This window comes from Vigna unguiculata, chromosome 4, assembly GCF_037176805.1.
Source record: "Vigna unguiculata cultivar grain cowpea cultivar isolate G323 ecotype 2 chromosome 4, ASM3717680v1, whole genome shotgun sequence".
Classification (NCBI taxonomy): domain Eukaryota; kingdom Viridiplantae; phylum Streptophyta; class Magnoliopsida; order Fabales; family Fabaceae; genus Vigna; species Vigna unguiculata.
In genome coordinates this window covers 39624715-39696803 of record NC_140795.1, presented here as the reverse complement: position 1 = coordinate 39696803, position 72089 = coordinate 39624715, and the positions used below count along the sequence as shown (strand labels likewise).

The following is a 72089-nucleotide window of genomic DNA, read 5'->3' as shown; positions in this document are numbered from 1 at the left end:
ATCGGAACTTTGTTTTTTCAACATACATCAATTCACATCATCATTAAAATATATATATATATATATATATATATATATATATATATATATATATATATATATATAAACTTTTATGGTTTATTTGTCAAGGACATGGGAGGGAGGAAAAAGAAAAAGAAAAAAGTAAACATGAATTAAGATTAGCAAATTAATTATGAAGTTATTATTTTATAAAATTTAAATCACGTTAGAAAAGTAATTAAATTTTTTAATTTTAATAATTTGAATAATTAATTGCAAATTATATATAAAAAATCACATACCAATTGAAAAAATTAAAGTATAGTACAAGCATTTCCAAATGAAAAATGAGAAGTAAAATTGAAAGAAAAATTAATAGATATAATTATAACACACTTAACCTTTATTATATTATATTGCTTTTTATTTATTGCTTAAATAATTTATGCTTTTACATAGTTTATTTAGTATTTTCTTGAAGTTAGAAAAATTATTAAAATGGCTATAAGTTTAAATAAATAATAAAAATTTAAATCAATTTTAAATGTAAATGTGCTTGAAATATGAATCCAACTATTAAAGTATATAGTGATGTTTATCATGAGTTAAAAAAAAATGAATTAAATTACATTATGCAATATATAGAATGAATAAAGAGAAACGTAAGTAAAGATTCATTATACTTGTAGTTATTTGTATTTATGAAAATTTGGATGAAGAAATATTGCAAGTATATGAATTGACCATTCTAATTAGATGGAATGCATGGAGAAATAGTAGTAAAGGATTACACAATCCATGACGTTTTATGTTTTATGTCTCATAACAGGATAGATTATGTATTCCTTTTATATTATTCAATTAACTATTAAACATTTTCTAATAACAAATTAATTAGAAATTAACCACAAGAATAAAGTGATCAATTTGGAATAATTTATCATTTTTTAAAAGCTTAATTATTATGTGTATTAATGAATTATTAAGATATAAGGTAATTCGTGTGCCAAAGAAAGAAACTAAAATTATAAAGTAATACAATTTATCATTATGAAATTCGTATACTTATTATTATTACTACCTTCGTTTTTAGAGTTTTTTCTTTATCCTTTTTAAAAGTTTAAAGACAATAATATTATAATTTAGTTGCTTTATTTTCTAACAAATATATCTTGGTGTTAATTTATTTTTATCAAACATCAATTAAATTGAATTTAGAATTGAACCGATGAATCCTTCGTATGAGAGATATTGGCACCGTGTCTCAAACGTGTGTACGGCATTCCCACAACCTTAACTTACGCTAATAACCAAAAATAAAAGTTAATGAAATTTTCACTTCCCCTTGTGGAGATAACTTTTAACCAAATCATTTTCTTTCATTTTCTATTTAGCTTTTTCGTTTTTTTTTTTTTAATTTTCCAACCACCATTAAACGCGGTCCAAATTCCGATTATCCCCAATATATAACCCTTTCATCTCAGTTCAGAACCCTCATCCAATTTCCTTTCTTCTTCCTTCGATCCGTTGTCTCATTCCTCTCCCAAGTTTCTCACTTTTTCCCACATTCTCAATCCACTCCCTCTTTCCCAACTGGGTCCCAATCCTATTCGAATTTCTGGGTTCCCCCAATTTGAAGTTCTGCACTTTCCCCTTTTAGCAGTGGAATTTCTCGTTCCTGGGGAGTTCAATTCCATTGTCTCTCACTAAAGCTTTCAACTTGGAGAGAAAGTGCCATACTTTTCGATTCAATTTGTTATTTGACAACTGGGTCTGTGATCTTCCTGTGTGGGTGAGAAAGCTTATGAAAAACTGTCTGATCGGGATTTTGGCTACAACTTAAAGGTTTTTGGAGTTGCTATAACTGGAATTGTGGTTGAATCTGTCGCCGTTGTTCATAATTTCTCGCAGTACCAAGGATCGTGACGAAACTATAAAAAACTGTGAGTGTGAGAATGCGTACTACGGCGGAATTTCAAGGTTCTGTACTGAATCTTCGTGGGGTTCAGGTTCACTCCATGGAGGGTTCAAGCATGGAGCAAGAGCTTGATTTGTTTCAGAAGCATGTGACTGAGCGGTTCCTGGAGCTATCTTCAGTTGAAAGCGGGGAATTGCTCTCTCTTTCATGGGTTAGGAAGCTACTGGATTCATTGCTGTCTTGCCAAGAGGAGTTCAGGGTGATTCTTCACAACCACAGGGCCCAGGTGTCGAACCACCCTCCCCTGGATCGCATGGTGGGTGAGTTTTTTGAAAGGAGTGTGAAGGCCCTTGATGTGTGCAACGCAATCCGTGATGGGGTTGAGCAGATTAGGCAGTGGCAGAAGCTGTTGGAGATTGTTATCTGTGCATTGGATCAGAAGAGGAGCATTGGTGAGGGCCAATTTCGCCGCGCAAAGAAGGCTCTTGTTGACTTGGCCATTGGAATGCTTGATGATAAGGAATCCAACTCTAGTGGTTCCATTGCTCATAGGAACAGGTCCTTTGGTAGAAACAACAATGGTTCAAGAGATCACCACCATAGCAATAATCAGCACAATTCCTTTGGGCATTTCAGGTCACTTTCTTGGAGTGTGTCAAGGAATTGGTCTGCTGCTAGGCAGCTCCAAGCCATTGGGAACAACTTGTCCCCTCCTAAGGCCAATGATATTGTTGCCACCAATGGCCTTGCATTGCCTATTTACACAATGAGTTGTATTCTGGTGTTTGTTATGTGGGCACTTGTGGCTGCAATTCCCTGCCAGGATCGTGGTCTAGGGCTCCATTTCTCTGTGCCGAGGCAGTTCCTGTGGGCGGCTCCGGTGGTGGCGCTGCACGAGCGGATCGTGGAGGAGTCAAAGAAGAGGGAGAGAAAGAACACATGTGGGTTGCTGAAGGAGATTCACCAGATTGAGAAGTGTGCAAGAGTGATCAATGAGTTGGCTGATTCTTTGCAGTTTCCTTTGAGTGAGAAGAAGGGAGAAGAGGTTAGGCAGAGTGTGCAAGATGTTTCAAGGGTTTGTGAAGCCTTGAAAGATGGATTGGACCCTATGGAACGACAAGTGAGGGAAGTGTTTCACAGAATTGTGCGCAGCAGAACTGAAGGGCTTGACACCCATTGCAGAGGGTAAAAAGTAAAATAAAAAACACTGTTTGTTTGTTGATGCTTGACTCAACCCTGCAATTTGAGATCGTAGTCTGATTTTTCTTAGAAGAGTGAAGTTTGTGAATGACTAAAAGATGACTAGGAGGGTAACAAATGAGTGGTAAGAGGATATGGTGATTTGAATAGAGAATCATTTAGTTAGTAAGGTATGTAAAGGGGAGGATTCTTGTATCTATGAACCACAAAAAATGTATAGAATTTAGGATATTTGAAGTAGACCTTTGTGGTCTATGGTTTTTACTCTTTTCTATTTTTGTGCTGTGATGGGGCTTATTGTATAATCAGTTTTCTCAGTGTTTTTGCTGCATCCTCATTATAGCTGATTCTGATCCTATGTTTAATTCAATACATTTTCCTTATATAGCTCATGCACTTGAAAACATGTGGTTTCTGTGTTCTTTTTTTGTTTTAGCAGTTTGTATAAAATGTAAATACATTCTATCATTGCAATTATATAACATATTTACATAAAAGTTATGACTCTCCTCAACAAAGCTTGATTGTTCTCAAGAAATTTGAATTGAAGTATTGTGGATGATAAAATGAAGTGTGTTGAGTTTGTTCCTTCAAATTGAATTTGCTTAACTTTAGCTCCTCAGTTGTGATGGTCCCTTTGGCTACCCTCTTTTCACCGACACTTTCCCTTCCTTTATATTTATTGTGATGGCATCTCTATCAATCCACTAATAGAAAGAGGAATGTCCTTATTTCCTAACTGTATCAATGTGTGAAATTGATTACTGTAACCATTCCAAATCCGTTTTTACATCTTTAATAACCCAGAAACCAAAGGCTAACAAAATGGAGGTGAACATTACAATTTGATGAGAAACAGAGAGAGCTTATAGTGGTAATTGATTTTCTCATTTTCTCAAAGGTTAATCACAATCAAATTGCTGAAGAAGCTTGAGAAACTAAAAACTAAGGTATTCCAGTGTCATGCAAGGAATATGAAGAAAAAAACCATTGCACTTAGTCTCATCTTTACACATAAGAAAGATAATTTCTGATTTTGGAATTCATAATGACCAAGTTATTAAGACCATTTTGTCATTACCTCAAAATTCATCCTCTATCTGGCTTGAGAAAACATGTTCTGATAAAGATTCTATTCACCAGTTTATTCCCATATATACTATTTACTTTACAAAAAAATGGAAAATCCATGAAGAAACATTCTAACAGATAATTCAAGTTGTGTTGTTTGGACTTTTTTATATTTAGATGTGACCACAACTAAGTAGTGGTGTGCAAGAGATGAATCTGTCACATGACTGAGTTTGAGGAATCTGTTAAGAGACTGCGTTTTCAGTCAAAGTTCATGAAGTGCTTTGACATTGACTTAGTCAATTATCATCTAGAATTTATTTTCTGTGCTAGATTATGACATTATTTCTTGGATCTGGTCAAAGGTGTGACTTCTCTATCACAAGTCAATTTATTCTTTTGTTGCAGCATCGGGATTTGTACTTTCAAATAAAGTAAAATCACAGTTCTTATGCCAAACGTTGTGGTCTCTATCCTCTGCTTTGGTTTTTTCAGTAAAATATGCAAGTGATTGAATAAAGAGGTCAATAAGTGCGTTACGACAGTTAAATTTGGTAAACAATAAGTTAGTCTCTTACAAATGCAATTAAGAAAGATGTTAGAAAAATTCTTCACTTTTTAGTGTTCAGTTATGCATTACATTACATAAAAGTTTTTTTGATAAAATAAGGACTTCAAAGATTAAATTTGGGTTTTCATTATATTATTCAATACTCTTATCATTAGGCCAATTCTAGTGGTCAAACATACACTTGTTTCATTAAAAAAAAAATATTTTTAAGAAAATGAGTGCAAAGAATAATGAAAGGAAAAACATCCTAGTGTATTATTTGTTTAAAAGAAAAAGTCAAATTATGGCAATTTAAAAAATACACTTTTCCTGAAAACCTATTGTTTAGATAATTTTTACGTGCATTTTCAAATGCGTTTTTATTTTCTAACAATAAGAGTTATGTTGAAAATATACTCATATTAAATGAATACCATTTTAAAGATTTAAAAGGATTATCTAACTTATATGGGTGATTATATTTTTTACATTGTGAAGAGATTTCTTTTAACTCCAATTTTCATGCACGAGTAAGACTATGTTCTAATTGTAAAAAATTCAAAGGAAAACTGTTTAAGAGTGAGAATAATATCAGAAGTAATGTTATTCCACAACTTTGACTTATTCACGGAGAGAAGAGATTATAGAGAAAATGAAATTATTTGGTACCTTTTAGTTTTTATATTTGTGTAATTTTAGTCTTTATTGTTCAATTGTACGACTTTAGTTTCTAAATTTTTATGTAATTTGTTGACGTCAGCCCTGTTTTCCTTAATTTAGAGCCTAATGCACACAAGTGATTGATAATGTGAAAACAATATTTGAAAAATTAAAATATTCTATAAATAATTATATTAAAGTTCACAATTGATTTTTTTTTTCATTTAACTTGATGAATCATATTAAATAATATTTTTTATTTGTGTTGGTTTAGAATTTGGATTCTCAGAATTTTCTTGTACTTTTCTTGTACTGTTTTTTATCTTCAAAATACATTGATAAGCATAGATTTAAAAATTTTAAAATATATGATTTTTTTTAAAGTATCCATATATTGTATTTTTAATACTTAACCGAGGATAATATCAAAATATCCAATACAAAATCTGGACTCGTTGATTTGTCAATAACATATTTTTTTTTAGTTGGATGCAAATGGGATTAATTTTAATGTCTCATAAAATGATTAAAATGTCTCAATTGGAAGAAGTACATGCTGATAACTTCACATCAATTATGCAACATCCCAGGAGTGTTACGGCTGCTATATAAGCATTTGCTTCAATACATATGCTCATAGCTTAATAATTAAAGATAATTTCTTGCTTTATTTTCAAATTTTTTCTTCTTTTCACTCAAACAATTTTTTTATATAAATAATTTTTTTACTTGTATGTTCAGTTGTAATCTTAAAAAAAGGAAGCGGATAAAAATTACCAATTAATTTATGTTAATTGTAGTAATGATGATTATGACTCACTTGGAGTGCCTCTTCGTAGTTACAACTCTTATTGGTGGGTAGAGATGAAGACTTTGAGTGTGAAACACTTATCGCAAAGGCTTGTATAAAAGGAGATATGATCTTTGTGCAGATTTATGAACAAATTTATCTTGTTAGTTTGGAGGAGTGCAAAAATCATTTTTGTATGGGTTAATGGAAGACAATGCCACTTGGTAAAGGATTACACATTTAGATCTTTGTAAAAAATTTGACGTGACTCGAAAATATTTGGGTCAATGGAAGGCAATTTCACTTGACAAAGGGTTCTATGAATTTACTTTTCATTCTTTAGAAGACACACGAAGGGTATTGGCTGTTGGAAATTAGAATTTATCTCCTAACATTCTCTGTATTTTTTTTTTTGGACAAAAGATTTTGTCCTGGATTCCATGAAACTCATAAAAATTCAATGTTGAGTTTATATTTATGGTCTTCCTTTAGAGTATTGACAACTAAAAGCGATTCTCTCAATAGTACGTGAAACTGGTACACCTTTATCTTTAGATGATTATATCAAGAATAAGTCGCAAAGTTTCTTTGCACGTATCTTGATTGATGTTGATTTATTATCTTATTTTTCACAATTTATGTTTATTGTTGATGTGAAGTATGAAGATTTGTCTATGTTTTGTTCAAATTGAAAAATGATTGGTCATGATCTATCTACTTGTAAACGGTTACAACAGGATGTCAATGTTATTCTGGTGGAGAGAAAATATTTGGCTAGAAAATATAACAACATTATCGTCCAAAAGTGGTTGGTGCACAAGATGAGACTAATGACTTTTTAGCTCATGTGGTAGAACCTGTGAAGCTTGTGATTGAGCTTATGACGGAGCTTGTGATGGAACCTGTGGTGTAGTCTATGGCATCGCTTGGTGGAGGTGCAACTTGATGCTCAATCACAGTTTGAGTTATCTACTTGTAAACGGTTACAACAAGATGTCAATGTTATTTCTAGTGGGAAGAAAATATTTGGCTAAAAAATATAACAACATTATCGTCCAAAAGTGGTTGGTGGATAAGATGGGACTAAGGACTCTTTAGCTCAAGTGGTAGAACCTGTGGTGGAGCTTGTAATGGAGCCTATGGTGGAGCTTATGATGAAGCTTGTGATGGAACTTGTGGTGGAGTTTGTGGCAGCGCTTGTGGTGGAGGTGTAACTTGATGCTCAGTTACAATTTGAGCTAGTCATGGGTAATCATTATAATATTTGTGTTGAGAATGAATCTTCTCTTTTAAGAATTTAGATGGTGGTTGCATGTGGAATATGATTCCTTGCCTGTAATGCCTTCTTTGGAGGATGTCACTCCCATTGTGAATAGTTTGCAGAGTTTACAACAATTAAGTTTAACTCATAATAGTTGAATTTTTAGAGGAATTAAAAATAGCTTCTAAATGAGTCAATATGTGTGATGAGAAGGAGTATTCTAATATACTAGAGGATGATAAACATGTTCAAACTACAAAGAAAACAGATATGGATAAAACAAATAAAGTTAATACCAAATCCTATAAAGCAAAAATATCTAAAAATTTAAATTATCTTATCTACATTAAAAGGGAGAATACCATTATACTAAGTTTTTAATTATATGAGAAAACATTCAATTATAAAAGAATGACATGGTAAATTATATACATATAAAAATACTAGTTTAAGAATTGGTCTTCAAACTTTTTTTTTTCTTTTTCTTCTCCACTTTTTATAAAATTTGATACGTATATATTAATTTAAGGTCGAGCCTTTTCTAATTATTTTAAGAACATTCATTTTATTTAAAGGCATTTTAGTGTCAATTTTAACATTATTTTTTACTTAAAATTCACATTTATCACACTCTATTATTTATTCTCCCTCTCTGTAATTATAATGCATTTAATAGTTTTTTTTGTCTATTATTTAAATAGACAAACCTCACTTGTTTCGGAATACATTGAACACGAATTATGTGTTTTGAATAGGTTTCGAAAGTGTATCCCAAACTATATTTGTGATTTTAAATTATGCAATGTAGGACGTTCTTAAGTTATTGAAACATAGTATAAATTAAATAATCCCTAAATATGCTTTGGATTCTTAATTGCGTAATTTAAAATATAGTTTTGAATTACAAAATGTGAAATATGGTTTTAAATTATGTAATTATAGTTTCAAATTTCATAATTTAAACCATGATTTTAGATTACATAATATAAAATTATATTATAGACTCTATTCTAAATTTTGTAATTTAAAACCATAACCTAGATTTTATAATTTAGAATTATACTTCAAATTACATAATTTAGAACTATATTTAAGATTTTGTAATTTAGAATTATATTTTTGAATTATGTAAATTACGGTTATATTTCAAATTATTTAATCATAAAATTACAAATTCAAATTGATTAGATGTGTTATAAAAAAGGCGATGTTTTTATTATAATGTGAGAATGTGAGAATAGGAGAAGAGAGTAGGGGATGTAGAAGAAAATAGCTCAAAAGATGATGGAGGGGTGGAATCTGTTTTGTACCACTGCTTCCTGCACCCCCATCAATTTCATCAATTTCTTCCTCCACCCCATCAATTTCCAAGAATTCTTTCACAAGTAACTTTCCAATTATTAACTCTAGAACATTACTTTTGGAATTGAACTATAATACTTTGACAATTTATTTTTCAACACACACCAAATCTTTTCTTCGCTTCTCAAGTCACATCAAACATTTATTTCATTTATTGAGATATTCTCGAGTCACATTAAACCTTTATTTTATCTATTGAGATATTGTCACGTGTAAATTAACATATCTAGAATGAAAACTCAGAACTGAAATTTTTGAAACAAAATTTTTGAAATATAATGTCCCGATAAGGTGAAATACTTTTTGGAACATTTTATAGAATAAATTTTTGGAACAAAATTTCCAAAACACTTTTATATAGACAGACGACAAAGGAATGGGGCGGAAACACGTTTCAGTATCTCATATCTATAAAAAAAAATTCATCCTCGTACTCAAGTTCAACGAGAATATACCCAAATTCATTCTCACACTCAAATTCATCCTCATAGATATCTCATCTTTTGAACTCCAATATATGTTGGATGGTGATAAAAAATATTCATAACAACTATATTAAATTATTATATTATAGGAAATAAAATTAATTTATACAATTATAGTGATAAAATTATATGTATGATAATGAGTTAAAAAATAAAAATAATTATATAAAAAATATCCAAAAATAGTATTCTACATGATAAAAATAAACAACAAATAAAAATATTAAAAAAATGATGAAATGTGTGTCTTACAAAAAATTTTAGAGACTGAAATCGCACAAAGAAAAATAAATGTATAATTAAAGGTGTATAAGATAAAAAAAAACCTACCTAGTCTATTGTTAAGAGATAACAAAAATAGTTTTAAAGAAACAAAAGACTTCTTAAAATAAACCAAAAATCAATAATAATAAAACAAAGTAAATAATTTTTTTATAGTACCTAATAAATTAAATGTTTATGCTATTGAACAATTAAATTGATAGTGTTAAACATTCTCATGCGAAAAGAAAATATATAATAAATAAAAATATAAAAATATTTAAAAGTAGTAAAAATATTCAAATGTGAGACATAAAAAAATTTAATTGACATACATCATTTAAACATACTTACATAAATGTTGTGATAAAAAATATGTTAAAAATGTGAATGAATTTCATGAAAAGCCAAACAAATAGAAAAAAAAAAGAGTGTAGTATATAGTCCAAAAAGAGTTTTTCGAAATCCATGAAATATTTCTTGAAAAAAAAAAACATTTCGTAATGAATTATTTTAATTATTTTCATTCTATTATGTGTGCAACAATAAATTTGATATTGTGAAAGAAGCAATTCCCTACTAATGTTCATCCTCGATGCTTTCATTAAGTTTTTGTACCCTTTCTACCTTTTTAATGACATTTAAAAAAAAAAAAAACTTAAATACCTTTTTGGTCATCATTTTCGTAGTGTTTGTTGCGGATGATCCTCATTTTCACAGAATATTTAAAATGGTATCATTTTTACCGAATGTTTAGAATGGTCCTCATTTTCGCAATTCGTGTTTTATTTGGTCCTTTTCTGTAACGCCGTTTAAATCATTAACAGAACATTGTACAAGTGGCACAGTTTGTATTAGGGTGTGTTACGTGTACTGTACAAGTGGCTAATTAACGTTAATTTATCAATTTAGGGGAAATTTTGCAATTAGGGAAATTTCTTTATCTTAGTCTTTCTTGAGTTCAGATTTGCAGAGGAAACAGCTAATAATTGTCATTTCATCATTGGATTGCAGTTGCACTCTTCATTTCAATTTTCTAGTTAATCATCATCAACGAGGTAAGTGGGTTCAAGGTTTTCTGGGTTGTGTTTGCTTGTGGGTTAGGGTTTTCATGATTCTATTTTTGGGTTTGTTTGTCTTTCGATTGTTGTGATGTTCTGCATGGTTTCTAAATTACTTCCATGATTTTGTGTAGTTTGTGTCTGTAGGTGGGGTTCAGTGGGATATTATTTTAGTTGGTTTGTTTGTCGGTTGTCGATGTTGGGACAGTAACATACCTATATAATGGGATTGCAGGAAGAAGAAGATTGCAGCAATACCAATTGGGAATGGAGGAACAAGATTGTCAAAACTCACCAATTGCCCAAATATTCCCTACAAAAACCCTAGCTCACTTATTTATCTCCAAATATCTAATTAAGCCACCTGTACAGTACACGTAATACACCCTAATACAAATCGTGCCACATGTACAATGCTCCACTAATGATTTAAACGACGTTATAGAAAAGGACCAAATAAAACACGAATTGCGAAAATGAGGACCATTATAAACATTCGGTAAAAATGAGGACCATTTTAAACATTCTGTGAAAATGAGGACAACAAACACTAAGAAAATGAAGACTTAAAAAGGTATTTAAGCCAAAAAAAAAAATTCACAAATATTCCAATCACTTAAAAGAATCACTACAATAGTAAAAATAAAACTAAAATAGTTTTCTTTTTTACGAATCAAATGCAAACATATTTTAAAGAAACAAAAGTAAAAAGAAAAAAAATGATTTAAAATTAAATGTACAATTCATAGATATTTCATGAACTAAAATTATATTTATTATGTTTATATATAATTGTACCGTTTCGTTTCTGTTTGAATTTTTTTTAGAACTGAAACTTCAATACTCACGTGCTTGATGAATCTATGAACTTTGAATGCTTAAATTTGAGTGGATAACTTTTTTCCTCTACTTGAGTGTGAGAGAAAAAAAAAATCCAAATAATCAATGAATAGAAAATATTATGAATTTGAAAATCTAATTTTTTAGTATTCAATTTGAAATTAAAAAAAAATGTATTTTGAGTTTTTCAATCTTAAAATATATTATAGACTTTAAAATTTTAAATATATTTAAAATTTAAAATTTAAAATTTTAATTTTAATTATAGTTTATAATGTATTTTAAATTTTATAATATAAAAATATATTTGGAGATGTATCTTTAAATTTGAAAATATATTTTGAATTTATGTAATTTTTATATTTGAAATATATTTTCTCATTTGTATTTGTGCATTTCATAATGATTCTAAATTCTACTCTCTAGAAATCTAAAGAATGAAGATTTTAAGACTTTTCCAACGTTTCACATAGATGCACGTATAAACGAAAAGGATGCAAAAGCAAATAACAGGGAACTGAGGAACAATATAAGGAGATATTAAAATTGATGTTTGAATTAGATTCTTCTAAAACTCTTGGTCGTTTTTTTTTTCTTTTCACAATGTTATTTCTAATTTTTCTTTGATTAGTGGTATAATACCTGAATTCTGAATTGCTCCTTTTGGAGTGAAATTTGTCAAGTGTTTATGAACTTATTGATATACTCATGGTTTATATATCTTGATAGAAAAACTAACGAACAAGCTAATGATTATAGAAAGATCACCATGACATTTTCACAAACATAATGTTAGTTAGTTTGAGTTCATTGACATTGAGAAGAAAAGTTTTCGGCACTTTAAAGTATTTAAAATATTAGTTTTAATTTTGACAAAATTTTAATAGACTTAGTTTTTATATTTATTCAAAACACCTTTTGAAGTAAATGCATTATTATTATTTTTTTAGAACAAGATTTCCGAAACGTTTTGAGCTGATATATTTTACCCTAATGTAGTTGAAACTTTCCAGTGATTGTAGGATGTTATAGGTAGAGATTTCTGAGAACAAGCACTTTGATTTTTGAGCTAAGAAATGATCAATTATAGATATTTATTAAATAATTTTGCTTTGTCTTTATAATGGAATTTACTCTCCTCATTGTTTGGTTGTTAAATGATGGTTTTTTCTTTTTTGAAGGCCTCATTAATTAGAGATTACATAAATGTTATATGAGTCAAATCTATTTAAGGAATCAAATCCATTAGTTCAATTTTAAGACTTAAATTTTAATTTCAAAGTTACAAATAAGCTTTTGAATTTGACTTCGTGATACCTTGGCTCAGCTAATGCTGAAATGCTGAACTAGACACAATTTCGTTTCGTGCGTGCTCATGCTTCCATTTCCAACTTCAAGCATATCAGAATCTGATGTCATAAGAACAATGTCACATATCAGGCCTAATGTTGGAATTTGCTCTAATTGCAATATTTTGTAGTTCCATGGCATAACATACATAATAATGAATGGCCACTCGTTTGTTATGATTATTCTAAATCATGTTTAATAGACAATTCTGGAGTTCAATCAGACTCTTATTCCTGGTTTTTTAAAATGATAAATATTACGAATTATCATCCCACCAACAAAGATTACTTAATCAATTGAAAGGACGAAGAAAATATATATCGGAGAGATACGATACCAATGAGACTTGAGTTCAACTATATAAAACATTGACACCACTCTCAATCCAAAACTTTAAGACAATGGATTTATGAGTCTTTATCCTTATACAGTGTTCTACTTTCTCATTTTTAATCAATATGAGACTTAGACTCACACCTGAATTCCTACCATAAATTTGATTAATCATGCCACGGCATGTTTCTTTCTCGTAACATAAAACATAAGAACATCCAAACCATGCATACCAATTTGCTTACCGAACAACAAAGGTGTTGCTACGTACACAGCAAAACAAGCCACTGCATGTTCTTCTCCGCTGAATTTCCACGAGTTCAAAAATTGAGCAGCTTCAACTCACTTTGAATATCACTTGGCACTGAGAGCAAAACAGGCACACTAAGGAAGATTCTCTTCGCATAGAAAAGTGGAAACTAGATTTTATGAACACATACCCTTTTGTGGATCTTCTATGTCGAATAATGAGAAAAATTCCTGAAGCAAGAAGGGCTGATCCTGCTATGATGGTGGAAACAATCATTTTCTTTGACCTTTTCTGGTCCTTCTTCCCTCCAATGGCTTCCTCCTCACATTCTTTTTGCTCCTCCAACTCTTCAGAGTCTTCCTGATCGGATTCATCTACTTGTTCATCTTCCTTTTCTTCTTCAATTTCACGTGTTTCTTCCATAGCTTTGTGTGTGCATTGTTGATTTTCAGGGAACTCTGGCTGCGGTGTCTCTCTTTGTAGAACTTCTTCGTCTGTTTCACCTTTGGTTGATGCTTCGCCATCTATTTCAGAGTCCATCTCTGAATCTTGAGATTCATAATCATAACTAGCACCTATCTTATCCTTTCCTTCAACTTCAAATGGTTGAGTGGAAGATGAACTCAGAAATTTTGATGGTTCAGCCGCTTCATCTGCAACTACTTCTGATGCTGCAGTACTATCTATAGAATGAATGAATTCTTTTAAACCATGCTTTTTTGATTCACGTGGCTCTATATTCCTCATTTCAATAGATGGAGATGGAAGTTGATTTACATGTAGCTCATCAATCTCACTTTTTGCTTTTGAATGTGTAGTTGTGGCTTGTGCAAGTTCTCCTTCTGTTGTTTTTCCCAAGGGCATTTCCTTCTCTTCTTGCAAACAATGTTGATTTTGTACCATCGTTTGGATCTTAGGACCTTCTCTTCCTTTCTGAGATGACTTTCTTCCTTTTTCTTCAACTTCTATCTTCTCAGATTGGTCTCCATTTATTTTCTTCACTGTCTCCTCCATTTGTGTATTGTCTTCTTTTGCGCCTTGTGTTTTTCCCATCTCAAGAAATTTTGATCCTTTGCTTCCATCAAACACCCCAAAATCAACATTCTCTTTGCCACTTATTTGCTCAGTAGACTTGAGTTTTGGCTTTCTAACTTCTTTCTCACTTCTTTCATCAGTTTCATCCTCATCAAAAGCCTCATTTGGTTCAACATGCATCTCTATAGATCCCTCTGCTTTCAGTTTCACAATGACATATTCATTCTTGTCCTTATTTTGGCCAATTGCTTCGATCACCTTCTTGGGAAGCTTTGCCTGAAAAGTCCCCAACACTTCAAATACCACTTTGACCATATTGTTTGGTAAATTTGGTCTTTCTATGGTATTTCTTTCATTGTTGGACTCCTCAGTTTCCTTCTGTAAGATCTCAGTTGCTGTTTTTTTCTGAATAACTCTACTAGTTTCTTCTTTCTTCTTAGACTTTTGTTCTTGAACCTTTTCCCTTAAACTTTCTGTTTCATCCATTTCTTCTTTGATAATTTCTTTTGTGTCTTCCATTTTTGAAACCTTAAGTCCTCTGCTTCCATCTTGTCCCCCCACTAGCTTGGGACCCTCTTCAGTTGGTACTTCAGTTTTTCCTTTAGCAGTTTTTCCTAGTACATTTTCTTGATCCTTATCCATAATTCCATGCTCAATCTTCTCAACTATCTGAATTTTCTCTTTTGGTATGTCCTTCTCATCTTCACCCTCTTTCAGAAAATAGTCCATCTCTTCTTCCCCTTCTCTTTTGACCATTGCTTCTCTCACAATTTCACTTTCTTCTCTTCTCTTGGTTGTTAACTCCTTCTTTGCTTCCGTATGCATCCTTTTCGGTTCTTCTCCTTTATCTACAAAATTTTCAACCTCTTTACCTTTTCTTTTAACCATTGCTTCTCTGGTATAATCACTTTCTTTCATTGTCACTTTTGTTGAGTCTTTCTTTGCTTCCCTAATTTTGGATTCTTTACCTTTAGCTTTATCCTCAAAATTTTCAATCTCCTTGTGTTTGCTTTTGACCATGATTTCATTGGCATCTTCAATTTCATGCATTGTCTTTGTTGCTAGCTCTTTCTTTTGTGCAGTATGTATCCTTTTGGGTTCTTCAACTTCACCTCCACTGTTACCCACTAAATACTCAATCTCTTTGCCCTTCCTTTTGATCACAGTTTCTTTGGCATCGTCATTTTCATGCATTTCCTCTTTTGTCAAATCTCTCTTTGTTCCCATAACCATCCTTATTGATTCTTTGTCTGCACTCTTATCTGCAAAACATTCAATGTCTTTGCCTTCGCTTTTTACCTTCACTTTTTTTACATTTTCACTTTCATGCAATGTCTCTTCTCTAAAATCCTTTTTTGTTTCCATATACATCCTGTTGGGTTCTTCACCTTCACCCTCATCAGAAAGGCATTTGTTTTCATTGCCTTCATCGGTACCATCACTTTCCTGCATTGTCACTGTTGTTAAGTCCTTCTTGGCTTCTATATACACCTTTTTAGTCTCTTTATCTTCACCCTTTTCAAATCTTCCAATCTCTTTGCCTTTTCTTTTAGCCATTGCTTCTTTTGCACCTTTTCTTTCTTGCATTGACTCTTTTCCCATGTTCTTCTTTGCTTCCATATTCCTCATTTTAAGTTCTTCACTCTCACCCGCATCAGCAAAATATTCATAATCTTTTCCTTCTGTTTCGACCACTTCTTTTCTCACATCTTCACTTTCTAGTATAGTCATTGATGTTAAGTCCTTCTCTGCTTCCACATGCATGTTTATGGGTTCTTCTTCATGCTTATCCATAGAATATTCAGTTTCTTTGACTTTCTTTTGGACCATAACTTCTTTGACTTTTATTCTTTTGTTTCTTTCTTTTGGTAACTCTTTCACGAGCATCTTTATGCGCTCTTCACCATCAAAGTTGTCAACAAAATTTCCAATCTCTTTGTCTTTGGTTTTGACCATTGCCTCTTTAACTCCTGTTTTTGGTATTGTCTCTTTTGTTATGTCCTTTGGTTTGATATGCATCCTTATGGGTTCTTCGCTTTCTTGTGTAGTCTTTGTTGTTAAGTCCTTTTCTTCCACATACATGCTTTTGGGTTCTTTATCTTCACCCTTATCTGCAAAATATTCAGTCTCTTTGCCTTTCCTTTTGACCATAGCTTCTTTGATTTTTTCACTTTGTTGCTTTTTTTCTTTGGTCAACTTTTTGTTTGGCTTCACAAGCATCTTTGTGAGTTCCCCAGCTTCATCCTTATCAGCCAAATTTTCAATCTCTTTGCCTTTTCTTCTGACCATTGCTTCCTTGACTCCTTCTATTTCTTGCATTGTCTCTTTTTCTACGTTCTTTGGTTCCATTAGCATCCTTTTGGTCTCTTCACCTTCACCCTTATCCACAAAACATTCATGATCTTTGCCTTCTCTATCATTTTCCTTCTTTGCTTCCACATGCATGCTTTTGGGTTCTTCACCTTCACCCTTGTCTACAAAATATTTAGTCTCTTTGCCTTTCATTTTCCCCATGGCTTCTTTGACATTTTCACTTCCTTGCTTTGTTTCTTTTGTTGACTCTTTCTTTAGTTTCATATTCATCTTGTTTTCTTCGCCTCCATCCTTAACAACAAAATTTTCAATCTCTTTGCCTTTGACCATTGCTTCTTTGGAACCTTCTATTTCTTGCAATTTCTCCCTTGCCATGTCCTTCTTTGGTTCTACATGCATCCTTTCGGGTTCTTCACTTACATCTTTATCGACAAAATATTTATAACCCTTGCCTTCTCCTTTGACCATTGCTTCTCTGACATGTTCACTTTCTTGCACGATCTTTGTTGTTAAATCCTTCTTTGGTTCCACATTCATGCTTTTGGGTTCACCCTTATCCACAATATGTTCAGTTTCTTTGTCTTTCGTTTTGAGCATAGCTTCTTTTACTTTTTCGTTTTCTTGCTCTGTTTCTTTTGTTAACTCTTTCTTTGCATGCGTAAGCATCTTTGTTGGTTCTTCACTTTCACCCTTATCAGTAAAATTTCCAATCTCTTCTCTTTTTCTTTTAACGGTTGCTTCTTTGCCACCATCTGTTTCTTGCATTATCTCCTTTCCTATGTTCTTCTTTGCTTCCATATGCATCCTTTGGGGGTTTTCACCACGCTTATCCCCAAAATGTTCATTATTTTTGCCTTCTCTTTTTACCATTGCTTCTTGGATATCTTCATTTTCCTGTATTGTCTCTTTTTTGAAGTCCTTCGCTTCCATATACAACCTGTTGTGTTCTTTCCTTTCACCCGTATCTTCAAATTTTTCAATCCCTTTGTTTTTTGTTTTGGACATTTTTTCTTTGATATCTTCAGTTTCTTGAATTTTCTTTGTTGTTAAGTTCTTCCTTTCTTCTAGAGAGTACTCAATCTCTTTGTCTTCTCTTTTGTCCATTGTTGCTTCATTTTTTTTCATTGACTCTTCTGTTAAGTCTTCTTTTGCCTCCATATGCCTCCTTTTATGCTCTTCACCTGCACTTTTATCCACAAAATATTCAACCTCTTTCCTTTCTCTTTTGTCCATTGCTCTTTTGACATCTTCTTTTTTCGGCAGTGTCTCTTTTGCCAAGTCTTTTTTGGCTTCCTTGTGCATCCTTCTGTGTTCTTCACCTTCATCCTTATCCACCAAATATTCATTCTCTTTCCATTTTGTTTTGATCTTTGCTTCTTTGACATCTTCAGTTTCTCTCATTTTTGAAACACTCAACCTTTTGCCTTCCTCAATTGTGCCTTTTGGTAACTTCTGAGGAAATGTTTCCCTTCTTGTTTCCATTGAATCAAATTCTTCCTTACCAGCCTTTACTCCACATTCTTGATCTCCATTCCCAGTTTCAATCTTAGGTATAATATGATCTTCATTCCCAGTTTGAATCTTAGGCTTTTTAATGTTCTCTTGCATGCTCTTGCCATATATGTGCTTTTTACCATCCTCACTTGCCTGAATAGGTATTTTTTCAGATTTCCCTTCATCCATATTCTCTTTTATGCTTTTAGTTTTCTTCTCCCATTGAATCCTAGACTCTTTATCTTCTTCTTGGCTTATACCACCAATGTTAGAAGGAACCTGATCATCTACATTTTGGTCAAGTTCTGGTGCCTTCATTGTTTCCATTCTATTTTCCTTCACACTTTCTTTTAGTCTATCCTCAGTTTCAGGCCTAAGCTCTCTAAATTGTTTTTTGTTTGACTCTCCAAGTGTCTGTCTCTCAGTAGACACATCGGCTTCAACAAGCATCTCTTGTGGCTCTTCTCTCTCCATCTTCTCCATAATACTTTTATTTTCCCCAATTTGTTCTATAACAGAATCTTTAGATACTCCTTGGATTGTATCTCCAATATTCTGTGTGACATGTGCACCAACATTCTGCTCAGTTTCTGATATCTTCATTCCTTTGTGTCCTGCTCTCACATTCTTTTCTTTCACACTTTCTCCATCTCTATCCTTAATTCCTGACTTGGATTCTTCTTCTTTCTGAATCACATCTCCAATTATGTTTGCATTGGCATCATCAAGCATATTTTCACTCACTCCTTTCTCCTCCTTCTCTAAAAAACCTCCATTGTCCTCCATTTCTTGAACCTTCAACTCTTGATCTTGTCTTCTATCTCCTCCAATGTTTTTAGGCATACCTTCACCTACACTTTCCCCCTTTGCTGATGTTTTTACCCTTCCATCCTCATTCTTCAACTTTAATTCTTTGATTTCCTTCTGACTTGCTTCTCCAATTTTCTGTGAGGTGCCTACTCCAACTTTTTTCTCTTGTTCTGATGTGTTCTTCACTTCACACCCTTCCTTTCCAACCTCTCTGAAACTATCTCCATTTCCACCATCATTTCCAACTTTAGATTCTTCTACTTCTCTATGCACAGTATCCTTAGTTTTTTCCCTGTTGGAAACATCAAGCATATTGTTAGACACTTCTGCTTTCTTCTCCATGAATCTTTCACTGTCCTCCATTGCCTGAACTTCAGAATCTTTAGCGCCGCCCTTTTGGCTTGTCTCTCCAACAGCACTAGGAATGTTCAGATCACCTTCATTTTTCTCTTGTTCAGATCTTCTTCCATCAGATTCTTCTTCCTTGATCTCTTCAATCTTAACCCCACAATTTCCTTTAACCAATTTTGGCATGATAATGTTCATTATCCATTCCTCCTCATCATACTTGGCTTTGATCCCATCCAATTTCACCCCATCAGGAATTCTGAAAACCTTATTAAACCCTGCAACATCAACCTCTTTCTTATGCATTAACCATCCCATCATCAAAATATTCTGAACAGGCTTCTCTCCACTAACTGATATCTTACTACCATCTTCACTAATCTTGATGTTAATGTTATTCTTCTTATAACCTGTGTTTGCATTAGATACTTACATTGATATATTCCATAAACAATAAAACATTAAAAATGCTAGATCACTGGTATCCTTCAAATCCTACACAAGCCTTGTTCTTACATAACCAATAATCTCAAGTTTGAATTCTAAGTATATAATACTTTGCTATCATGACAGTTTTGCCTGATTCAAGCAAGATTGTGTATCGTGAAGAATAATTGTGATCTCTGCTAAAAAAATAAATGAGAGTTATCTAAGATGTTACAGGACTAACCTTTGAGATGAGCAGTGAGGATGAAAGCAGTGTTTGTTTCTCTAGATTGAAAAACAGGTCCTGCTTTTGCTAATCGATATTTAGAGATGGAAGCAATGTCATCTCTAGTTTTGGTGATTTTGAGTCCCAATTCCAGGTCCATCTATTATGTTGCTGCTATAATATTTTCAGAACAAGGATTAAAAAAATTGTCAGAATTTAAAATAAAAAGTGTTAGATTTTTTAATGAGTATAAGAACAGAAAAATGATGATTGAGGCTTGGATCATTGGCTGGTCATAATTGTGAAGTTTCAACACACATGAGAGAAGTATTTATTCTTTTCTTTCATATGTAGCTCTTGTGGGTCCTAAATATGAGGATGATGCCTATACGGTTTTTGTTGTTCTTTCCTCTGTGGGAAGCTAGTACTTGCTTTCCTTTCAAAGATACTAGCTTTTAAAGCTCTCTTGATTAAAAACCAAAACTTTGTTCGATGAAGTCATAATTATTGTCTTGAAATGAAATTCCAATACTATTTGTGTCACTTCCTATTGCTTTTGTTGTTTCCGAAAACCAAGGTTGTAATGTTATGATGAACCAGTTTGATATTATGCCCAAAGGATTGAATAATAGCTTTTGTTTCATAAAAAAAAAAAAGAATCTATGGAGAATTGAAAATAAAATATATTCCATAACCCCATTATTTTCTTGTTCTACAAACTACAAAATTTAAGAGTATAGATATCGTAATTATAGTTTAATTTATAATTTTTAGTAATATATAATGAGAATAAGAATTTTTTATTTGGTGTATATAAATTATGATTTTATTTTACTTTTATTTGTAATAAATGTATTTTGTAATGTGGAAGAGAATGAACTCAGGTTTAACAAAATGAGAGTGTGATTATGGTGAGTGAAACCCAATATAGCATAGTCAAACTTCAAATTTTAAAATACAAACCGTTTTATTTTAAAAACAAATAAGATTAATATATTTGTTATTAGCTCATTAGAATAAAATAATAAAATAGAAAATACAGACTCATATATACAACAACTTTATTTCAATTTGTTTTGGACAAGGTAAATGGATGAAACAAAATACATTTATTTCATGTTCTTAATTCCATTAAACAACAACACACTTTTTTCAATCAACATCTTGTTTTTGCTGATGATATTGTCTACTCATTATTTTGCTTAATTAATCTTTATTTCCTTTGCATCATTTTAACTCTGGTATAAACCAGAAGCAAGCTTGCAAGTCATGGCTAAATGGAGAAAGCAGCTAAATTCCGGCTGCAACTACTTTTTTTTTTTTTTTTCTTTTCTGCCTTCTCAAAATGTATTCTCATACCATTTTTTTAGTAACATCTTTAGCGGTAGATACAATATAATTTTCCTTTCTTATTTTGGTGAAATACATTCGTTGTAAGCTCCCTTTTCTGTTTTAAAAAGATTTGGGTCTGGTTTTTTTCGAGGGTCAAAGGTCAGTCTATTAGGGACCTCCAGAACCCCCAACTCAGCTCCACTCACTCTCATTCTATTCTTTTCCAGAAACTGTTCATCTCCTCCCTCTCACTGCTAAAATCCAGAGCTCTACTAGGGCATAAGCTACTCTGGCCCTTCGAGGTAGCTGAGCTCCTTTTTCCTCCAAGTAAGTTAAGCTCAACCTTACCTTTTCTCCTTTTCTACATAGTTGCTTTGGTTCAGTCTGGGGTTGCCTTAGAGACTCATTCTGACCCTTATGTTCATACTGTACAGCTGCTTAGTTCGTCCTTGGAGCTGTGGTGCTCTTCTTTGGTGTATGTGTTGGTTGATTAGCATTGTACAGGTAAGGAAAACTAGGGTTTGCATGTTTTTTCTTTATATTCTGCTTGCTTTGGTTTTGTTTCGTGATTATGTAGCTTGTTTGCTATTGTGGTTGCCTGGAAGGTGTTAAAACATTGTTTGGCTTCGAATGTTTGTTTGTTGCATGTGTGAACAGTGGTGAGAACTGATATTCTTGCCCCAAGCGAGCATGTCTCTCCTAGGCGAGAATAGCAGAAGTTCGCCCTGATTTCTGCTCGAACTGTCGCTCAAGCGACGAGCCTTCGTTTTGAACGATGAGTAATCTCGCAAAAACCTCACTATTCCACTGTTCGAGCTCTCGCCTAGGCGAAAAGAGCTCGCTTGAGCGAGAGAACCTGTCTCACCTGAGCGAGGACTTCCAGCCTGAGCGAGACTGGTGCAAGGTTGTGCTCTAGTTCTGTTTTCTTCTCTGATATGAGTGTTTGCCTGTGTGATAAAGTGTTTTACCGTAAAAGCATGAAGTGTGATGCCATGAATGTTGAATGAGATTTTGCTATGTTGAGTAGGAAATAATTATTGAATTGGTTGGTTGGTGGTGCTTTGACATGAGATGACATGTGTAATGTTGTTGATAAAAGAGTTTCATGGGAAGCTCTTGGTGATGGTGTAATTAGTATATACTTTGATATAGGAGATGTCTAGATAAAGGAATGTATCATGAACTCTAATGATCGTTCACGCTCACATAGAGCAAAATGATCTATGTATGTGGTGAGAGTGACAGAAGGTCCTAATCTTGGGACGTATTGGGCTTAAGACATTAGAGGATTAACCTTGTGTGTGGTTGAGTGATAACCCCTTATGTCGAGACTTTGCAGAGTTTAGAAACCAGCACATGTGCATACTTCCTTTAGAATTCTATATCAAGAGTATAATCTAGATAATTGAGTCAGAGAGTTCTTGCATTTGTTTGTTGTCACATGGTTTGGGTGCTTGCTGTTTTGTATGTTCATAATCTGATATATTAATTACTTGCTTAATAACATGATAAAAAATATTCTTTTTACTCTAGTTGACCCTCTTGTTTTGGTGTCTGTTTCCCTGTTTGACTTTTCTTTTTGCAATGATCACCAAAATTTATTTGGTGTGAGCTAGATGTTGAAACCTCTAGTGGTCATTAGGATGATGGAAGTGCTGCGGTTTAGATGGTCATGAGTTGGGGTTGATCCATTATTGAGCTCCTTTCGAAGAATAATTACTGTTTTGTAATTTTGTGCTGTATCGGGAAACACGATTAACTTTTGTAGATAAAAATGATTCAAAATTTGAGAAAGATGAAATTTACTTTTGTATAAAATTAAAAGGTGTAAGACTAAAAAAATATTAAACATTAATATTTAAACTTTAGTATCGAGGTTGTAACTAAGTATCTAATATTAAGAGTGTAATTTTCTTTAAGACACTATTTATCCTTTTAAAAATAATATCATATACCATAGATATATAAAAGTATATTAAGTTCTGGTAATAATTATTTCAACAGAAATCATGGAGGTTTGAATCTAAAATTCATCAAACATGAAAAAAGTTAAACTTGAATGACATTTAGGAATTTCACACATGTAAGTCCCAATCGGTAGGTGGGAAGTCATGTCTTGGCCTAATAGTATCCATTTTAAAGGTTAATGCTCACACTATTACATAAAACAGTCCTTTCAAACCTTTTATTAATATCCATGTTAACCTACTAGCTATTGGTTATGCCCAATCTCTTTGAACCACAACTTTATCCACCACAACTCAATAATTCACAAACTTTACATGTGCTAATCATAAATGTAACCTAAGTGCCCTTCAATTATGCCTCAACAAATAAAAACCAATCCTACCCTGTCTATAAAAATCTAAAATAAATTTGGACGCATGGAAGTATATTATTAAATAAAATGAACAATAATGATCACATTCGGGTCATGGATTAAATTATGTAAATATAAGCCTTAATTCGATAGTGATATTTTAATATTTATAGATTTACGTGTATATTAGTAATGGTCAGGCACCTATTTTAACGACCGATTTATTAATAAATTTAGAAAATTAAGTTTCTGATAAATTTACCGACAAATTATTAAAAAATTTATTATTGACCGATTAAAATAATATCCTTCCTTGATAGATTTACCGATAAATTTAATGATGAAATGGTCAACATCCAAACTAAATCTATCGGCAAAAAATTTGTAATAATTAAAATTTTATCAACGAAAACATTTATTGATAATTAACATGAAAAAAAAATTTGTCAATAATTAAAATTCTAATTTACTTATAAATTTTATCGATTACTTTTATCGATAGATCTATTATTATTGACAAATTCATTATTTCCGTCAAAATTTTATTTAATAATTAAAATTATTATTTATCAACAAATTTTATCAAAAGATTTTACTAACAAATGATACTTATAGATTTTATCAACAAATTTATTATAGATAATTTTTTTGTTAATAAGTAAAATCTTAAAATTCTTCGATAAATCTTGTTTTACTGACATATCAAATTTAATTTTATCAACAAAAAATCATAATAATTAAGCATGTTCTTGTAATATAAATTTTAAAATATTAAATTCAAAAGTTATATTATATTGGTTAAGTTAAATTCAATCCAACAGGACCGAGTATTTTGTGGTTGATGCTTCTTACCATTCAAGTCTTAGTTTGCTTGCAAGGGAAGTTGGAAGATGAAGAAAGAAAGAAAAAATAAAAAATTAAGTTATTTAGTTGCGAAAGAGAAGGATAGGTGAGAATGAGTGCAAAAGGTGGTATCCATTATTTCGGTTTCGTACAATTTCTTTCTTCTCGCCGTAACTGGTATCCATGTAAAGAAAGTAGAAAACCATTTAACAGAATAAATAATAAACCAGTCATAAAACTGAAATTTACGAGATGTTTCAAACTAAAATCATAATTAACCTTGTTTTATAAAATTATTCTTAATTTCATGTATATTTTTTGTGGGTATAGTTAATTTTACATGATTAATTATTAATGTATAATGCTATTTATAAATAGACATAACTATAAATTTCGGTCTATAATATTTTTTAGGTTAATTATGTTTATTTTTAAATTTTGACATGAAATTATAAATTGTTTTCATTCGAAATTTTGTTAAATTTTGGTAAAGAAACTTTAAAAATTAATGTATTTAGTCTTTTTAATTTAATTACATTATTTTTTTTATTTGTGAAATCGGTTTTGTGTTAGTATTTGAGTAGAGTTGTTTATACCGTTTAACTCATTTTCGCTTCAGTGTCGGCTCGGTTAGGAAACACATTTGTCGTGTCAAAAATATTTAACTAATTGGGTTAAACAGAATATATTCATACATTTCTTAAGTTTGAAGACCAAAATGTATCAAATTTTTAGATAGGGATAAATTCTAATTCTGCATCAAAATTCAATAACTAGAAGTATATTTAACCCATATTTTTTCACGGTTTTAATTTCTTAATTTTTAATTAATATTAATTTTATTTAATTTCTTATTTTCAATTTATTTTACTAATTCAATGTGTTTAGTTTAATAATTGTAAAAAAAAAATAAAAGGTAAATTTGATTTTTCATCATAGGAGTAAATTTAAAAGGTAAATTTTAAAAATACTTTATTTATTTTAAGGAGTAAAATAATTATTTTTAGATTTATATTACTTTTTAACCTTTTAATATTAAAAACATCATGTTTGAAATGAAGGTCATATGGTAATGCATTACTTAGGTGTAATCGCCTACTGGATTAAAATTTAATTCTAAAAATTATTTTCTTTTTTAAAAGTTTGTTCATATTTTATTAATAAATATTAGGATGCTTTTTTCGTCCTATTGTGGTTAGATATTTGGTTATGAGACGGAGATGTTATGCAACCAAAAGTAGTAAACGTAAAATTGTGTTTGGTTTTTTAGATGAAAGAAGCAAACAAATGCTTCTAAAACATGGAGCTATGAAATTATTTTGGCTGAGTTACACGTTGTTTGACTTGAAGGTTACACCTACACTATTATTTTATGTGACAGCTAAACACGTCGCAACAAATAGTTGATCACCTTCATATGTGCCTTTGGTTTAAAATCTTTTAAAAACATTGAAAAAGGATAACTTTTTATAGTTAAAGACAATATAAAACTTTCATATACTAAAATAATTCCTAAATAATAACTAAAAAAATAATTAGTTATTATAATAACAAATATAAATATTAATTTATAAACTAAAAATTATTAGTAATTAAAATTATTTTTGTTATAAATAAAAAAATTTAATTGATTTTTTTTAAATTGGTAACAAAAATAATTTATATCATGAATTGGTATCTACATTGATCATTAACATTAATTATCAAGATTTTAACTATCACAGAAATTGATTTTTAAACATATTTATCATTAAAATTTATAATTATTTCAAAATTTTCTTGTAGTATATATTCGTATACTTCAAAGGAATGTTGGAATATATATATATATATATATATATATATATATATATATAAATTTTCTAAAATAAAAGTTTGAATAATTAAATATAACGACCATGAAAATTGTTATTGAATTATATTTATCGCACTCTTATGTGTATTATTGAAAATTTAAGATGAATTTTCATATTAAATAAAAACAAAACAAGAAAATTGAAGAATATATAAAAACATCTATAAATGTATTGTTATAAGCTTTTAGATTAAAGTGGTATTAAACTTTCGTATAGATTGAGTTTATATCTTATTATTAGTATTGTTAGGATTGTGTCTTCCAAAAAATATTTCCTCAAATATGAATATTTTAAATGAAACTTCTATTCTAAAAATGTCTAGTAATATATAGGTCAACTATTCACATAAATTATATGTTCAGTCATTCTCTTACCCGAAGAAGTCATACAATTATTTTTCTCTAAGAAACTTTATAAAGTGTATAAAACAACTTTAATTGTCGGTTAAGAAAAATAATTATTAGCAAATATGTCATTCTTTGACCTTAGATACATCGTTTTTTTTTTAATTTTCTGATTTATTACGTGAATATTAATCCTACTATAATTCATATGTAAACGAGTTATCCATTTAAAATCAAAATACAACTAAATCCAATCAGAAGTAAATATTTCTTGAATTATATAAACACCATATTCAAGCATAATAACAAACATTCAACTTACTTGAGAAAACTTGTCGTTTAGTTCTTTTCTTTTTCTTTTTTGTCGTTCATGTCTAGTGATGTAAAACTCTTTACCATGTCACAATTATTCCCTATCTTGATTTTAGTGGAAAAAAATTTGCGCACTATGATATGTTTATTTTGCGTTTTCAATCATTCTTGTTCTGTTTTGGGCAATGTTCAGAGTTACTATTATGTGGTTGTTGTTTTCTTATCATTTTTGTTTCTTTCATCGTTTTGGATTATTTATTGTTATCTCGTGAGTGTTATTGTTGATAGTTACATTTGGTGATTCTACCTTCTTAGTATAGTAATAATGAGTGGTTTGTGATATTTTATTCAGATATAATTACTAATTTAGTCTATTAATTTATCGATTTGATTTAATTTGATTTTTTTATTATTTAATTATTTAAAAATGTTCAATTTAATATCTCGTTAAGTTGTAGTTAACACCGTGTCGTGTGTCTGTACATGACACGTTAAGCTGTGAAATTTCAATCTTTTTGTTTTAATTTTTAATTTTTTTTTAATTTTTTTTTCTAAAAAAATATAAACTGTCACGTGTCAGGTTACCGTTGTATCACATGACAGTTTACAGTTGTGACACATGACAGTGGTAGTAGTTGTTTTCAATTTAGTCCTCTATTTAAATCTTTGGTTCAATTTAGTACTCTTATTCTTTAAAACGATTCGATTTTGTCCTCTCCAATAAGACACCAAAATAGTAAATAAACTTAATTACAACTTATAGATACTTGTTAAAATAATTTTTTTGAATTTATACATCAAATCACTACACCTAAATATTCAAATTAATTTTTATTTTTATAAGGGTAAAAATGTAAAATTGTTTAGGTGTAGTGATTTGATGTATAAATAAAATATTCAAATTTTTAATTTACATTTTTACCTTCGTAAAAAATAAAATAATTTCGATATTTAGATGTAGTGATTTGATGTATAAAATAAAAAAAGTTGTTTTAACATGTATATATAAGTTGTAATTAAGCTTATTTACTAATTTGATATCAAATTAGAGAGAACAAAATTAGATCGTTTTAAATAATATGAATACTAAATTAAATCAACAAATAATAAAAAACCAAATTGAATCAAACTACAAAAATTAGAGGACTAAATCAATAATTAAATTTTTTTATAATAAAGACTTTTAGGCCTACCCATTATTAGTGTTTATTTGACTGTTAGTTTGGTTTAACTCTCTATTTGAGCGTGAGAGGGAGAATTTGTTGAACTTATATGTGTCCTTATTAAATAGTAGGTCCAATAGTTTTTTTTTTATTTTAAAATAACAACATATCAAAATATAAAAAAAAAAATATTTGGACAAATTTTCTATAAAAACTTCTAATAAAGGTTAAGTGATTTTTTTTTTCGTAAATTAAAATTACTCTATATAAAAATAGAAAAAGTAAAAATGTCCAAAATATTAAAAAAAAAATCAACAAATAATAACTTACACATATGCCAATTTAATTTATAAGTATTTTTTATTTTATTTTATTTTCCAAGATCTTTCTTAACCCCAGTCTAACCTGTCTTGGTTAGAACCTTTATTTTAGCACATTCTCTCGAAGGTCCGTTGAATTTTATAGTTCTTTCAACTTAATAATCCACAGTTGAAATCAGAGTTCATTTCTTTAATATGATCATTTTGACGTTGAAAGAGATTGTTGAGTTTGCAAGAAGCTAACTTTCTTAATATGATCATTTTTCAGCTGACATAAAGACTGTTTATATTAATTTTTTTATAAAAGTGCTTTTTAATCAAATAAGCAATTATTGTTTTTTTTTATTTTATGCATTATTTAATTATTCATTTAAAAGTGAACTCTATTCATTTATTGATTTATTGATAACATTTTATATTGTTAGAATTAATAAAAAATAATCATTAGAGATGAAACAAGTATTCCCAGAAGATGTTTTATTTTATGAATATCTATCTTAGAAATATAAAAGGGAATGGTGATAAAATAATTTAAAATCACTCTACTATATTATTAATATAGGCAATATAATGCACATGTACATTATTATAGCATATATGAGTAAATACATTGAAGTATAACTAATAAAACACTCTTCAAACAGGCTCAGAAATTATTTTAAGACAGTGCAGAATATAAAATAAAAGAGACACATTCTGAGCTTGAACATTGTTATGATGGTGATGTTGATTCAGCCAAAGAGATGATGGTGCTTCTTTCCATGAGCTTCCTCATCTTCCTTCTTGGAATCCTTTTTCTCATGGTGTTCATGGAACGCAAAACCACCAGCACCAGCAGCAGCAGCTGCTGCAATCTCCTCTTCTACCTTGTGCCTGTGACCATGTTCTGGATCTTTCTTTGCCTCATGCTTCTCATGCTATATATACAAAAAATCATTCACAATTGCAGCAAAACTAGATCAATTGGAATCATATTTTCTTAAGATCAAAAGGATTATGATAAATTGATTAAAGGATAAGTGATTAGTACGTACCAACGCATAAGCACCAGCTGCAGCAGCACCAAGTTCTCCAAGGTGTTCAAGATGCTTGTGATGCTTCTCCTCCTTCTTGTAATCAACTTCACCGGGAACTTCTTCCTCTTTGTGGTGGTGGAGGTGGTGATGGTGGTGTTCTTCAGCCATGATCAATAGATATCTAGGAAGTCGATGCCAAAGTGTATGATTAGGGAAATAGTTTGAGGTGTGATGGGAGAGTTGAGAAGCTTAGTTGTTGTATTTATAATGGAAAATGATGATCCTGTTAAGGATGTGTGATTGGTTGGTTAGATGCACCTTTCTGTATAGGCCACAATAAATGATTTTATAAAAGATTTACAAACTTTTCAGTAAAGCAAATATCAATTAATGTAATTACTTTATACACTAACTCTATTGGCACAAAAAACATGTTTGGTAAAACATTTCCAAAATAATTTATTTTATATATATTTTATATAGAGTATAAGTTATTTCAAGTAAAACTTCGAGTTTTTAATTTACTTAATTTATCTTTATTGTTGTCTCTTATATTTTAAGATATTATTTTATATTAAAATTATCTTTTATTTCAGAGAATAGTCTATTAATAATAATAATAAATTTTAGTTTGAAAGTGTAAATAAAATATAATTGAATAAGGTTTTATAAAACTTTTACATTTGAGTGAAAAGTAAATATGAGATTTAAAAATTATGTAAAATAGTAAAAAATAAACAATAATCTATGTTTGAAGTTAACTGAATTATTAATCGTTAACGTAATTTTATTTTATTTAAAAGATAAAAATGTTCATAAATATTATACAATTATGTCTTATATCTTATTTGATGCACATTAATAAAAAGTTTAAAAATAATAAAATAATTATATTTTAATATGATTAAAATTAAAATATAATTAAATGTAAAAAAAATTAAATTAACATGAAAACCAAGAAAATATAATGCTAAACATTTAAAAAATTTATAAAAAATAATTAAACTATGAATTAAATAATAAAATAATTATATTTTAATGTTGCTAAAAATTTTAAAGTTAGATTTTTTTTTTTGTAAAATTAAAGACCTTAATTTTTAAACCTTTTAAGTTTTTACATTTCAAATTTTAACCAGAGACTCTTCAAGTGTTATTGAGATAATTGTCTTGTTTTGTAGTAGAAACCTTAAATATTCTAAAGTGTTTATTTTTTATTATTATATATAAGAGATATTGTTTATAAATTTTAAAAGGTATTTTTATCTTTATAAAATTTATTACATGAATTTATAATATAATTAATTAATGGAGTTAAGTGTGAGAGAAATATTTTTTATTACTTTTTACTTGAGACCTTAAATATTTCAAAATGTTGTAAGAAATATTTCTTAGAAATTTTAATTTTTATTATCTTTATAAAATTTGTTGTATAAATTTATAATATAATTAATTAATAAAATTAATTATTTCAATTTTTAATATAAAAATGATAAAATTATTAATTATTAATTATATTTTAATCCGTGCTCTTGGAATATATATGTTAGCATTCTTTTAAAAGTAAAATGAGTAATAAATGAAAGAGATAAACACATAATAATTAATGCTAGTTTTTATTATTTTAGGGTCAATTATAAACAAAATCAATTAGTTTCACGCTTCATTTATTAAGAGTAAATGAATAATAACTTAAAAAGATAAATGAATAATTAATAGCACTTAATACTTTTAGACCCGATTATAAAGAAAATTAATTAATTTCACGTTTCGTATATAAAGATTAAATGGGTAATAAATCAAAGAGATTGATAGATAAATAGTTAATAGGAATTAATTAAAGGATTAAATATTAATTTGGTTATGTTTTCGATGGGTTTTTTTTAATGTGGTTCTAGTTTTTATTTTTTCAAGTCTAAGTTTTTTTTTCTTCAATTTAGTCATTTTTTCCAACATCGTTTAAATAGTTAATGATATTTAAATAGTGTATGACATGTGTCACTTTATGATTTTTTTAATTATATTTTATTTTTAAAAAATAGTTTACATGTCAAGTCAATATCATGTCACGTGAGAGTAGTAGTCTCACATGCCAAAGTCAATGCCACATATCAGGGTTAGTGCCACATGTCAGTGTAAATGTTATATTCTAGATGTACGGATACGATACGTGTATCGAATACGACACGTATTTGATATATCAATACGTTTATTTTGAAAATAATAGAATACGATATGTGATATATGAATATTGAAAAATATACAATAATTCTTAAAAGCATGATAAATATAGTGACCAATTTATAATAGAAATTATTTTAGTTATCAATTTAGAGACCAATTATGATTTTTTGAACTATTTTAGTTGTCAATAATATTTAGTTTATATATTGGTACCTAAATTGGTCACTATAGTGACAAATTATTATTTTTCACTAAAATTGGATTATTCAAAGATTTTTCTGTATTACGACTTCATAAATTAGACACTTCATTTAAAAGTATCAATAAAGTATCCTAAAGATCAAACACGAACACAAATACGTAACTCAAATTGAAGTATCAGTGCATGATAGCTTATATTTAATTCAAACCTAATTTTCGTTAATTTTTTTAAATTCAGTCCCAATTTTTTTTATAATGGAAAATTTGTGTCCCTCTCTAGATTGAGACTAAATTTAATTTTTATATAAATTGTATAGTGATACTTTTATTAAAATTTATATTTTTATTAAATATTTTTGAAATTATTTTTAAATTAACTCTAGCTATATTATTAGAATATAATTATTAGATTTATGTTTAATTTTTGGTTTAGGAACATGATGTCATGTTTAGGAATTAAGACCTCTTATATTTGTTGACGCTTATAAAAGGCAATGTTTTTGACACATAATAAATAATAAATTTCACACAAATACTTTAATGAGGTACTCACATATTTTAAATTGTAATATAATGGAAGTACAATTCAAATATTTGGGTATGGTTGTAGGAGGTAATCCAAAAAAGCAATCATTTTGGCAACCAATGATTACAAAATTTAAAAATAGATTTTCTAGATGGAAAGGCAAGTATCTATCTTTTCCAAGAAGAATATGTTTAATAAAAACCATTCATCACAGCCCTACCCCCTTTATTACCTCTCTTTTTACAAAGCTCCAGTGGGCATATGTAAGACTATTAAGAACCTTCAAAGAAAATTTCTATGGGGTTGGGGACATGGCAGTAGAAAGATTGTTTGGGTAAGGTTGGAAAATTTGTGCAAATTAAACACGAAGGAGGAATTGGAATAAAAGACATCCACTTGTTTAACAAAGCCCTATTAGCAAAATGGAAGTGGAGATTAGGTACGGATGAACAGGGATTGTGGAAGGATATATTACAATCAAAATATGGGTCTTGGAGAGGTCTAAGAGGCAACAATAGAAAACATTACACATCAAAGTGGTGGAAAGACTTATGTGATGTATGTGGTGAAAGAGAGGAAGGGAAATGGTTTGACCAAAACCTAGAGCGGAAAGTAGGTTCGGACTATAGGATTAAGTTTTGGTAAGATAAATGGATGGGATCATCACCTTCATATATTAGGTTCCTTAGATTATATAGGAACTCAATTAATACGGATAAAACAATAAGGGAGTTTGGCATATGGACTAACACGGGTTGGGTATGGACAATAGAATAGAGAAGAGAATGGTTCAAGTGGGAATTGACTCAACTAGAGGATTTTAAACAATTGTTAAATCAAACACAAATACAAAGAGATGTAGATGACCTTTGGGTATGGAAAGATGACGAACAAAATTTCACAGTCAAATCTGCATACTATAAACTGAAAACTCCATTTGTAGGGGAAAATTCTGATTTGTTTAACATCTTTTTGGAGTGTAAAGGTAGCCCCATCACCACAATATTTTTGCATGGAAGGCAATGATAAATAGAATAACAATAAAGGTAAATCTGAGGAGGAGAGGATCAAAATTACTAGAAACACCATGTCCTCTATGTGGGTTAGAGGAGAAAAACACAACCCACTTGTTCTTAACTTGTAATACTATAATCAGAGTGTGGAACTTGTGTAATAAATGGGTAGGTATAAGCTCAGTGCAACATAATCAGTTAAATATGCATTTCCAACTATTTTCTTTAACAACTTTTAACAAAAGGAAATAAGTTATAGAAGGACTTATGGATATCAATTATTTGGAACATATTGAACCATAGGAACAGGAATGTGTTTAGACAAGGGAGAGTGGATCCAGAGAAAATATTTACTTTGGCACAATTAAATGTTTGAGTTTGGATAAAATATAAAGTCTTAAAAGTTTCTTTTTTTATAATGATTGAAATTTGTGTTCTATTGACTGCATCAAATCAACAACTTAGTATCCTTTAATCAGATTTTGTTAATTACTCTCTTTAGTTTCGAACTTTGTTGTTTACATACTTATCTAGGTTGATTTGGGTTTCCTAATAAGCAATGTAAATCTGGATTATATATATATATATATATATATATATATATATATATATATATATATATATATATATATATATATATATATATACTGTAGGCCCATCGGCAGATCGGCCCAACGGAACAAAGTCAAGCGGCTACAGGCCGCCCGTTACAGATGAATCTTGTAGCAGACGCTAAGGCGACCAGCTCATCGGAGTCTCAGCTCTGAACACACTAAATCCACTACCCGTCGGTCAGACGGACTAAACACTCCCTCTGCTTTCATCTCTTTTTGAACTTGGTTTCCATCTTCATAGAGACTCTCAACTTTAAAGGGCAACCCGTCAGGCCGTGCGACCCTCGATCGGTCGGCCAAACGGGAACCTTGACCAATCAATCAGATTAATTAAAATAAAACAAGTTAGTAATCAAAATTAAAAAGCAATTGGACTATGATTAAGGAGCCCTAATCACAGGCCCACACCGGAAACTATAAATAGGGGCCCAAGGTAGGTTGGTGAGGATCTTTAATTCGCATTAATTACAACGGTTATAACTATCTACCGATCGGCCTTAACTAACTTAAGTATCGGAGTCTTTTAGACAGGTACACCAATCGCCCGCCTGACCAATCAAGGAAGAAGGAAGATTGTATGGAAGGGAGGATACGACAAGCTACGTAAGAAGAGAACAGTGAGGAGAAAAAGGGTAATTTAAGTGTTGACCATAGGTGCTTGGTCCCTACACCCAAAACAAAATATATATATATATATATATATATATATATATATATATATATATATATATATATATATATATATATATATATATATATATATATATATATATATATATATATATACTTTGCTGATAAAAATAACTTTTTGTATGTGAATTTGATATGGGAAAACAGCTATTGATCTCATGCGGTGAATGGACATTATGAATGATGTGATGAATTATGTAATTAATACGTTGTTTATTTAAAACATGTGTAAAGGTTGGCAATATCACATAACATAAGAACAAAACTGAACATCATTTTTAACATAGTTATAGCAACTATGCTTCATTAAAGGACAACAATAGAAACATACCATCTGTATTTAACAAACCAACTTATTTAGTTGTAATCAACAATTTAATATAATATTTTCACTTTGTTAACTGATTTACTTTTATTAACTGCTAACAAATAATTGGATCGAATGAGGCAAAGAGAATAATTATTTTTTGATTCCATTCTTTATCATTTTCTTTTCTAACACAAGTTGTTTGTCCATTGTCCATTCTCATGCTTGGGAACAGGATTGTCTTGAGTTAGTAAAATATTAGATCATGTGTTTTTAACTTTTCTCTTCCATGAGTATGTTGATACAGTTTGAGATAATTAGTGTACTGTCCTGGGTTATTTCATAACTTTTTGTTTATGGTAATTGGTTGCAAGCTACTATGCTTTTGTGATGTTTTTCTTAGTTTTATGTTCTTGATTATGGTGTTGTATATAGTATTTGGTGAAATTGGATGATTTCTATGTTAATAATACAAATGAAATTATTAACAATTTAACCCTAAAGGTTAAGATGTAGGTTTTTTGTTTAAATTCTTGTTAGATCTTATAAGATATATGTGTCATTGATAATAAGTAGCGTATAAAAGCGATAGCGATGCGTATAGTTTATAGTCTGATTAGAAGGATCAATCATTTTTATAATTTAATTATAGGTAATATATTTTTTTGTAAGCAATTGCTTGAATTTTAAAAAGTACTTACTAAAGGGCATATTAGAAAATGAATTTTTTTATCATAAATAATTATAGTGATTTATTTTTGAAAGGATAGTTATTAAATTAGAATAGTTTGAAATACAAATTTTAATAGTTTGAAATTATCACCCTTCTTTATAAAAAAAAAGTTTTTGAATTTGTATGTTTTAAATCACAAATTAGATTTGTGTGACTTAGAGATTCAATGGCATAGAATTTTGAAAAATTAGAAATTAGATATGTAATTTTGACTTATGTAGTTGTGAGATTCAGAGATTTAACAATGAATCAATTAATTCTTTAGATGATGAGCTATGAACTATTTTTTTTTGTAGTTGTAACTCAGAAATTCAACGGATAAAGTTTATATGATAGACATATAAGAAGACTTGTTTGGGAAAGAGGAATCTCTCTATCCATATAGCTATTTTTTTTGTTCTCAATCCTTTGCCTGCTGTTGTTGTATTGTTGTATAGAGTCCCAACCTGGTTTACTTCTTCAAATGATGGTTGAGAGGTTGAGAAGCATTTTTCGTTTTAAATGATGGATCAGTAAAAGAAATTCTCTATTGATTAAATTAGTTATAAAATTATTTTAAGAAAAAAAATCTCAAATTTCTTTAATATTAATATATTCTTATTAAATTAATTATAAAATTATTTTTATAAAAATAAAATTCAAATTATATTTAGTATCAGTACAGTCCTATTCAATCAAATATAAAATTTTGTTTAAAAAAATAGATTTAAAAGATATTAATATATCTTTATTACAAATTTCATTAAGTTATTATTCGTCAATTTTTATTAATATTATAAAGGTTAAAATATTTTTTTAATCCTTTGATTCTTATAAAAAATTCAATTAGATAATTTATTTTTATTTAATTTAGTTTAGTCATTTAATTTTATAAAATAATCTAAATACTTTCTGTTATATTCATACTAAATTTTTGTCAAAATTAATATATTAAATTATCTCACTTAAAATTTTATATATTTAAATTAATTTTATTTTGTAAATTAAGTGATTTGATGAATTGATTATGAAGAAAATTTAACGTCAATTTAAAAAAAAACTCTAATCAAATAATTAAAGAATTAAAGAATTAATTTGAATCAAATAAGAATCAGAGATCTAATTACATTTTTCATGAAAATTAAACAATCAGAATAGAATTTGAACTATACTTAATGAGTTTAAAAGAAAATTTCATTAATTAAATTATAATCTTATTTACTTATAATTAGACAGCTTTAGCGTATTATTAGACAAATGAGTTTGAAGTGTAATGGGAGAGTTGAGAAGCTTAGTTGTTGTATTTATAATAGAAAATGATGATCATGTTAAGGATGTGTGAATGGTTGGTTAGATGCACCTTCCTATAGGTCACAATAAATAAATGACTTTATAAAAGGTTTAGAAACTTCTTTGACAATTGTAAAGCAAATATTAATGTAATTACATTATTTTCTAATTTTAACCGCACAAAAATATGTTTGTTAAAATATATCAAAAAGATTATTTAATTTATTTTATATATTTTTAGTTCTCAGTTTATTTAATTTTTTTTTATATTTTACTATATTTTATTATTATTATTATTTAAAATAAAAATAATAATTATAAATTGTTGGACAAGATATATTAGAAACTGATAGTGATGGACTATAACTTATTCTAGGTACAACTTCAAGTTTCTAACTTATTTACTTTATTTTTTACTTTTTATTGTTTATTATATTTTAAGATAGACTTAATCATTCATTTTATCTTTAATTTTATTGAAAAGTTTTAAGTCAGGTTCCACTTAACTTTTTGTTTTAATTGAATTTCAATTTGTTTTTTTTTTTCAATTGAATTACAATTTTATTTTGTTTTTAAAGTTTTTTTAATTTTAATTTTGTTAAATTTTTTGTTATTTTTATGTCAGATTTCATGGTGTGGCATGTGACATTATCATTGTCATGTAATAAGGCAACAAGGCAATGTTATGTGTCATTGTTATATACTCAATGTAGTCTAATATATTATTAATCAATGTTTTTTTATAGAATTATAATGATAATAATTTTAGGATTTAGAAAAACAATCAATTCACTCTTGAAATTATGTCTCAACTTTGCAAAAGAAACAATTCCAATTGACTTTGAATTGAGATCCTTCAACTACTACAAGACATGTCACACACCAAAACATTTTTCATTTAGTCAAAATTATAGCAAAACCACCAGCTCAAAGTCCAATTTCCTTATATGTAACCCAACTCATCTACACATGCATGTGACACAAAGTAATGTGTTGTTCCAAACCAAACCAAAACACTTAACAGAACTAGCATTTATGTAACATACATTTTGGGTGAGACTATTTGTTCTAACCGCTTCAGCACCAGCCATTGCAAACACCCTTTTCAGCTACTCAAAACCTTTCCTCCTTAATTGTATGCTAGTAGCACTATCTTGTCTTTCCCTTTGAGAACAATCCTTAGCAGTGTGCCTCTCCTTCTGGCACTTAAAACACTTCACCTCAATCCAAGGACGATCCTTTCTCCCGTGTGAACCTCAACACTTGAACATCCTTTTTGTTCACGTCGTTGATGCGATTGTTGCTACTGAGAGGATCCAACCACCTTCTTCTATTATTGGTTTGGCACAAGGCTCATATGATACCTTACCCTTACTAGTAGGCAAATTTTCTCTCTTGAGAAAGCACCACCATACTTGATTGGTCCTCAAAGCTCTTCATCGTATTAATCACCTCCACCAAGAGACGAACCTCCATTAACTACATTAGGCCACTGACCTTTTCATCTTATCCTCAAGTATTTCACAAGATTCAAACATTGCTTTTGATTTTCACCTTATCATATTCTCAAACCTTGTTGCTTACTCACGCAGTGACATCTCACTTTGCACTAACCTTACTCATCTTTTCTTGTTAACTTTTACTTTATCCGGAAAAAATACCTTTGCAAAAACCTCCTCTTGAAGCTCATTTGATCCAACATCTCTCCTCTAGATTCCACATCTTCTCCAACCTATAGAACCAAAACTCAGTTTTTCTTTACCCCTTAATAGTCAATGCACAACAATTTCATATCTTTTAGGCAAAAAATTGCCTTATTGGCCTTCTCTGACTATTGTAAAGGTAAGAAAATCAAGTTGGCCTTGAATTTGTGTTCCTCTACTACTATTGAACACTACACACAAACCACAGAGATGAAAACATGTCTAGTATAGTTTAAAAAACATAACTTAAACTATAACTATGTCTCTTCCTTTAACACACACAACTCTTACATACATACTCTGTCAACATCTACTAACTACACAACCTACTTTTTACCAACTACCTCTTGTCCACCACTCTTCTTTCTCCAAACTTTCATTAAGAAAGGAAAACTATCTTTGATATATGAGTATGCATCATCATCACTCTATCAAGATTTATTTTGTTCTTAATACTTTCTGTTTCGTAAACATCTCTACAATCTCAACTTAAACACTTATACACGCAGGACGTGACAAACCCACAACCCTCAGGTCTTTCTAAGGACAAACTACTCTGATACCATAAATGTAACATCCCATTTTAATAGCATAATACTATTAAAATATAAAATTTCAGTATAAATATTTAGAAAACAGGTTGTCAGGGTATATCTTATATCGGTACCATCCTCCAAAAGACAAGACTATAATAATATAAGAAATCATCTATACTATGTTTATATTACAAAAAACTATACCTAACATGATTTAATATCATTCCATGACAAAGAAATCCATGATGTATCCACCACCAAATCATGAGTAAGATAATTCTTCTCGTGCACCTTTCACTATTAAGAAACATAACCTACCACCATTCCACTACGCCAATTTGATTAACATACATTGTAATGACCCAATAAAATAGATTATACTACTCTCTTTAAGTTTCTTACAATTTTAGCATTAAACAATACCTAGCCATATGATCAAGGAAAAACATACATAACCACAAAATAATAGTGTAATTACATACCTTATATAGTCATAGTCTTTCAAAATACATAGGCTTCTAAAAGTTTTTCAAAATACATTTGAAGACAATTAATTACACTATTTCATATACTTATATGCATACTTCCCAAAAAACTCGTTCAAAAAAGGGCTCTCAACCTATTGGCTAGCACCATCACCACTTGTAGTGTCATTTGCTCACACTATAATAATGATTATAGCAAACAGAACATAACAACCAACACATAAAGGAGGGTAAGCTAAAGATAAAATTTAGAAATCATAACAATCAAATAAATTCAAAACTTCACCCTCAATCACACACTTTGTAGTTTAGACTATAATCATAAACATAAAATATCTAGACTCAATTTATCCGGATTTATGCATCCACTCAAACTTTAGAAGCTTTGCTTTATTATGTAAAATGAAATCCTTAGTGTTACAATTTCCAATATGATACTTGGTTCTCTCCTCTCATGACAGGGTGAGCTTAATTATAGCCTAAAAGAAATGAAGTCCACAACTCCAAGACCAATTATAGGAACATCCTTTCCTTTTCACCACCTAGACTCCTTCTTCTATGAGAGTATGTGAGTCTAGTAGAGTAAAAGGATAGCTTCCAATGAGTGTCCCTAATGAATGCATATCCTAAACCTACACATTATACCTTTCCTCCTTAGGAATGTATAACCACACAATACATATAAAAACAATAATATCATGTTCCTCTCACCAGTGATGGATCTTAACCAATAATTTTGGGGGAGCCAAAATAATATATTCAAAATTCAAAATTTATATATTTAATTAGTGTAACTAATACAATAAAAGTAAAAATGAATAAATAATTTACTATAATTGTACATACAAAAGAAATCACACATATGTAAAGGATTGTCCTTCGTTTTTTCAGATTTTTGAACTCATCAATAATTGAATTAAAACTAAAATTGTCAACTATTTATTTTTCAACGTAAATATAAACACCTTCCAAATAATTAATATAAAACATGTTCCTCTAATTGAACAATATAATCATTTGTATCATGATTCAAGATACGTTAAGATAAAATATTGAATTTGAATTATTTTCATCGCCATGGATAACTTTCTTTTTACCACTTTTAACAAATAAATTCATTCTTTTATTCTTCATCAATATATCTATTTCTTTTTTAAGTTTAAGATTAAAAAATAATTTATCATAATTAAAAAATGAAAAATTAAGAGTCACTAAAAAAAATCAATGACAAACAAGTTTCAAATAAAAGATAGTTATAAAAAAACACATAGAACAATCATTTTTTCTCTCATAATCATAAAAAAAAAATATAAGACTCATATGGTAAAAAATAATGTTAATTATTAAACAAATATTTCATTATCAAGTGATGATATAAAAAATTTACTTTTTTTTTTTACAAATGAAAAAAATAAATAAATGAGAAATGAGAGAAAAAATAACAAATTTGTATTTAACTATTTTTTTTTTCAAAATAAAAACAAAAGATCATAATAAGTTGTGAAAAACTTAAAAATACAATGAAAAAATAAAAAATATGTTAATAAATATTTTTATTTTTTATTATATTTGATTATATATTTTATTATTTATTAATATTAAATGTTATATTAAAATAAATAAAAAATACTAAATTAAACTTCTATTTCACTATATATTACATATAATTTGAAAATTTAAAAAAATTTAAAATTTATATATATATATATATATATATATATATAATATAATATAAATAAAATTAAAAAATTAAGGGAGGGCCATGGCCTAGCCTGCTCCAATAAAGGTCCGCCACTGCCTCTCACTATAAAACATCTCTTGGAATCATTCTCATACATCTCATTAAATTTACTCTTCCAATCATATAAAATCAGAATTTTATAGAATCATCCAGCGAAAACATACACTCGCTCAACAAGTAAACCTTGATGGTTCACTTGCCTAGTGAATGGATGTCTCGATTAGCGAGTCCAACACTGGAACCAAATAAGTTAAATTACCTAGTAAGACAAGTTCACTAAGTGAATGCCAATCTTCCTAAACCTCGACCAAAATCAAATTTGGCATTCGTTCATTAAGAGTCTTATTTGCCAAGTGAGAAGACCTCCCCTGACTCTTTGCCATATTTTAGCCATGGCCTAGAAAGAGGCTTTCCAACAAGTCTACAAAATCACAAACAACTTTAACCTCAAATTTGACAATGCCTAACATACCAAACTTGCATTTCTAGTTTTACACAGGTCATAAACACTTAAAAAAAGTTAATGAGAGAAGTTATTCTACCTAAAAATAATAAATTCACAAGTTTATCATTCATTCTATAAATTCACAAGTTTATCATTCATTCTATGTCCAACCAATATGCATACAATCAAAATTTTCTCACACATACACATAATTCTGTATTTCCAACTCTATACCTAATTTCACAACACAATACCAGCCAGCAACAATACCAAATGGTCACGCCATTGCAAATCCAACACACATCATGATTGGTATGGTACATAGTGTTGTAAATTACCTGTGCTATATGCATTATATATGTCCTTTATGGATGTTGTCCTTTTGGGATATGTGATAAGGATTTTTAAGATGGTATTAAGCCTTTAAAATCGCACTATTTAGTAACAAATTTATTGAAAAAAGATATAATAAGTTTCATTAATGATACTTTTACATATAGAAGACTTCAAATTATGATAAATTTAAATACATTTTGTATCACCATTTTCTATAGTAGATGCATCACCCTAACATATTAAACTAAGGTTGATTTTTCCAATAATGTGAGTTAGGTATTAATTTCTCGTGAAAAATGTGTATATAAGTCTTTCAAAAAAAAAAAACGCTGATTGTAACAAATTATACTAGTTAAATGGAATGTGATGGGAGATTTTTGTATATTGCTTGACAATGATTTAATTGTAATTTGTCGAGTTTAAGGTAAGTTACGGTGCTATAGTTAATATATGTGATGTATATCTTATTTTGATTGCAAATTAGTGCATCATTATATGTGTTTTTATAAATTATTATTATTATACCTTGAGTAACATAAACTAAGTGTATTGATGGTTGATCAATAAAATTAGGGAGACATTTTATTTGTGTTTGTTATTGTTGTATTTTCTTCTTGGAAATGCAGTGTTGTGTAATATATAAACTTAATCGAATGACATTATAGAACAACTGATTTAAAAAATATCACTTAGCTTTGAACTAAGAGCATTTACTATCGTAAAATAAAAAGAGAAGAAAAACAATGCCAATCGATTGTGTGCATTATGCAGTCGAGATAGGACCCCACTACATTTTAAAAATTTTGGTACATTTAAGCTATGCTTAATTAGTAATCATATAATTAAATCTTGATCTAATAATTGTTCCTAAAAAACTAACAATGGTCTGCCACCAAACCTTCTACAAAAAACTGCTAAAATACATAATTGAACCAAGTAGAACAGTCCTAAGTTCTTCCATAACTATGATAACTGCCCCTAATCCTTAACAAAACAATACCATTTCTTAAAAGTGGAAGATGAAGAAACATTCAGCAGAGCTAGCAGAATACCATTTCATCTTCAATGGTCATATAAGCTTCCGCCTTCCATTTTACTTCCTTTGATGCTGGAAATGAACCGTACATTTATCTCTTCTCCGATGCATTCCCAAAACTTTGTCATGCACCAATCTTCTTGCTACAGAAAACAAACTACTCCCAAATTAAAAAAAAAAAAAAAATCCATCAACTTCATCTTGATGTTTATCAGTTATCAAGCTAAAATAAACCCAAATATTCGTATTGACACCGGATATCTGACAAGGTTGCATACATGAACTTTCAAGATTCTTCACGAGAATATAAAACAAAATTCTTTTCACGGTCTAGAACATTTAGAACACGACAAACCATATGAGACTGAGGACCATAACAAATACTGCCCAACAATCCCCCATAAGCTAGGCAGTGTAAACCAAGCTGTAAAAGGCATGCTACTACATCATCAGTGGAGGTTGGTTCTTCACAAATATAGATGTTGTTTTCAGGTTCATGGGTATAACAGATCTCAGTTTTGTAACTTTTGTTAACGCAAACCTCAACATCCATTGTATCGGAGCTTTTGGTAGACATTACCCAACTGAAATTAATAGGATCTTTACAGGATCTCAAAAAAGGGCAATCAGAGATAAGAAAACCCCACACTTTCTGTGTAATGTCTGAGACACAACAAATAAATTCATTTGATACATTCTCAAAATCTGCACTGTTAATCTGACCATTTGCTATACAGGTTCTAATCCTATCAACTAATGAACACTTCGACCATTTGAATTTAATGGCAGAATTAAGGTTTGGAACAATCAGACCCAAAATATCGCACGTACTCCATTCAGAACTTCTGCTTAGGAATAACAAAGATTCACCAGCTCCTATCCAAAAATTTGCAACAGATGCAATCAGTGAGGATTCAGAATTGAAGAGATGATGAGTTGCACCAGCAAGTAACAGCGAATATGCAGCACTGGTCCTGCTCATGTCAAAAGCCTTTAACTGGTTTGTATCTATTTCAGAATCTACAGACAATAAATCACCGGCACAAACTTTATACGCTGAAGCCAGTGTTGTGTACGCTTTTAAAGAATGGTGGTTTAGGGGATGCAGCATGAACTTAGAATCTGATTTTCCTTTAACGTCTTCTAACTGCTCATTTAGACCTTGCATGAGTATCTTCTCAAGCTTATCACAACAAGACTCGGGATCACCAACCGAAAGATACTCTGACATGACATCATCAATGCACTCACTCAATTTTCTATCAGCCATGTCTTTGAGGAACTTGGAATATGAACCCGTTGAATCATAACTGAAAATTGAAATTTCCTAAAAAATAAATTGACCATGATGTTAGGCTGTCCAGTGTCCAATAATAATATCAGTAAATAATATCAGTAAGTTGTGGCAATTTCCATCCCAAGTTTAGTAGTAGGAATATTTATTAGAAAATTGAAGACCGAAAAAGTCAAATAAAACTGTAGTTGAGTGAGTAGCAGAAAATGTCTGGTAAAGGCTGGCTTAACTAAGAGTAGAATATCAATTTCAAATACTTACTTGCAATGCATGATCCACGTATGAAAAAGGAAGAGCTCTACATCGTTTGCAACAACAAACAAACCTATACTTGGACCATAGCTCCCACTGTCTCATTGCCTAGACAAGAAAAATACAAGTTGACATCAATAGAATTGATCAAAAAGGGAAGTGAAAGAACTCAATAAAATGCGAAGAAGAAACCAAAAGAAAAGAAAATACCAAGTTTCAAAGAGAAAAGTAACGTAAAACTTCAACTAATTATAATGAGAAGATCAGTATAGTCACTATGTGAAGCCCAAAAGGAAGGGGAAACAGCACAAATAGATGAAAGATTACATGGTCAATGGCAAAGCTAGAAGGAAATAGATTTTGTTAGTTTTGCAAAGATCCTACGAGATATTGTCCTTTGTTTTTCCTTTTGTTTTGCACAAATTAGTTATTTCCCTAAGAAACTATATATGTCTTTTGTTTTGACTGTGAAAGAAAAGGAAAATAATCTTTCTCCATCTTCTCTCTGTTTCTTTTTCTCTGGCCTATTCTTTTTTGTTGAGACTTATCATTTAGTACTTTCATTGAGAGAATGGCAGGTTGACATCTACTAACGATGTTGCCACCATAGAAGCTCATATTTCTACTATTAAAGCCTTATCCACTAAACTGGATGCTTTAGAAAGCAAATTTGCGGATCCAAAGCTACAAATCGACAACCCATTACACTTACCCACCACCATCAAACTGGACGTACCTCAATTCAATGGTGAGAACCCCTTGGATTGTGTCTTCAAAGTAAATCAGTTTTTTTACTATCATCATACCACAAATGAACAATGATTACGAATTGCTTCGTTCTACATGGAAGGAGAAGCCTTAAGTTGGTATTAATGGATGCACAACAATGGCCAACTCTCATCTTGGGCCTCATTTCTCCAATCCATGGAATTGAGATTTGCCCTTCAGATTTTGACAATCCTCAAGCGCTCACCAAATTGACCCAAACCAATTTGGTTTAAGAATACCAAGCTCAGTTCGAGAATCTTGCCAATCATGTTCATAATTTATCGACACCATTTTACTTGAGTTGTTTTATTTCCAGTCTCAAGCCAGAGGGCACCATTTTACTTGAGCTGTTTTATTTCCAGTCTCAAGCCAGAGATCCGATGTGAAGCCGACCAAACTAGCTTTCCGAAACCATTAGCCTTGCAAAGTTGCAAGAGGAAAAGATTACTCTCCTTTTCTTTCATAGTCAAAACAAAAGATATATATAGTTTGTTAGGGAAATAACTAGTGCAAAACAAAAGGAAAAAAAAAGGACAAATCGCATAGGATCTTTGCAAAACTATCGCAATCTATTTCCTTCCAGCTTTGCCATTAACCACGTAATCTTCCATCCATTTGGGTTGTTTCCCCTTCCTTTAGGGCTTCACATAGTGACTATGTTGATCTTCTTGTAAATCATCATTTGGGCTCAAATCTAAATGGTCCATTTCAAATTCTTCCTCTTGGGTCATAACATAACACCATCTCATATATGTAAGATTGTTGAGTTTTGTAATAAGATTGTTAATTTTTGGTAACAAGTATTAAGAGTGCAATTTTAATTGGTTGTTGAGTTTAGGGTGATTTTTAATTGATTGAGAGTGTAAAACTATTTTAATTAACAGCGGATAAATAAAAAAACAAACTAATTTGAACCATACCTTGGGCTGCAAGATATCCGTATAGGCCACAGTGACTTCTTCTCCCTTTTTAATTTTCTTGATACTCCTCGCAACCAATCTAGGGCCATAACCTAGAACCTCTACATTTTCATGCAAAAAATCAATTCATTAGTTTTCCATTTTTGAAAAGGTAAAGCATATTAAACAATGAACTGACTAACAACAACAACCACCTTGGGCAAATTCATTACTGCTAACACAAACCCCACCACTACCCATCTGCAAAACACAAGTACAGTCTAAACAGAGGACAAGAGAAGCAAAAAAGTAACATAACGAAGTAGAAGAAACAAGAGTAGTTCACTTGTGGATGCGGGGCAATGCGAAGAAGTTCAGGTTCATCGGAATGAGAAGAGAGGATGAAACGGTAGCATGCGTTGGGAGAACAGCTGTGGTTGATCCAAGAGAAGGTGGGATCAAAAACCGCGATTCCGAGGGCGCGCCCTTCGTCATCGTGCACCTCCACGGCGTTCGTTAGCACTGCGCAAAACGCAATCGTAGCCTCCTCCAAAACGGCGTCGCCGTTCGGAACACCGCGCTGCTCGGCGATGGCTTCAGCCATGGCGGCGGCACCGAGCCTGATGCTCTCAGAAACATTGTCGTCATCATGGGAGAGGGAAGGGGTTTGAGGAGAGGTGAGGATGCGGTGGTTGGAGAGGAGGCCGGCGAGGCGAAGGGAGGGGGAGGGGCGGTGGGAGCGGAGGAGGCGGAGGGCGGCGCGGAGGTGGGAGGAATGGGCGGAGGGAGGGAGGTGGATCTCGGCGGAGGAGTGGTGGAGAGGGGAAAGGGCGGCGGAGCAGGGAGGGGAGCAGTAGAAGGGGGGATTGGGAATGGACGGAAAAGGACCGGAAAGAGGAGAGAAACAGGCGGAGCAGTGAGTGTTGAGATTGGAATTGTGAAGAGAGAAAGAGAGAGGAGTGAGTGTTGGAGTTATGTCTCTTCCAATCTCAATCTCTTCCCTGCTTCTCATCTCCATCTTTCTTTCTCTTTCTCCTTCTCCACATTTCTCAACACGTTATTGGTGCATAACCCAAAGCATTTCTCCAATTCTATTTAGGGGCTTCTCGTCTTTTAGAATATTTAACATTAAATGTTAATTTTAGAACAAATAGAAGACCCAATTTTGAATAACAACTTTTATGAGTGTTCAACTCACGTTAATAATCAATAAAATAAAATAAAAATAATTGATAAATAAACTCGGAATCACATACCTCTTTTAGGAAACTTAATTATAAACTTCAAAGGAATAATCGATTATAAATAATAGGCTCTAGACCCCCAGATAAAAAAATATCATGAATGCTTTAGTCGAAGGAATCACATTATTATTTTAGCTTGCGAGTCAAAGCACGGTAATCTCTTCAAAACCACGAAGGTAAAAAAAAAATTATAAATAAACATAAAAATGTGAGATTAAAAGAAAAATAAAAATGTAAACTTTGAGTTCTACAAATCGGTATTCTAACTTAAGCATAGTTGGAGTAGTGAAGATGATATTTAATTGATTCATTTTTTCGCATCGAACAAGTTTCATGCAATCTAAATCTTTTTTTTCTTAGGAGCTTGGACACGAGGATTCATAACTAATACAAGATCTCGCAACCGAATTATGACTAATAAAATAAAACATAATATATTTTTTATTTATAAAGAGAAATTACAATTTACGTGGTTTTAGAAAGTGGTTGGTTTTAGAAAGGAAAAAATTATTGGAGTGTTGATTTTTAGTTTTAAAATTTTTATATTAAATTTTTTGTATTTTGAATTATTTGAAAAGGATATTAGAGAAGATAGAGACCTTGCATACTCAAATAAAAGTAAAAGAAAAAATAATTTTTTCATTGTTGTTTTATATATTTTATTATTTTATAAAACAATATTATGTATATATGAAAAAGTAGGATGCCAAATAATAAGAGGGTGAAGGTATGAAAAATTAAAACAAATGTTGCAAAAAATAGAAGAGAAATTTAAAACTTTAAAAGTAAGAAAAAAAATTAAAATATGAGTATATGTGTAAAATATGGGGTGAACAGAAAAGGGATAAAAATGGCATAAAGACTAATAGGATACAGGAGTAAATAAATGGGTGCAAGAAGCAAACCTAGTAACAAAAATGTGAGGTGTAAGGCCCAGTTTTCTGGCCTAATGTTTTAAGGGCGGGCTCAAAGGATAAAACTTACCCCTAAGTCTGTCCTAATTCACTCATTCTACACTTTCAGAAATCTGTTCCCTTGGTGCTTAAAGTTGCAGCCGTCACACTTTGGGATTTCGACGTTTAATCAAATTCAAGCCTAGTTCAACCTCGTTCTGCTCACGTAAGTGTTCCCCAATGCATAGTTTTCAATCTCTGGTCTTATTCCGTGGTTAATGTTAGGGTTCCTATAATAAACCCACTGTTGTTCTTTTTTCTATCTCCATAATCTTCTCCTAGAGCTGTGGTGCCCTGCTGTTCGGCGTCAAGGTCTTAAACTAGCTCATTCCAAGTAAGGGAAGCTAGAGACCCTTATTTAAAACTGATTCTTGCACATTTGTCGTTGTTTTTCATGATTATATGGTTGTGGTGCTACTGTAAAATATTGGATGAACGTGTGTTACTATAGGGATGTGATTGTATGGTTGTTACAGGATGAACAGTGGCGAGACCCGACGTTCTCGCCCAAGCGACCCAGTCTCGCCTAGGCAAGACTTGTAGAAACCGATTCGAACTTGTGCTCGAGCTCTCACTAAGGAGAGCTTTTGTTTGAGTGAGACACAATCTCGCTCAAGCGAGAGAGGCTCGCCTAAGCGAGAACGAGTGAGGGGTTTGAGGCACGTTGCTGCATGAGTAGCTCAGGCGAGGAACCTCGCTTTTGAGCGAGGGGTACTCTCGCCCAGGCAAGTAGCAGCTCGCTTAAGCGAGAGCTCGTGAGTCTGCAGGGTCCTCTATTGACAGTCTCGCCTAAGCAAGAACCTGTGGCTTGGGCGAAGCTAACATGGGACTTCACTATAGAACTGTTCCTTTCATGTTTTTGGGCTCTTAATTATATGCTTGGCTTGGTATGCTTTAGCTTGAGTATAAACTGTATGAATATGCTTATAAGACTTGTTTGTATGGGCTGAAATATTGAGTCAACATGAGTTTGGCATGAATTGAGTATGAGGAAGTTGGTAATTAAAGTGGCATGGTATTGACATGAGATGAAGTTCCACAACTATGGTTTGAGAATAATGGGTTGGTATGGATTCACTGGAAAAAATGTAAGAGGTGGATTATAAAGAGCTGGTATGTGAAATATATGTACATGCATGATAAATCTTTCTTGATTGTTTGGGTATGATTGGTCTGTGTCAGTGCGTAATGCCTTCGAATCTCTAGGTGAGGTTTCAGGATCGTGCTTCAGGATCGGAACGTAATTCCATGACCCTTGTTAGTGGGTGTTCATGGTGGTGCCCCATCTATATAATTTGGTAAGGATTCAAGGTAAGGTTGCATCCTGACACTTTAAGGAGTCAGTTAGTCTCACTTAGGGGACTGACTCTTGTGGTGAGAGCAGAAGGCCTGAAACTCATTAAGGGCTAACCTTGTGGGGGGATTGAATATATTGTAACACTTGTAACACTTAGCTCAGGGGCGAGCAACTAGGGGGTGAGCAGGAATATCCACCACAAGTGCAAGCATCCACTGAATCCGACCTAATTATGCATATCCGGATGAGTCGAGTCGAGTTTAGTGTATTGATTTGAAAGTCATAACATGCTTGGATGATGTGCTTATATTTGACAGTGGAAGTATATTGGATTGTATGATAAAAATCTTTTGGCTCTAGCTTACCCTCCTATTGTTTGTTATGTGCTTTGTATGTGTAGTTCTCTCTTTTGTGATGATCATCAACCTATTTATGTGAGCTGATGCGAGGAACACCCATAGCCAATAGGGAGGCGATAGTTCAGCTGCTTAGCTATATGAGCTGGATCTTATTATTTTGAACTTATCATTTAGGGCTAAGCCCATGTTATTTTTTTAAAAATTCACAAGGTTTAAAGTATAAGATAGCCTAAAGTGACTATACTTAATACAAAAAAGAAAAAATCTTACAACAAGCAAAAATAGTATAAATCAATATAGTAGAATGTTGCATAATTTTTATTTTATTTTTTAGAATAAAGTATCGAATATAATAAAATAAGATAATGCATACATTATCCAAGCAATTATTTTTTGAATCTAATCATTTTATAACATGACGGGTGCATCAAATAAATTATTTAAAAGGGTACCCTCATCACTGGTAGATAAAATAAAAAGAGGAAGTAGCTACTAGTGGCAAGTGAGTTTAGAAAAATAAAAATAAAGGATGCATGCAGATAGCAACTATCATGAGGCCACGGATTAGGTCAAACAAAGAAAATCTCATAGGTGAGCTTAGAGAAAAGGGGTGTATGCAGATATCTCGTGATGAATATAGGAGAAATAGGGTTCTTTAGAAACAAATGAAATGTTGGAAGTGAGCTTCAAAGAAAAGAGGGTGCACATTGAAATCTGGTACAGAATTTCGCAGAAACCAGGGTACGTATAGAAGAAGCTAGCTGTGCAAATGGATCACTCAAAATGCACCGCAATAATCACTGAAAATTGCTTTCTGCACTACATCATATTCCTACTTCTACCCTATTATAAAGTATTCGGAATTTGTTTTCAATAAAAGAATGAGTGACGAGTGATTGATTTCTGAAAAAAGAAAAAAAAATCCAACCTAATTTATTTTATTTCAGAAAATAAATTCCAAAACTGATAGAATAAGAGAAGGAAACGATGGGGTGTAGAAAGTAATTACCTAATCACATATAAAACCGTGGACTTCCCATGTGGAAAGACACAACAACAACATGGGTATTTCTTCTTACACTTCCAAATTTTTTTCTGCACCTCCAACAATTTTTTAAAATTCAAAAATACTATTTGACCATTTGAGAAAAATTATGAAAATCACACCTCCAAATTGACTTTCAGTAAAGAAGTTTCCGGTTATCTACATCCAATAAAAAATAAGAAATAAAAAATTTAGACTTCCAGACGTAAAAGTATTATATACCAAAAGTGGACAAAAAAAAAAATATATATATATAGATATATATATATATATATTATTTATTTTTATAAATTTAAAGTTTTCCTTTTTTAATTATATTTAATATTTAATTTTATTGATTTTTTAACAAATTATATTAAAATAAATTTAAATTTAAATTTATTAAAAAAATATATAATAAAAAAGTAAAGAAAATATAATTAAAATTAAATATTTAAAATTTAAATATAATTCAAATAAATTCAAATAAAATAAAAAATTATATATTAATTATATATATAACATAATTATAAAAACACTTATAAAATAATAAAACTTTAATTTAAAAATTATATATATATTGGTTTTTTTTTAAATTCAAAAGGTTGTTTTTTTAATTAAATTAAATTTTACTTTTATTACTTTACTAACAAATGATATTAAAGTAAATTTAAATTTTAAAATATAAAAATATATAATAAAAAATAAATAAAATATAATTAAAATAAAATCCTAAAATTTAAATAAAACTAAAATAAATTCAAATAAAATAGAAAATAATATATACATAAATCATTTAAATAAAATAATTATAACAATACTTATAAAATAAAATAAATTAAAATATAAATTAAATTAAAATAATAAAATTTTAAATTATATATTTAAAGTTTGTTTTTTTTATTATATTAAATGTTTTGTTTTTATTATTTTTTAATAAATTATATTAAAGTAAATTTAAATTTAAAAATATAAAAAATATACAATAGAAAAATAAAAATAATATAATTAAAATTAAATATTTAAATTTTATACATAATTAAAAAATTTAAATAGAACAGAAAATAATATATATTGAAAACAATAAATTTAAATTTAAAGAAATATATAAATGAAGTCGACTTTTAATATATATTTTTGTTGATATTCGGAATTCTAACTTTTTTTAATTGTATATCGACTTTCGAAAATATTTTTATCGACATTGAGAAATAAATTTGACGGATTTTTTTTTTCTCAAATAGTCAAAAATATTTTTGTTTTAAAAATTTTTTGGAAGTCCAGCAAGATTAATGAAAGAGCCTCACACATGCATGCACCGTACATATACAATCCAAAAATATATTGTTTTAGAAATGTTACAAAAACAAGACCATTGAACATTCAAAATACACAAATTAGGCAATGTGGATCCTACACATGCACACGTTTGTTCTAAAATGCACGTAAACCATGCACTCCCATCCAGAAAGTATACACCTATCCAAGGTTAGATTTGAATAGTTTTGTGATTCAATGGGATTTCAAACACCTTCTGTTTCGGGGTAGGGACCAAGAGCCTACTGGAAGAACCTCTTCACTTTACGTTATCCTTCTCCTCTCCAGTAACTTCAGCGAAATCCACTCCTAAGCTCGATCGGTTGGGATGACGATCGGGGTACCTGTCTAAAGTACTCCGATGCTTAAGTCAGAAAGAGCCGATGGGTGAATCAGAATATCAACTGTAATAAATGCGAAATTAAGATCCTCACCAACCTACCTTTGGGCCCTATTTATAGCTTTCGACATGGGCCTGTAATTAGGGTTTCTTAATCACGGCCCAATGATCCCTTAATGAAGATTAGTGACCCGTTTAACCGATAATTAAATGACTTAAGTCATTTAACTGTGCGACCGAGGGCCGCTTGGCTGGGTTGATAACGTTACGTTTCCAACAAGCTAACAATCTGTGTTTTACCGATCGACAGACAGGTGCTTAAGAAGGTCTGTCGCTGCTGTTTTATCGATTAACCGATGGGCTCCCGAGGTTAGAGAGTCCATCGCTGTTGTTCTACCGATGAACCGATGGGCCCTCAAGGTTAGAGGGTCCACCACTGTTGTTCTACCGATGAACCGATGGGCCCTCAAGGTTAGAGGGTCCACCGATGTTGTTCTACCGATGAACCAATGGGCCCTCAAGGTTAGAGGGTCCACCGCTGTTGTTCTACCGATGCACCGATGGGCCCTCAAGGTTAGAGGGTCCACTGTTGTTGTTCTACCGATGCACCGATTGGCATGAAAGTGGTTAAGTCGTGACTTATATGTTCAACCGTTTGACCGATGTTCTGACATTTTATCTGTTTGACTGATGGTCTTATGCTTTGACGATGCTGTATGACTGTTCGTTTGACCGCAGGACCGATGGTCCCTTGAGGATTATCTTTGGCCGATTGACCGATGGGACATACAGTACACAAGCCCCCCCAGCCTCGAGCGATGGAAATGAAGCGAAGAGGTTTTATCAAGACCGTGGTGCCGATTGACCGCCGGCGTTCCCAACGGTTACATCGCCTCGTGGATCGTGCTTGGCAGTTATGATTTGAAGCGTCGCGAAGCATGGACCGTCGATCTGAATGTGATCGTAGGGTTCTGGGGCTGTCACGTGTCATATGGTCCCCCCTATAAATAGGTTTGTGTGGCTGTCGTTATTTTCACGCTTTCCTTTCTCTTTCTAGCTGAGCTTCCGATTGTTTTCTTCTATTTGCAGGTAAAAATGTCTTCAAGCGCGTCGGGTTCAGAGGGTCTGTCGGGCGGAGCGGTCGGGTGGTCTGGGGGCGCTGGGTCGGTTTCCGCCCTGTTTGAGTCGTCTGAGTCAGGAACTTCGCTCGGGGGAGTGTCGAACACAACAAGTTCCCCCATTCTCCTAAGTGGCAGTTCTGAGGCCAAGCTACCGGTCGTGGAGGCGGCGGAGCAGGTCGCTATTTCTGACGAGAGTGGGGACATCATAGGGATCGACGTTGACGACGAGGGGGACGCAGTAGATCTGCCGGAGATATCGGGATATGACTGGGCTCCCTATGAGCCGCGCACACTTGCGACAAGGTTCGATGGGGCAACGACATGGGGGATCTGGTCGAGCGGACCAGGATATTCAGCGAGGAAGTAGAGGATAGACACCTTCGGGTCAAGATATGTGCCGGCAACGAGAGAGTGTGCCATTGAAAGGGAGAGGCGCGGCTAGATTTCTTCTATGTGTACGCCTACCTTTTCCATGATCTGGGCTTGAACGTGCCATTCGCCGACTGGCAGATGGCAGTCCTCCGCCAGATCTAGTCCGCACCGACGCAGATTCATCCGAACGCCTGGGCGTCTATGCAAGCGTTCGACGTCCTATGCCGGGTGGCCGGCCTGACGCCCACAATGTCTCTGTTCCTTCATTTCTATAAGACTCGACCGACGGTGTCTAAGGGTTGGGTTTCGTTCCTCGGAGCGAACAAGAGTTTGCTCACCCTCTACCTTGCCTCCTACAAGGGTTTCAAGACCGGATTTTTTAAGGTCGTGAGTCCCCGCAAGGGAAGAAGATATATCTTCGACGAGCAGGATCGTCCTAAGTTCCCGCTGTACTGGACGGCGTTTCCCCCTCCTACTGATGCTTGGCCTGAAGAGCGGTTGACCCCGGCCGAGCGGGCTGACCTGGCTGTCCTCAAGACCCTGCCCGACAAGATCCCCCCACGGCCGCTGATCCAATGCCTCCGCTCCCCGGACTTACCCGGGGCGGTTTATGGTTAGTTGTTCTGATATTACCGATCGTCGAATTGATCGCAGTTAACTTATTTACTTTGTTGTTTTGCAGATATAATGGCTCGGACGACCGCTGCCAACGCCGAGTTTCTGGCTCGCGCTAAGACTCGACGACGGGGAGAGGACACCGCGGAGGAAGCGGTGCCACTTACGACCGTCCCCGCGGCTCCTTCAACCGGTCGGGTTCCACCTGCCGCCCATGCCGGGACATCTGGCGCCGCCTCCCGGCCTCGTTTCGTTGTGAAGCCGCCCGGTTCTGGTGCCGCTGCTGTTGCTGCTGCTGCTGGGGACAAAGGAAAAAAGTCTAAGAAAGATGACTCCCCTACCGGTCGACCTCTTAAAAAACAAAAGAAGGGGGAAACATCTGGGTCCCTGGCCGACGCTTTCCTCGGCGGCGGCGTACGCCTTGATGACGAGGTCTTCCTTCAGCTGGGACCTCGAATGACTGAGGCGCTGAAGGACGTGTCTGAAGAGGATGCCCTTCGGACCGCCGGGGAGCTCACCCTCAGGCTAGCTGCCCTATATACTAAGTTTCCTCGCCCCGAACGGAGCAGGATAGAGGACCTGGAGAAGGAGCTTGCAGCGGCCAAGACTGAGCTCAACGAGGTGAAAGTGTCGGCGGCCGACCTGAAGGCTCAGTTCGATCGGCTCAACGGCATTAAAGCTGAGCACGCTAAGTGCGCTGGTCTATTGAAGGCCGCGGACGATCGAACCAAGGCCGAGCAAGCAAAGGCAACTGAGGCCGCTGACGAACTGCGCAAGCTCCAGCGACGCTTCGACGATCTAACTCTGGAGCATATGGCCGCCGCCGGATCAGCTTCAGATTGGCAGAAAAAGGCGAAGGATTTAGAGGCCGAGCTGGGAGTGGCCGATGAGCAGGTGTTTGCTCAATATGAGGCGGGATTCCAAAGCGCCGTCGATCTGGCGGTATTTTATTATAACTGCTCCCCCGACCGGTTCGACGTGCATATGGGGGTGGTGGACGAAAAGGTTGAGAAGGTGTTCGACCGGCTGGACGAGATCAATGATCCTCCTGTCGAATGATTTTCATTTTCATTTTTACTTGTATATTTTGACATAGCCGATCGAACCCGATCGATCATTCGATGGATCGCGTTCGCTCGGTTATTAGGTTATTTTTTGACAAACTCTTGTATAAATTTTTAGCTCCCCTTTTTATTTCATCTGCTAGCTTTTTCCTGCTTTCGTTCGTTTATTGCTTTACGTTGGCGACCGGCCGTACTTTTGTTGTTTCCCCGCGTTGGCGATCGGCCATGTAATCGTTTAACTTGTTAATTCTATTTGATTGCGCTTAATATTGAACTGACCGGACGACCGACGTGCATTCGTTAAGCTCTTGTTATCTTGATTATCTGTTCTGTATGGACCTTTGCGCGTTCAATTTGTTTTTTTGGGATCGTTAGTGTTGTACCCCGATCGACCAAGACAGCTCGTGTCACTCGTTTACCCGTAGGGTAATTAGATCGCTAGGATCGGTGCTGACAGAGCGGGACTTCCTCTTGGAAGTCCCAGTCTCGATCGGTCAGGCTTTGCTCGGGTCCCATAGGGAGCCCCGTCGGTCAAGTTGTTAGAAGGAGTTGCACGAAACGCTCATTTTATTCATAATTAACTGTAATACATTTTGAGGTGTGACGCGTTCCATGTGTTGGGTATTTCTTTACCGCTTAAGTGCTGCAGCCGATAGGCTCCGTTCTGCAGGCTCTCGGTCACGCGGAACGGACCCTCCCAGTTTGGTGTTAGCTTTCCCTGGGCTGACTTCTTTCGTGCGTCATTGGTTTTTCTCCAGACTAGATCTCCCCTGACGAAACTTCTTGGTTTGACCTTCGCATTGTACCTTCTCGCCACCATTCTATTGCACGCTTCGGCTCGCACGGCTGCTCGTTCTCTTCGCTCGGTCGTCCAATCTAACTCCTCGCGCATTCGTCCACTGTTCACCTCCAAGTCTTGCATTTCCCACCGAAGGGTCGGTTCCCCTACTTCGACCGGCAGCATGGCGTCTGTACCATATGTCAGGTTGAAAGGAGATTCCCCCGTCGTCCCGTGAGGCGTGCACCGGTAGGCCCAAAGGACTTGTGGCAGCTCGTCGACCCACGCTCCCTTGGCTTCTCCCAACCTCTTCTTTAACTCAGCCACTATCACCTTGTTCATGGCCTCAGCCTGGCCGTTGGTTTGTGGATGCTCGACCGAGCTGGTCACGTGCCGTATCCCCACTTGCTTATAGAAGTCCTTCAGCTTCTTGTCGATGAATTGACGACCGTTATCGGTGATGATCGTGTGGGGGAGGCCGAAGCGACATATGATGTTGCGCCAGACGAAGGAGTGAACTTGCCGAGCGGTGATACTAGCCAAAGCCTCCGCTTCGACCCACTTAGTGAAGTAATCTACTGCTACAAGTATGAATTTCTTCTGCGCTCGGCCAACCGGGAAAGGTCCGACGATATCCATGCCCCATTAAGCGAACGGCCATGGAGCTGTTAAGCTGTGTAACTCGGTCGGAGCCTTCTTCACATCATTTCCATGGGCTTGACATCCTTCGCACTTGCGTATCATGGCTTCGCAGTCTTGTTCCATGGTCGGCCAAAAATATCCCGTTCGGAGTATCCTTGCTTTCATCGTCCTCCGACCGGTGTGCATTCCGCAAATGCCGTTATGGACCTCGTTCATGACGTACTCCGCTTCGTCTGCTGATAGGCACTTGAGGAGCGGCGCTGTGAAACCTCTCTTGTATAGATCTTCTCCGATGATCACGAACCGGAGTGCTCGCCTTCTCTCCGTCGGCCTGACCTCTTCTCCAGCCTCGCACCTTTTTAAGAGTTCACGCACCTCGCCGATCCAATCAGTCGATCGGTCTGCTGCAGCACATTCTCCCGCTGAGGGTCTCATCAAGATTTGCCTGATAATTGTCTTCAATTGGCCCTTCTCCTTTCCCTCCGCCAGCTTGGATAGCCTGTCGGCTCTGGCGTTCTCCGCTCGGGGGATGTGATGGATGGTAACCTCTTCAAATTCTTTCATGGCTTCAACGGCCTTGTGATAGTACTGAAGCAGCAAATCATCCTTAACCTGATATTCACCCTGCACCTGCCCGACCACGAGCTTCGAATCAGTGTTACACTTCAACTTCGTCGCGCCCAAGTCTTTTGCCAGTCTTAACCCGGCGATCAGTGCTTCATACTCTGCTTGGTTATTGGAGGCTTTAAACTTAAACTGCAAGGAGTGCTCAACCGTGAAGCTGTTCGGTCCTTCAATGACTATTCCTGCTCCAGCATTTCGTTTGTCCGACGATCCGTCAACGAAGAGGACCCACGTTTGCTCGGATGAAGGGATCGGTCCGTGGAGTTCGGCTGCAAAGTCGGCCAAATGCTGCCCTTTGACCGATCCTCTAGGCTCGTACTTGAGACCGAACTCCGATAACTCAATCGACCAGGCGATCATTCTACCAGCCAAGTCGGGCTTCCGGAGTATCTTGGCTATGGGATGATCGGTTCGAACGATCACCTGGTGACTCTGAAAGTACTGGCGCAACCGGCGTGCGGCCGTTAATAGTGCCAAGACTATCTTCTCTATCAGCTGATACCTCGTTTCTGCACTCTGTAGAACTCGGCTAATGAAATAAACAGGCCGCTGCTCCGGGACTTCTTGTATTAGGGCCGCATTGATCGTGTCGTCAGAGACCGACAGGTATAACTGCAGAGGCAGTCCTTCTACCGGTCGGTTCATTATTGGTGGGCTGCTGATCATCTCCTTTATCTGCTGAAACGCCGCCTCGCACTGATCATCCCACTTCTCTGTAGTCTGCTTCCTCATGATCTTCAAGATCGGCCTAACCTTCTCCGTCAGCCTGGGCAGAAAGTGTGCCAGAGAAGTCAGCCGCCCCATCAACCGTTGAACCTCCTTCAAGTTTTTAGGACTTCTCATCTCAACGATGGCAGCGCACTTGTCTGGGTTCGCCTCTATGCCTCGGGCGGTCAGCATGAAGCCCAGAAATTTCCCCGCCGGCACCCCAAAGACACACTTTTCTGGGTTGAGACGCATGTTATACTTGCGCACCTGGTGGAAAACTTCGCCGAGGTCGCGTACATGATCTTCGATAGTCTGCGACTTCACGACCATGTCGTCCACATACACCTCCATGGACCGACCGATCTGCTCGCGGAAGACCCGGTCCATCAACCTCTGATAGGTAGCCCCCGCATTTTTCAGACCGAAAGGCATGACCTCGTAGCAGAAGTTTGCTCGATCTGTTATGAACGCCGTTTTGGATCTATCCGGGGCATACATGGGGATCTGGTTATATCCAAAGTACGCATCCAGGAAGCTCAAGTAATTGTGCCCAGAGGCTCCGTCTACCAGCCGATCGATACTGGGCAACGGGTATGCGTCCTTTGGGCAGGCTTTATTGAGGTCGATGAAGTCCGTGCACATCCTCCACTTCCCGTTCACTTTCTTCACCATAACTACGTTCGCCAGCCACGTGGTATACTTAATCTCCCTGATGAATTCAGCCCCTTCTAGCTTTCTCACCTCTTCCTCGACCGCCTTCCTTCTCTCTTCTCCCATCTTTCTTTTCTTTTGAGCGACCGGGCGAGCCTCCCGGAAGATGGCTAATTTATGGGACATCACGTCCGGGTGGACGCCCGGCATATCGGCGCTCGACCATGCAAACAGATCCTTGTTTTCTAGGATCACCGCGCCGAGGAGCTTTTCTTCTTCCGCGTTCAGGACTCCCCCGATCTTCGTGAGATGTCCAGGTTGGCTTCCGATCAAAATCTCCTTGGTTTCTCCTTCTGGTTGTAGCCGATCCTCTGTGTTCGTCCGGGGGTCTAGGTCTGTCATTGCTACCTCCGATCGGTGATGCTTCCGCGGACGACTGTAAGGCCTGATCCTCAATCCTGCAGCATAGCACTGTCTGGCCACTTGTTGATCTGCATGCACCGTGAATATTGTCCCCTTGTCCGACGGGAACTTCATGGCCAAGTGAAGGGTAGACACGATCGCCCCGAAGGCGTTCAAGCATGGTCTCCCTAGCAGCACATTATATGAAGTGTTAGCTTCAACCAAAAGGAATCTAACCCTTACCTCTCGACCGTCCTTCCTCGAGCCGATCCTCGTACGAAGATCCACATACCCCCTTGTGTCCACCCGTTCGCCCGAGAAGCCTACTATCTGCTCGTTGTATGGTACGATCAGGTCCTCGGAGAGGTTCATCCTCTGGAAAGTCTTCCAGTATAGGATGTTGACAGAGCTTCCCTGATCGACCAACACCTTTCTGATCCCATACTCGGCCACCTCTATCGAGATGACCATCGGGTCATCATGATCCGGATCGGGCGCCTTGAAGTCATCGTCCGTGAATATGATGGGAGGCATCGAGCGGATCTTCTTTTCGACCAGATGAACCGACTTCAACGCCCGAACGTGCCTTTTTCGAGCAGCGGAACTTGAACCTCCTCCGGCGAACCCTCCGGAGATGGTATTGATATAACCCCTCAGGGGTCTCTCATGGCTACGACTGCGGCTCCTTCTTGGAACCCGATGCGACTGGGATGACCCTCTCCTTTGCTTTTCGCGTTCGGGCTCTCTCTTTCTCTCCGATCGGGCTGGGGGAACCCTTCTCGCCGGGCTTCGGTTCCTCACCGGACTCCGCGGGGGAAGATCTTGTCGAATGTATTTCTTCAAGTGTCCCTGCCGAATGAGTTCTTCTATTTTGTCGCGGAGCGTGTGACACTCTTCGGTGGTATGCCCAATTGTCCGATGGTACTGGCAATGTTTACTCCCGTCGACGTCGGGTGGCGGAGGCTTCTTCCTAATCGCTGGGAGCGAATTGGCACTGAAGGCCTCCTGCAGGATCCTGGCTCGGGGAACAGCCAGAGGAGTGTAGGTTGTGAACTTTGGTGACTTCCTTTCGGTGGCTCGGGCTACCGGTTTGCTCGGTCTAGGAGCGGTCGGCTTTGGGAGCGCAGCATCCTCCTTCTCCCTCTTCTTCACCCTAAACTCCTGCATGTCTTCCATCTGTATGAATTTGGCCGCGCGTTCCCTCATCTCCTCCATCGTCTGCGGCTTCTTACGGCTTATCTTGTCCGCAAAAACTCCCGGCTGGAGTCTGTAAGAGAAGTGATGTCGCGCAATCTCGTCGCTGAGACCTTTTATCTTGACCGACATCCGATTGTACCGATCAAGGTAACTCCTCAGCGATTCCCCGTCCTCTTGTCTGATGTTCACCAGATTGTCGACCGTTAGAATGGCCAGTTTCAGGGGTGCGAACTGTGTGCTGAACCTTGCCTTCAAAGTGGCAAACGAGTCAATACAACCGGTCGGTAGCTCGGAGAACCACTCCAACGCCTCCCCAGTCAACGAAGTCGAGAAGACTCGGCACCAGATGGGATCGCTGACGGCGTGAAACATCATCTGATGCATGAAGACCCGTATGTGATTGTCTGGGTCGGTCGTGCCGTCGTACTTGTCAAAAGTCGGCATTTTCCACTTCTCCGGCAGCGGCGTCTCCAAAATATATGGAGTAAAGGGGGAGGACCCCGACGCAGGGATCGGTTGGCGCGACGGGCGGCCCCCGTTGTTTGCTCCTGAACTCTCCGCCACCGTTTGCGACGGATTTCCCCTCGAAGCCTGTGTCCTTTCAACCCGAGCTGGTTGTGATTGCTCATGTCCCGTAGGTGGAAGGCGACTCTCCACCCGTTCAGCATCCCGATGCTGTTGTGCCCGACTTAGCCTGTTCGGGTCGGGCACGGTAGGCGTCGAAGGGATTCCATCTTCCTTCTGCCTTAGGATGGCATTCTCCTCTCGTAAAATCTGCATCTATGCTTCATAGTTCCTTTGCATCTCGTCCATTCTCTGCTGCATCGCCCGTATCATCTCTCTAGTGTCCGCCTGATCATCTGCCAATCTTCCCCCGTCCATGTTGCTGTTTCGGTTCCTCGTGGTCACCATATGGGTATGTTCTCAAAGGAGGCTGCTCGGCCCCACGGTGGGCGCCAAAATGTTTCGGGGTAGGGACCAAGAGCCTACTGGAAGAACCTCTTCACTTTACGTTATCCTTCTCCTCTCCAGTAACTTCAGCGAAATCCACTCCTAAGCTCGATCGGTTGGGATGACGATCGGGGTACCTGTCTAAAGTACTCTGATGCTTAAGTCAGAAAGGGCCGATCGGTGAATCAGAATATCAACTGTAATAAATGCGAAATTAAGATCCTCACCAACCTACCTTTGGGCCCTATTTATAGCTTTCGACATGGGCCTGTAATTAGGGTTTCTTAATCACGGCCCAATGATCCCTTAATAAAGATTAATGATTCGTTTAACCGATAATTAAATGACTTAAGTCATTTAACTGTGCGACCGAGGGCCGCTTGGCTGGGTTGATAATGTTACGTTTCCAACAAGCTAACAATCTGTGTTTTACCGATCGACAGACAGGTGCTTAAGAAGGTTCGTCGCTACTGTTTTACCGATTAACCGATGGGCTCCCGAGGTTAGAGAGTCCATCGCTGTTGTTCTACCGATGAACCGATGGGCCCTCAAGGTTAGAGGGTCCACCGCTGCTGTTCTACCGATGAACCGATGGGCCCTCAAGGTTAGAGGGTCCACCGATGTTGTTCTACCGATGAACTGATGGGCCCTCAAGGTTAGAGGGTCCACCGCTGTTGTTCTACCGATGCACCGATTGGCATGAAAGTGGTTAAGTCGTGACTTATATGTTCAACCGTTTGACCGATGTTCTGACATTTTATCTGTTTGACCGATGGTCTTATGCTTTGACGATGTTGTATGACTGTTCGTTTGACCGCAGGACCGATGGTCCCTTGAGGATTATCTTTGGCCGATTGACCGGTGGGACATACAGTACACCTTCCTTAAAACATTAAAAAACTGCAAGAGCCCCACATACGAAACAGAACTTGAGAAATGAGCAATTTGTAGTTGACAAACTTCTTTATACTTTATTTTAAATTAAGTACAAAGATGAGATGAGTATGTATATTTGTTATTTCTCCGTTCTTTTATATATATATATATATATATATATATATATATATATATATATATATATATATATATATCATTATTTTCATATTTACTTCTATTTTAAATTATTAAAACACTTTTAATTAATTAGTTCTTTTAGTCTCATAACTTATTATTTAATATATTTATTTGATATTCATATAATTAATTAATTTTTATTCATATTTAATATTGGAGAAAATAAAATAAATATCTTTTTACACTTCTCCTTTAAAACCCATATTTAGGAATGACAACGGGGCGGGGCGGAAACGGGTTTCGCTATCCTATATCTATTCCCGTAAAAAAAAATTATTCACATTCTCATACCCAAATTCAACGGGTATCAAACTTTTGTGTCATCCCATCCCCACCGGATAATGGGTATAATCTCCTACCCGTACCCATTTTCTTACTACTTTATATTAATTTTAATTAATTTTTATAAAATAATAAAAAATTACGGTAAAAGAAACATAAAATTATCAAATAGTCAATGTTATGAGGATGGTTGTTTCTTCGACATCAAATACTTTGAAATAAATTATAATTGTTTACATTTTAGATTAGAATACCAAATAAAATTTTGATATCAAATCCTAGTTGATAAAATTTAAAAATATTTTTAAAAAAATATAAAAGGAAAAAAATATTCAAATTAAAAAATATTTTAAATGTTTGTTTACTTTAATTTTTTAAATTATAATGAATCTCTTTTTTATTCACTAATAAAAGTTATAATACATCACTTAAATGACGCAAAGAACAAATAATAAATATAATAATAAAAGTTTAACATAGATCTTGTATATTTTGAACTCCACTATATGTTGAATGGTGATAAAAAAAATATTCATGGCAATTACATTAAATTTTTATATTGTAGTAAATAAAAATTATTTATACAATTATAGTGAAAAAATTAAAGTATTATTGTAATGAGTTAGAAAATAAAAAATAATTAGATAAAATTTATCGAAATAGTATTCTACATGATGAAAATAAACAAAAAATAAAAATATTAAAAAATTAACAAATGTGTGTCTTATAAACAATTTGGAGACTATTAAAAGGAATCGCAAAAAGGAAAACAAATGTATAATTAAGGGTACGATAAGATGAAAAATATCTTAGAGATTTAAGAAAACTTTTCAAATATCAACATATATACTCAATGGTTGAGAAATAACAAAAATTGTTTTAGTGAAATAAAAAAGTTCTTCAAATGAAATAAAAACTAATAATAATAATAAGTAAATAATTTTTTTTATATTACCATGTAAATGAAATGTTTATGCTATTAAACACTTAAATTGAGAGTATTAAACATTCTCATGTGAAAGGAAAATATACAATAAATAAGATTATTAAAAAATAATAGAAATACTCAAATGTTAGACATATTTTTTTTTTAATTGACATACATCATTTTAACATAATTACATAAAAGTTATGATAAGATAAAAAAATATATTGGAGATGCGAATGAGTTTAATGACAAACCAAATAATTAGAAAAAATAAAAAATAGAAAGTATATATATATATATATATATATATATATATATATATATATATATATATATATATATAGGGTTACTTAATTAATTATGAATATTTTAATAATTTAAACGATGTTGGAGATATGGCGGGGACGAGTATTATGGTGGGGATGTGTACATCCCCATCCCCATACCCAATTGAAAAAATCGGAGATTCTCCATACATATACCCATACCTAGTCAATGCGGGAATTCTCTCTCAAAACAGAAACGAGTTCGGACAATACCCACGAGGGCGGGTTTATTTGTCATTTCTACCCATATTGGACACAATTGTGTACTATGCCATCTCAAAACTCAGTTATAATCCATAGCACATCAATAATTTATTATCATATACAAAAATGTAATTAAAAAATAAATAAAAACAGAAAACATGGAAAACCAAACCAAATTCATGTAGAAAAAAAAATACATTGCAAACTTTTTTAAGTGAAACTAAACAATTATAAAGTTTATATCTATTATTAAAAAAATCAATAGCAACAACATAATACCATACAATTTATAATAATTTCTTTATTTTCTATTCATAAAGAAGCTGATTATTTGTACACACACCAAAATATTTATATTTATGGCAACTTAAATTACGTTACAGTTTAATAAGTTAATTTATGTGTTTTAAATATAATAAATTAAAATGATATTTTATGCTAAACAATTTACAAGAAATGGAAACTTAAATTACGTTAGAGTTTAATAAGTAAATCTATGTTTTAAATATAAAAAAATTAAATTATGTTTTATATTATTTTCATGTGCTAAATAATTCACAAGAAACTTAACGGGAAATATTATCTAATTAGTTTCTTGCCAATTATTTCCATTATTTACAAATTTATATCTACAACAAGATTTCAATAAATAATATTTTTTCTGCAAAGTTTTATTTGTAAGAAAATGTTATATATACCATAAACATAAAAATATTGGCAAGTAACTACAGTATTTTGTTTTTCAAAATTTTTCAACAAAAAATCTACTTGTATTTTCACGTGAAAAAAAAAATTTCATAAAAAAAATATACAAATATTTTCGGTCAGATATTTTCAAATGAATTTCCCGTCGAAAATTTTTCCTAAAATATGTACATAAATATTCCACAGAAAATTTTCACAAAATGTTATGTCAGTAATAAATATTTTTCTATTAGTGAATACTATTTGACATAAAAATAGGATTATTTACAACTTAATCTAGGTTTAAAAATAATGATTTGAAGTTATATTAATGCTCTAGTTAGTATTATTTCTGAAAAATCATATTTTCATTATTCTTAACTGTATACAATAAAGACAGTTATAAATCATAAAAGTGTTTATTTTTATTAAACTTTAAATATATTTCCAGTGTTTTTGTTCAAACTTTTTATCTTATTCACTTCTAAAAGTTTTAATATAATTTGTTCTTCTCTTTAAACTATGTAACACAGTACACAGACGAAAAAGGGTTAGGTGCATAGAACTTTCCATGAAAACAATAATCATAGATACCGTGGTCCACCATAACGTTTTAATGACTGTGCAGCACACCAAATCTAACTCGCAAGTTGACATGACATTTATGTATCATGTTTGGGTTTTATATCCTCTTTCATAAAATGTTTAATTAAAATATCCTTTCATTCTTTTATTTTATTCTCATAATGTCAAGATAAAAAATTTTAAAATAATAATAACTGGGTAACCAAAATTGCTTCAATAAAATATTCTTATCTGTTTTATTTTTCTATGACAAATCTAAACGAATAGTTATTACATTTTTTTAACTACATGTTTTATGAATAATTGAGAACTTATTTTTCCATCTAATGGATTTATTATAACTTGTTATAGATTAGTAATTACTCAACAATAACCTAATTAGTTTATGATCACCAATGAAATAACTTAAACTAATAAGTATTTGTCTAGAATAATATTAAAATAAAATTACAGTTATTACAGTAAAAAATAAATAAATTTATAAAATATCAAAGTAGATAAAAAAGTGAATTTGAGAGAATAAAATATTTATACACTATAATTGGAAAAGGGGAGAGAAAAAGAGCGCGTTATGAGAGAAGGAGGTGTTGTGAGAGCATGTGGTGCAACGTTGTCGTTTTGTTTTGGGCAAAGAAATATACAACAGAAGGAACCCGGAACAGACGTAGACCACATAGATCTCAGCGTTGTCGTTTTTTTTGGCAAAGAAATATATAACAGAAGGAACCAGAAATAGAGGTAGACCACGTATATCTCTATCTTTGTTGAAAGTTCTACATTAATCAGAAATAATGTGAATTCAAAATATATATATATATATATATATATATATATATATATATATATATATATAAATAAAAGTTAAATATAAATTTTATCTTACAAACTGGTTTTATAGAATTAAATTAAATTTAAAATTTATTTATAAATATTAGAATATCAATATACCTTAGCATACAACAACATACGAAGTTGCAGATTTGCAAAAAAAAACCGCATCCATAATAAAAAAAATATTAACATCCTCAATCAAAAATATTATCGTTCAAAAATTATTCTATTAACAAAGGGATATAAGATAAGCACATAAATATAATATAGAAACTTCAAATACAGAAAAAAATCACAAGAAAATAAATAATTATTATGTATAAATTTTACAAAATACAAAAAACACTCTCAATAAATGTATAAAAAAAGACAAATATTAGTTCAGAGCGTCTTTGACATGAATAAGACACGTCATAAACTTAGAATTTATTATATTGTCACTAACACTCATCCCTTGAATTATCTTAAAACAATGTGCAACTTTTCGAAGAGATGTTATTTTCACCAACTCAACAAACAAAGACAAAGACGTCATTGATTACAACATAAGGGTCTCGTTATTGATTACGAGACCCAAGAAAAGGATGGTCACGAAGGAGCATGCATTCAAGTCTTAGAATTTGAAAGGGAAGATTGTACAGTGGCATCTGCTTTCTTATCCTTGTTCTTTGATGATGCCCCAGCTTTGTTTTTGTCGAACACAGCGTCCCCAAGGAAGTGGCTGAGGCTTTCTTCATAGCGATCATGGCGTCCTTTAGAGTCTCTGAATTTGTTGGAGTTGCTTTGGTAACCCAAAACCTCTCCAGCATCCAAAGAGTTATCCATTTGGACAATGCTGATAGTTTGGTTTAGCTTGGAGTTGGGGAAGAAGGCTTGCACAGAAATGGTTTCTATGCAGAGAGTGATAATTCTTTGGAAAAGGTGAGACCCTTTTATAGGTTGCATGAGGGCTTTAACTATTACTACTTAATTAAAACCTTATCTTTTATTATGTTTTTAATATTAAATAGTCAAAGTCTAATACATGTTCGGTAATGTCAAGATATTCTTTTTGCATCCTTATAGTCACTTTTTCTTTCTCTAGGTTCACATTACCTAAATTAGTATTTCATTGTAATATAATATCTTACTAAAAATTAGTTATATATTACACGATTTTAGCAATGACTTGTTTTGAGATAAATTTCTTTTACAAACATTAAAATAATTATTTTAAGATTTAAAATATTATTCTAAATGTTTTCTTTTTTTTTTGTCCATATTTTATTTTTTATATTATAATTTTTTTGAATTAAATTAGTTGTTTTACTATTTTACCTTTTACTCTATACTTTTTGAAAATTTAACTTTTCTTTTATTTGACAGTTTTTTTAATTTAATTATTTATAATAAAAAAATTCAATAAAATAAGAATAAATTCCACAAATATAACAAAAACAAATCTACAAAATTTATTATTATTTATTTTATAACTAAAATAGTAATAAATAAACAAGAAAATAATACTTTTTTTATTTTTCTACTTTATTCTTTCCTGTACCGACTCCCAACTTTCAGTTTGGCGTGAGGAAAAAGTAAGCTATGTATCCAAGTTGCCACATCTCGAATTTTTCATTAACCATGACGCTATAAAAACTGTTACTAATATAATATAATTTATTAACATCTGGTTAAATATTAAATGTATTCTATGTTATTAAATATTTTTAATAATCTTCTTACATATTAATAGTTATATTTACAAAAATGTTGTAACAAAATTTGGTAACAATTTTTTAAATAGAAAGGTAACATTTTACATATTAATATTTATATTTACAAAAACAACACTAAAAACTTTTAGTAATGTAAAATCCCTTTCTTTTAAAACTTTTTTCTTTGTCGGTTGTCTCAATTTTTTTAAGCTGTCAAAATAGGTTGAAACCTGCGAGTTAATCCGGCTCACAACAGGTTCGAGTCGGGTTGGATTGAAATTTCTTCATAAATTTTAATACAGATTGATTTTTGACCCGACTTATGTAGAACCCGGCTCATCCGAGTTGAACCCGTGGTGAGTTGGGTTAGCTCCCCAACCTGCAAATAAAGGATCATACAAGTGTTTTTTGTTAAGTTGGATTTTGTATTTGGGTCAAGTTAGATTTTTTTACTTTAGCCAACACATAAATAATTTGTATTTTTTATGATTTTAGTTTGTATTTGGATTATATTGAAGTTTATTTAGATTTTAATTAGAATTAGAATTTAGTTTTTACTGAAAAAATAAAAAAAATTATATTTTTATTAATTAAGTTAGCCTGTGAGCCAACCCGTTTAACCCACCAACCCGTGTTGGGCCGGGCTGGGTTCGAATTTTTTTAACTCGTAAATAAGTGAGCTGAATTAGGTTGGTTCACTAAGTGATCAACCCGTGGTGGGTCGAGTTGGGTCGGATCGGGTTACCCGTTTTAACAGCTCTAGTTTTTTGAAATTCAAACATCTTTTCCCCCAATACTAGTTCATTCTTTTCTTTTCATTTAACTTTGATCCTCTCTTTTCTCATCTAAAATTTCATTTTTTTTCCTGAATCAGATGTTAGTTTTGGGTTCGTAGTGAGGTCCTCTTCAAATCAATCTGAACAAAATCTTCATCCGCGTAATCTAACCTCAGTATCGTTTTATTGTTTTTGGTTTTTTAATTCTGTTTTGATCATGATTAGAGCCTCATTTCTTCTTTATGTTCTTGTGTTTTGGGCTTCTCTAGGTTGAATTAGGGTTTTGGGGCTAAAATTACCCTTGGGGTTTTCTTCTTATCAAGTATGGTATATATGTTTGAGGTAAGGGAAGGTATATTTTTTTTTTATGAAAGTAAATTTGTTTTTGCATGTTATAATTTGATAGATTGAATTACTTGAATTGTTGTGTTGATGTGTTGAATTGATGAGCGCATGTGAAACTTTAGTGGTTTATGTTTTTGGTTTTGGATGATGAGAACAGGTGAGAATCTACTATTTTTGCTTAAGCGAGATAAATCTAGTTCAAGTGAAAATAGTCATAATTTCACTTTGCGCTTTGTTCGAATTTTAGCTCAAGCGAGAGCCCCTGTCACTCAAGCGAGAATGTCTATCTTAGGTGAGAAAGTAACTGGAACTCTTTTTATTGCTAGAATTCCACTTTGCTCTTTGTTCAAATTTTAGCTCAAGCGAGAGTCTGTATCGCTCAAGCAAGAACCTCTAGCTTAAGCAAGAGCCCTTGTTGCTTATGTGAGAATATCTAGCTCAGAAAAGAATGCTTCAAAGTTTTAATTTATTATTTTTAACTGATGATTAATTGAGTTAATTTTAAAAATATGATGTATGAAGTTATGCATGAATGATGTGGTATTTTGAAACTTGACTTGATGTGTTTTGCATGAGATATGAGTTATTCAGAGATAACATGTGAAAGATGTGAGAATTTCATGAAGAAATTTCTTTGGTGGTAATATAATTTATGCACTGATCTATGGATTCAAGTAAGGTTACATCCTGATACTTTAAATGATCATTCAGACTCATATATAGTAGAATTTGGTTCATGTGGTGAGAGTAACAGAAGGTCCTAGTCTAAGGCATGATAATGACCTTAGATGATCATGGATTAACCTCGTGTGCGGTAGGGTGAAACCCATTGGCAATGACTCTACAGAGTAGTAGAGGTCATGATAAGTGTCAATTATTAGTTAAATTACATATCATTTAGACACTTATCTTGCACTAAATCAATGTAAAATCATCAGAATTGTCCTAATTTTACATAAGTACAGAATGAGGTAGTGATAAAATATTAAAAGTGGAATTTAACGTATGTTCTGTTGTTTTGCATGTAAAATGAAGTAAATTATAAAGTTGGTGTTGAGCCCCAAAAGTTGCAACTCAAGCCAAAAGATGAACTGAGGAAGTTAAATTTTGAGCTTGTGGCTGAGTAGCGAAATTTGGCGCTTAAGCTACATTTTAAGAAAACTTCACTGCAAAGAAACATGAAGCTCCAAATTTGAAATTGAGCACGAATAGAAAACCTCCATAGCAGGGAAACCTCCATTGTTGAACTACAAAAGATGAACACCCAAGCTTGGGAAGAAACCTACTTTTGAAGGAAACCTTCTAAAAAAACTTCAAGATTTGGAAGCTAAAGCAACACTTGAACTTTTATAAATACAGGGCATGACCCTTGTTATTTTCATGTTGATCTTGTATACTGGTTTTATACCATTCTAGAGAGAGATACTATTAGTTAGTTAGGATCTATATAGTGTAGTAGTATTAACTATGGAAGGAAGGATGCTATGCTAAGTTCATCTTGTATTCATCATCATGAGCAGCTAATTCTTCTATAGTTGGGATTAAATGTAACTTCTAAACTCTCTCTCTATATTGCACTTGATTATATATATGTTGTGTTCTTGTTTTACCTATTGGTTACTTGGTTTGTATTTCACTCCGTATTGATTTGGCAAATCATCACACCTCATCAGCACTAGATGCAAAGACATTTGGTTTAGTGTTTAGATCCAATCAAGTATCCCGACCCTTGGCATATACCAAACATGGATATGCAGGCTTAGATGGTGTAAAGAGTCTTGCTCTCAAAGCAAGAATTCCTCCACTTGGGTTGAGAGATCTTGCGTCTAACAACCTTAGGTTCTAATGCACAAACATGTGGTTTGTTTTACAGGTAAGTGTACTTCCATGAATAGTAAGATAAAGAGCATAATATATAGACAATTATAGGACAATACAGTTAAAGTTAAGAGGTCAATTTTAATCTCAACGTCCTAATCAACATCACTTCTCTCATATATTTATTTAGTTTATCCTTATCAATATAAAAACCAAAAGTCATCTATTGTTCCATTGTCAAACTGAGTCAAAATATAGACTGTTGATCTAGTTATCACTTCCTCCATGTGGATACAACCTTGTT

At 33.1% G+C, this 72089-nt stretch overlaps 4 protein-coding genes and 1 pseudogene across 7 annotated transcripts; 1 reads left to right on the top strand and 4 right to left on the bottom strand.

Moving 5' to 3' along the window:
- Positions 1 to 1464: 1464 nt before the first annotated feature.
- LOC114181951 (protein BYPASS1-LIKE pseudogene) lies at positions 1465 to 3501 on the top strand (annotated as a pseudogene).
- Positions 3502 to 12666: 9165 nt separating this feature from the next.
- Positions 12667 to 20353, bottom strand: LOC114180964 (HSP20-like chaperones superfamily protein). 4 transcript variants are annotated; one of them, XR_014994673.1, is made up of 4 exons: positions 20063 to 20353; positions 13583 to 19802; positions 13376 to 13506; positions 12667 to 12868 (listed from the first exon to the last, which is right to left on the bottom strand). XR_014994673.1 is itself a non-coding variant. In XM_085672771.1 (3 exons), the coding sequence occupies exons 1-3, from the start codon at positions 20202 to 20204 to the stop codon at positions 13497 to 13499; spliced, it is 6372 nt and encodes a 2123-aa protein (XP_085528897.1). In that variant the 5' UTR covers positions 20205 to 20353; the 3' UTR covers positions 13156 to 13496. The 4 variants fall into 4 exon arrangements, 1 of the variants encoding a protein (XP_085528897.1); XR_014994672.1 differs by having other exon boundaries at positions 13388 to 13506; XR_014994674.1 differs by having other exon boundaries at positions 13414 to 13506.
- An 8708-nt stretch (positions 20354 to 29061) lies between these two features.
- On the bottom strand, positions 29062 to 29820 carry LOC114181145 (uncharacterized). The gene is made up of 2 exons (XM_028067504.2): positions 29569 to 29820; positions 29062 to 29451 (listed from the first exon to the last, which is right to left on the bottom strand). The coding sequence occupies exons 1-2, from the start codon at positions 29716 to 29718 to the stop codon at positions 29266 to 29268; spliced, it is 336 nt and encodes a 111-aa protein (XP_027923305.2). The 5' UTR covers positions 29719 to 29820; the 3' UTR covers positions 29062 to 29265.
- A 13252-nt stretch (positions 29821 to 43072) lies between these two features.
- On the bottom strand, positions 43073 to 47674 carry LOC114182547 (SET domain-containing protein). Its single transcript, XM_028069437.2, has 5 exons — positions 46926 to 47674; positions 46795 to 46840; positions 46601 to 46701; positions 44922 to 45020; positions 43073 to 44693 (listed from the first exon to the last, which is right to left on the bottom strand). The coding sequence occupies exons 1-5, from the start codon at positions 47595 to 47597 to the stop codon at positions 43653 to 43655; spliced, it is 1959 nt and encodes a 652-aa protein (XP_027925238.2). The 5' UTR covers positions 47598 to 47674; the 3' UTR covers positions 43073 to 43652.
- A 12589-nt stretch (positions 47675 to 60263) lies between these two features.
- LOC146887153 (uncharacterized) lies at positions 60264 to 62067 on the bottom strand. The gene is made up of 2 exons (XM_085672046.1): positions 60334 to 62067; positions 60264 to 60278 (listed from the first exon to the last, which is right to left on the bottom strand). Exons 1-2 carry the CDS (start codon positions 62065 to 62067, stop codon positions 60264 to 60266), a joined length of 1749 nt encoding a protein of 582 aa, XP_085528172.1.
- Between the last annotated feature and the right edge of the window lie 10022 nt (positions 62068 to 72089).

Bases quoted from the DNA above. Each gene is read 5' to 3' on its own strand.
- LOC114180964 (XM_085672771.1), bottom strand. From the start codon at position 20,204: ATGGACCTGGAATTGGGACTCAAAATCACCAAAACTAGAGATGACATT. The intron at 19,803-20,062 runs GTTAGTCCTGTA...ATGCAAACACAG, and splicing joins CCTCACTGCTCATCTCAAAG to GTTATAAGAAGAATAACATT.
- LOC114181145 (XM_028067504.2), bottom strand. From the start codon at position 29,718: ATGGCTGAAGAACACCACCATCACCACCTCCACCACCACAAAGAGGAA. The intron at 29,452-29,568 runs GTACGTACTAAT...TTGTATATATAG, and splicing joins CAGCTGGTGCTTATGCGTTG to CATGAGAAGCATGAGGCAAA.
- LOC114182547 (XM_028069437.2), bottom strand. From the start codon at position 47,597: ATGGAGATGAGAAGCAGGGAAGAGATTGAGATTGGAAGAGACATAACT. The intron at 45,021-46,600 runs GTATGGTTCAAA...TTTCTTGTCTAG, and splicing joins CGGATATCTTGCAGCCCAAG to GCAATGAGACAGTGGGAGCT. The intron at 44,694-44,921 runs GTAAGTATTTGA...TTTATTTTTTAG, and splicing joins ACGTGGATCATGCATTGCAA to GAAATTTCAATTTTCAGTTA.
- LOC146887153 (XM_085672046.1), bottom strand. From the start codon at position 62,067: ATGCAGATTTTACGAGAGGAGAATGCCATCCTAAGGCAGAAGGAAGAT.